General features: G+C 41.9%; 2 protein-coding genes across 5 annotated transcripts; one reads left to right on the top strand and one right to left on the bottom strand.

Moving 5' to 3' along the window:
• Positions 1 to 28,913: 28,913 nt before the first annotated feature.
• LOC128701675 (uncharacterized) lies at positions 28,914 to 37,001 on the bottom strand. The gene is made up of 3 exons (XM_053795545.2): positions 36,695 to 37,001; positions 31,868 to 32,181; positions 28,914 to 30,069 (listed from the first exon to the last, which is right to left on the bottom strand). The coding sequence occupies exons 1-3, from the start codon at positions 36,696 to 36,698 to the stop codon at positions 29,575 to 29,577; spliced, it is 813 nt and encodes a 270-aa protein (XP_053651520.2). The 5' UTR covers positions 36,699 to 37,001; the 3' UTR covers positions 28,914 to 29,574.
• A 12,601-nt stretch (positions 37,002 to 49,602) lies between these two features.
• On the top strand, positions 49,603 to 60,238 carry LOC128701510 (uncharacterized). Of its 4 annotated transcripts, none has more exons than XM_053795212.2 (3): positions 49,603 to 49,712; positions 58,442 to 58,677; positions 59,442 to 60,238. In XM_053795212.2, the coding sequence occupies exons 1-3, from the start codon at positions 49,667 to 49,669 to the stop codon at positions 59,949 to 59,951; spliced, it is 792 nt and encodes a 263-aa protein (XP_053651187.2). In that variant the 5' UTR covers positions 49,603 to 49,666; the 3' UTR covers positions 59,952 to 60,238. The 4 variants fall into 4 exon arrangements, with proteins under 4 accessions (XP_053651187.2, XP_053651188.2, XP_053651191.2 ...); XM_053795213.2 differs by lacking the exon at positions 49,603 to 49,712 and adding an exon at positions 55,216 to 55,280; XM_053795216.2 differs by lacking the exon at positions 49,603 to 49,712 and adding an exon at positions 56,116 to 56,355.
• Positions 60,239 to 72,089: the final 11,851 nt, after the last annotated feature.

Genomic DNA, 72,089 nt, shown 5'->3' with positions numbered 1-72,089 from the left:
TGTCGCTACTAGGTCCACCCTCTCCCCTCTCCAAGAGCTTTATCATACCTTTTCTTAAAGCTATGTATATATCCTGCCTCCACTACATCCCTTTCCAGATTGTTCCACTTCCTGACAATTCTAAGGCTGGAGAAATACTTCCTAACATCCCTATGACTCATCTTGGTTTTCAACTTCCAGTTGTGACCCCTTGCGACTGTGTCCCATCTCTGAAACATTCGAGCCCTCCCCACCTTGTAGGGTAGGTTAGTCAATTCCTCTGTCTTTTATACGTCGTTATTATGTTTCCCTCTCTTCCTCCTATCCTGTAATGTCATCAGGTTGAGTTCCCTTAACCTTTTCTCATAAGACATACCCTTAGCTCCCTGACTAGTCTTGCACTTTCTCCAATTTCTTGACGTGTTTGACCACGTGTGGATTCTATACTGGTGCTGCGTACTTCAATATATGCCTGACGTACACAGTGTACAGTGTCATGAATGACTCCTTACTTAGATGTCGAAATGCTATTCTCAGGTTTGCCAGGCGCCCATATGCTGCAGCGGTTATTTGATTGATGTGAGCCTCAGGGAACGTGTTCCGTATAATGCTCACCCCAAGATCCTTTTTCTTGAGTGAGGTTTGCAGCCTTTGATCCCCTAGCCTGTACTCCGTCTGCGGCCTTCTTTGTCCTTTTCTAAACTTTATAACTTTGCATTTGCTGGGGTTAAACTCCAGGAACCATTTATTGGACCAGGCTTGTAGCCTGTCCAGATTCCCTTGTAATCTTACCTGATCCTCGTCCGCTTGTATTCTCCTCAGTAATTTCACATCATCGGTGAACAGGGACACCACTGAATCTATTCCTTCCATCGTTTCATTCACATATTCAAGAAACAGCACCTGACTTAGGACTCACCCTTATGGAACCCCATTCGACACATAGGCCCACTCTGACACCTCATCACGCACCAACATTCGTTATTTCCTTCCTGTCAGATATTCCCTGATCCATTGCGGTACTCTCCCTGCTATTCCTGCCTGCTCTAGCTTTGGACTGTGTCGAAAGCCTTCTTACAGTCCAAGAATATGCAGTATAACCATCTCTCTCCTGTCTTATTTCTGTTACCTTGTAGAGCTTCAGTAAACTTGTGACGTCAGGATTTTCCTTCCCTGAAGCCGTGCTGGTTGTCACGTATGAGTTTATTCTTTTTAAGTGTTCCACCACTCTTCTCCTGATAATCTTTTCAAAGACTTTACATTCTGTACATGTCAGTGACACTAGTCTGTAGTTTAGTGTTCCCTGTCTGTCTCCTTTCTTAAAGACTGGGACTACATTTCCTGTCTTCCACACTTCAGACCGTTGCCTTGTTTCAGTAGATTTATTGAAGAATATTGTAAGTGGCACACATAGAGCATCTGTTTCCTCTCTCAGGGCCCACAGAGAGAGATTATCTGGGCCCACCGCCTTCGAGGTATCTAATTCCCCTAGCAGTTTCTTCCCCTCCTCGGTTGTGTACATATGTCCAACACTTGCCGGTGCACCCTACTCTCTCAATGTGCTGGAATCCTGTGTGTGTGTTTGTTTACTTGTGTGTGTGTGTGTGTGTGTGTGTGTGTGTGTGTGTGTGTGTGTGTACGTGTGTCTGTATGTATGTGTGTGTCTGTGTATGTACGTATATTTGTTTGTGTGTCTGTGAATATTTCGTAAAGTAAATCTTAGAAGAAGCGCTTTTAACGAACACAAACAAGCACACAACACGTCAGAAAAAAACATACAACGTAAAACACAGACTCAGAAAGTAAATTAAAGTTAAAAAACAGAGAGGCACTAGGAAATCCACATGACCACCACGACAAAAGCTGTTTCATTTCCCCGAGGTAATGTAAGCAAGGCGACACCTCCACCCGTCTGCCAGGACTAACTTTTTATATCCCGTGGCAGTCCTGTTGTTGCGGTGGCTCTTGTGTTGCTTCAGGCAGGCCTGTTGTGGTGGTGGCTCTTGTGTTGCTGCTGGCAGATCTGTTGTTGTGGCTCTTGTGTTGCTGCTGGCAGATCTGTTGTTGTTGTGGCTCTTGTGTTGCTGCTGGCAGATCTGTTGTTGTGGCTCTTGTGTTGCTGCTGGCAGATCTGTTGTTGTTGTGGCTCTTGTGTTGCTGCTGGCAGATCTGTTGTTGTGGCTCTTGTGTTGCTGCTGGCAGATCTGTTGTTGTTGTGGCTCTTGTGTTGCTTCAGGTAGGCCTGTTGTTGTGGTGGCTCTTGCGTTGCTGCTGGCAGATCTGTTGTTGTGGCTCTTGTGTTGCTTCAGGTAGACCTGTTGTTGTGGTGGCTCTTGTGTTGCTGCTGGCAGATCTGTTGTTGTGGCTCTTGTGTTGCTGCTGGCAGATGTGTTGTTGTTGTGGCTCTTGTGTTGTTTCAGGCAGGCCTGTTGTTGTGGTGGCTCTTGTGTTGCCGGAGGAAGATCTGTTGTGGTGGTGGCTCTTGTGTTGCCGGAGGCAGACCTGTTGTTGCGGTAGCTCTTGTGTTGCTGCTAGTAGATCTATTGTTGTGGTGGCTCTTGTGTTGCCGGAGGCAGATCTATTGTTGTGGTGGATCCTGTGTTGCTTCAGGCAGGCTTGTTGTTGTAGTGGCTTTTGTGTTGCTGCAGGCAGATCTGTTGTTGTGGTGGCTCATGTGTTGCTTCACGTTCTTGTTAACCCACACCCAGAGTGGCACCTCTAACCCACACCCAGAGTGGCACCTCTTTCCCACACCCAGAGTGGCACCTCTAACCCACACCCAGAGTCATGATCCACCACTGTGAAGGTGGGTCATGACTCTGGGAAATGGGTTCATTTACCCCATAATACACATTATCTATTCCTTTTAATGCTAGGTTAAAGTTTTCCCTTGTTACTGAGGTTACAGGAGTCGGAACGTGACATAGATTTTGTAAAGGCCACAGCTGAGCACCAGCATTATATAGCTGAGAGGAAAATATTCTTGCATGATCTATGTGGCCACCAGGTATTGTGTCCTCTGGTTATTTACTTAAGAGAAAGGCTCGATGTATAGAACAAAATCTTTTTAATGGGACTGTTTTTTTTCTCGTGTTAAATCTTAATCAGGGACCACATTAATTAAGGATAACATTAATTAGGGACAACATTACCCTCTACACAGAGGGTAATGTTATTTTCAAAGAAGGTTTTCCTGCATGTTGTGTCTGTATGCTCATACCCATCAGCACTACGCCTGTTTGTCTTTGTTATTTGCTGATTCTGATGGCCCTTAACGCACCCTGGGGGCCCAGGGTGGACTGATAAAAGCTCTGGACATCACAGTTCTAGCCCTGCTAGTGTCCCTAATTACGATGTTTACTTGGGAACCTTTTAGCCAACCCTTTTCTCGATGCCAACATTCCTACGATATCCTAAAGCCCCAGGAGACATCCTAAATCCCCAGGAGACATCCTAAAGCTCCAGGAGACATCCAAGGCAAAAGCTCCAGCCTATGCCAATCACATCTCTGACTTTGATATTGTCCCTGTTGAGGATGTCTATGTGGGAAGCCATTAGGTATTCATTATTTTGATGCCAGCATTCCTGCGGCGTCCTGAAGCCTCAGCAATGGTAAGGAGGACCTTAGGAGCCATGAGAGGCGCCTCAGTCCCGGTAATGTCGCAGACGATGGTGCCGTTGGGAACACAAACACAGGAACCATTTTCATCCCGTGATCATTGTCTCCTCTTGACTGATCAGGTTGTACTAAGCTTTCCACACGTAATTCTGACGTTGAGACAGCGTCGATTTGACGTGGCAATATTTAAATGTTACCACAACGTAGTTGCGACGAGACGTTATTTAGACGCTGCAATAACTTCGATATTTTACTGAAGGCTACGTTTCGCTTACCAGGAGCTTTCTCAAGCCCTAGAATTTACAAGTAGACAGCGTGAAGGCGTGTAACCGAGAGATGAGGTACAGGGGTGAGACCCAGGTAGATGCCAACACAAACCGAACAATAAAGATGTTTAAAACAAATAGACCATTCACTTGTGTATCAGCTGAAGAGAACCCCAGAAGGGGGTCGAAATATACAGATCAATTAATCTTCTGAGTTTCTTTCTCCATGTGGGTTATCACTAAGCACTGACAGGTGTTTATTACACTTTTAGTTATCCACTAGATCATAGGTTTTAAAATTCTCCTCATGAATACACAGATCTGAATAACCAGTGATTTTCGCCTGTACTGCTGCATGTCGCCTGTACTGCTGCATGTGGAAATTTATTATTATTATTATTATTATTATTATTATTATTATTATTATTATTATTATTATTATTATTATTATTATTATTAATATTATTAATATTAGTATTAGTATTATTATTATTGTGGAAATTTAATCATACCTTGCTAAAATAAGGTAGTATAAATAATTCGGAACCACATTTAAGCTGCACTGTAATACCATTGCAGCTGAATTCATGTCCGCATAAGTAACTCATAACGACTGTAACCAAATATAAACATATAAATAGTTCATTACCACTAACTTATTCAGCTATCAAAACTTTGCGGCCGAGTCCCTGGACTCATTATGTACCTCTGTAATCTTTTGACTAACCCCTACAAGATTACTCTAGGGTGGAAGTTTATTTAGGCACAGGTACACATAAGTACAATTATCATACATGTGTAAATTATCTAGGATAATCCAAAAAAGTCAGAGTGATTTATTTCCAGTGAAGTGCACAGTGAAAGATATGTAGCAAAACCTCCAGATATATCTATGACGTCTGGCACTGGTTCCTACGAAGAATCTTTCCATTACGTCAGTAAACATCTTCGTAAGGACTTAAGAAATCGTAATGACACGATTACAAACAAACCATACCCCCGGCCGGGATTGAACCCGCGGTCATAGAGTCATGTTGACGGCAGTGAAGGGACTTGAGCTAGAGTTCGTCACGGCCACGCTTACTGGAGTTTCGTCGGTAAAAACTTGCATTTGTGGTCACAGAGGTGCCTGTGCTAACCTTCCTATGGTGTAGAAATATACCTAGTTGGATGAATCTTAATGTGGCTAGCTGGTCTAGTGGCTAACGCGACGGGCTGGAGTTTTGAGACTCTCTGACCGCGGGTTCAATCCCGGCCGGGGGTATGGTTTATCTTCGTAAGGAAATCAGAGACATCAGTGTTAGGGATAGAAAACAAACCACTGAACGGGTGAGGTTAGAACTCATGAAGTAGTTGATAACTACGAGGGTTATTTTCGTTCCCAGTGACAAGGACGTTACACTTGATTATAAGAAATAATTTGTAAGGGTATAAGTACTATCTTTTGCCTTGGTCTCTCCTCCTAGCAAAATATTTCGTCAATTTAACTGAGTTGTGGTCAAGGGTGAATCTTCTTTGAAACTAATGAAGCTTAAGCTTCAGGGCATCTAATCCCGGAGAGGCCCCAGAAGCCACTTTAGTCCACATTGCTTAAAAATTTTGGGTCTACTGTATGAGAAGGGGTTGCGAAGGGGTCCCCATAACAGTTCAAGCTTCAGGGTCCCTAAAATGTAGGTCCCCCACTGGCAGTTTGTAAGCTTCAATTGCTTCAGTTACATCGACGGTGCAGTGTTCGAGCAGGGGAACTGATTTACCAATCAGCACAGTTCTCTCCGATTTATTCATGGATGTAATACGTTGGTTCGTTAGCATAATTGCAAGAAAAGTAATAAGGTATTATTAAGAATCAGACATACCCATCTGCTGTGTCGTGTTAGACACGTCATTTGTGTCGTGTTAGACACGTCACATGTGTCGTTTTACACAGGCAAAGTGTGCCGTATTAGACACGCCAAGACCTGATGTTTAAATAACGACAACCTCCTACGTAAACCATGTAAAGAACACGATATTTTCGAATACACGTTGCCAAATTTGCTGACATTACTGCTCCCTTAACAGTCCTAACAAAGATAAATGCCAAATTTAGCTGAAGAGAACACGAAATTGCGTTCGCTAAAAATTGAAGAGGTGAATTACTCAGCTCTTGTGCGTTAGTTGCGCCAAATATTGAGATAGAATATCAACAACAACGGGACGCAACTGCAACTGATGTAGGAGGAGGAGGAGGAAGACAAATGTAGATAAACGATTACAATAATCCTAACTGCGTTGCATAAACAATAAACAAAATAATAAATAACTTTATTTCTTTCTGTAGTATACAAAGTATAGTTTACATACCTTTGTAACCTGTGAGTTCAATACCTTTGTGCCTAGTTCGGCTATCAAAACTTTGGGGGGCCCAGTCCCTGGACCCATTATGTACCTCTGTAATCTGTAAATACCTTTAGTAACTTGTCATGATTGTGACCAGACCTACCTGGAGTTCATTACCTTTGTAAATTGTGAGTTCATTACCTTTGCAAATTGTGAATTCATTACCTTTGTAATTGTGAGTTCATTACCTCTGTAACTTGCTCAGCTATCAAAACTTTGGAGTCCAGTCCCTGGACCCATTATGTACCTCTGTAATCTTTTGACTACCGCCCACAGGATGGGTATGGGGTGACTACCGCCCACAGGATGGGTATGGGGTGACTACCGCCCACAGGATGGGTATGGGGTGACTACCGCCCACAGGATGGGTATGGGGTGCATAATAAACATATTGAACTAACATTTAATAAAATTTTGTTAAGGATGAAGACAGTTGCTAACATGTATGAGCATTTTGTACACTCAAAACTGCAATAGCAGTTGCAATAGCAGTTGCAGATGAGTGCAACAAACTGCCAAACTGTAGGAATGCAAATGGTATAAAATACCGACAAGTTGATGATTAAGACACGTGCAACAGTTGGAGTATCTTTATTGCTGAAACGTTTCGCCTACACAGTAGACTTCTTCAGTCAAATACATATAGGGGCAACGGATGTGGTAGCGAAGTAAAGATGAGGTAATCAGTCCATCAACATTTTATTAATAATATTTGAGGTGGTCAGTCCCTCAGCCTATATATATATATATATATATATATATATATATATATATATATATATATATATATATATATATATATATATATATATATATATATATATATATATATATATATATATATATATATATATATAAAATATATATATATATATATATATATATATATATATATATATATATATATACATATATATATATATATATATATATATATATATATATATATATATATATATATATATATATATATATGTGTGTGTGTGTGTGTGTGTGTGTGTAATATACACTGAGAGATACGCCTATCGATGTGTATAAGTTCATACATATCGATGTACAAACGCTGATACAAATCTCGACACATATACACTGATAGACACCTCTCACTGTGTATACAATATTCATCCCATATTTTTAGAACACTTGCTTGGTGCACTGAATGAAGTTGGAAGCTACGACAGGATAGATGGGAAGTGGACATGGGATGAGGGACGGGATTCAGGAGGGGAGGGATGGGGGATTAGGGCAGGGGGTAGTGAGGTAGACACAGTAATTGGGAAGGTATTGTTATGGAGGGGGTATAGGGCCCTACCTCCCTACTATCACCCGCCACACACACCTCACCCCGGGCTGTTCCCGGTCGCTTTACACAAAAGAAGTGGACCGCTATCCTATTCAGCGGTCCAGGGCGGACCACTCACGTATTGTGTGGTCTGCCGCGCGTATGGACACAATGGTTATACGGATTTTTGTTTTCTGAATTCTTGGGTTTTGTATTTTCGTATTTTGTTTTTGTATGGAGCTGTGGGAAGACAAGGAGGAGTGTGTTTACTTGTGTTACTGTTGTTACTATCTCGCTTTTGTTTTTGCTTTGTCTTCAGTTTAATGTCTCTCTAGTTTTCCTCTCTCTCTCTCTCTCTCTCTCTCTCTCTCTCTCTCTCTCTCTTTATTATTGTTTTCTCCGTTTATTTTGCTGTTGCTTTATGTATATGAAGAAGATTCTTGGCCAGAATAGCGGCTCCTTAACGCCGGCGTTGGTCTCTTGACCCTCCCGTTCCTCGTACTGAGTTTTGCTGTTATTATTATTATTATTATTATTATTATTATTATTATTATTATTATTATTATTATTATTGGAGGTAGATTCAATGTATCTAAGACTAAACTGTCTTCATACACACACACACACACACACACACACACACACACACACACACAAACAAACACACACATACACATACACACACACACACACACACACACACACACACACACACACACACACACACACACACACACACACACACACACACACACACACACACACACACACAAATGAGTCTTAGAGTTGTCAGGAAGTGGAACAATCTGGAGAGTGAAGCAGTGGAGGCAGGATCCATACATAGCTTTGAGATAAGCTACGATTAGGCTTTTGGAGCAGGGAGAGGGTGGACGTAGTAGCAACTAACGAAGAGGCGGGGCCAGGAGCTGTGAATCGACCCCTGCAACCACAAATAGGTGAGTGCACACATACTTCGTGCCATCCTATGCTCAAAATTCCAAGAAAATCCTTTACCCTGGTCCCCGCACTGTAGCCCCACCTACCCTAATTTCCAACCCCCTCCTCTTCAGTCCAACCCCTTCCTCTTAAATCCAACCCCCTCCCTAAAACACTACCTCCCTACCCCTAAAATCCTTCCCGGCCATAAAATTTGACCCCCGGCCCTAAAATCCGCTTCCTGCTCCTAAAATCCAGCCTCGTTTCTTCCTGGTGAAATTTGGTTGTGGTGCAGGAGTAAGGTAGCAGTTGGCAGTAAGATAGCCGTCATAACAGTGCTTTACGGCGGGGCTAGACGCCTCTCCCACCAGACTCACACCTATTAACTCACACCACGATTATTCCTACTAGTTTTTTACGCACTCTATATCACACAGGGGAGGGAGAGAGAGAGAGAGAGAGAGAGAGACAGACAGACAGACAGACAGACAGACAGACAGACAGACAGACAGACAGACAGACAGACAGACAGACAGACAGAGACAGAGATAGACAGACTAAGCTAATGGAGATGCATAAGCTGGGTCACATGTAAAGGTTACTATATGTATATATATGTAACTGGTATCATTAACATGTACACATGGGAGAACATAAGATAGCTGAGGGACTGACCACCTCAAAATTACGTCTATGAGGGTGATGGACTGATTACATCGTCTTTATATCTCTGTATTCGACTGAAGAAGCCTACTGTGTAGGCGAAACGTTTCGGAATAGAGATACCTACTGTTCCTTCTTTTTATATTATGTTTTTATAAAAAAAACACTGACTGGCAACCTTCTTCACAATAAAGCCTTGATGCTGGTGAGGGGTTCTTGATCAAGGGAACTGGATCTATGCTCCAGTTCCTTGAATTAAGCCTGAATGCCTTCCATTCTCACCCCCCCCCCTACAAGCGTTGTATAATCCCTACGGATTCAGCGCTCCCCCATAATAACAATAATAATAATAATAATAATAATAATAATAATAATAATAATAATAATAATAATAATAATGATAATAATAATAATAATAATAATAATAATAATAATAATAATAATGATAATAATAATAATAATAATAATAATAATAATAATAATAATAATATTAATAATAATAATAAGAATAATAATAATAATAATTTACAAAAATGTCCAGGTGTTGCACAGGTGACTTATTCATAACACTGTTTCTTTTATTAATGATCCTCATTCCAGCTCATCTAAAAATGAGTTATTTATTTATTTTCATCAAGTCTGTCGTGTTTGCTGTCAGTTTTGCCATCCCTCGGACCCCAGGAAAGCCTTTTCAGAAAGGTGTTGTTCCCGGGTGGCTGCCCACAAGTGTTCGTTCAGTTTGTTGCCAGCGTGAGGCTTGAGGCCACTGCAGTTACAATTACACTATAGACTGCGTCCTAACCTACAAAGAAGTGATAGCACGTACTATGTAAATAAGAAGAGCTGAAGTGAGAGCACGTGCCGTGTAATACGAACAGCTGAAGTGAGAGCACGTGCCGTGTAATACGAACAGCTGAAGTGAGAGCACGTGCCATGTAATACGAACAGCTGAAGTGAGAGCACGTGCCGTGTAATACGAACAGCTGAAGTGAGAGCACGTGCCGTGTAATACGAACAGCTGAAGTGAGAGCACGTGCCGTGTAATACGAACAGCTGAAGTGAGAGCACGTGCCGTGTAATACGAACAGCTGAAGTGAGAGCACGTGCCGTTAATGTCACTACTTTAATGTGCGCAGTCTGGAAAAATGCAAAAGTTAGCATGCAGCTATACACGTGACCCTGCTCCAGTTCTTGTTGTAGCGGGCAAGGAAGCGACAGGTCCTGACGGAGGCGCTGAAGGAACTAAGAAACACTTGGTTCGTGTTTCCCCAAGGCCTTCATTTATACCCACTTTTTCTCCATTATAAACTGGAGTGAGAGTCCGTCGCAAGGGACTTGACATCACATACTGACGAAGCCTATAATGTCCTCTTTACATTTACAGAACTTATATCAACACTGAGTACAGACTTGCGGCAGCAGGACTTGATTATAATATATAAACATCCACATGTTGCAACATTTACGTATCACAGCACTTGTCTTCCTCTCTAAAGAACGACAAGACACAATACCGTGACTGGAACAATACACAAATAACTCGCACTTTGTAAATAGACCGAGCAGGACCGAAACGTCGTTGTAAGCTTCTCTCTCCTTTGTGCGGGTTATATGTGTAGTCTTCCTCTATCTCTGTCTCTCTCTCTCTCTCTCTCTCTCTCTCTCTCTCTCTCTCTTGCTTATAACTTTTCAACAGGATTAGTTTAGAAGGTATTTTGCCCTTCCAGTGGAAAATAACTGTCCTCTCTTGTCTTACACAAATCACCCCAGCACAAAATTCACTGAATAATAAACCCGTAACTCTTATTAGCTCTATTTGTAAATTAGAACTCTTATCAAACGCCTCCTATGGTACTTAGAGGCTAGAAACTCTCTCTCCCCATTACAACTTAGTTTTAGAAAGGGTCACTCAACCATTGATTCCTTACTACGGCTTCATGTATGCATTCGTAACGCCGTCTTTTCCTATCTAGAAAAAGGCCTACGGCGCTACCTGGTATTACAACATTTTACATATATCAGTGACAAAATATAACAATAAATATCTGTAAGACACAATTTGAAGTTTATGACGCACCGAGTAGATGTTTCGCCCACCAGGGATTTTATCATTCCATTCAGATGGCGTGCCGAATAAGTAAAACTTGCGATTTTGGCCTAAATAGCATCACACTTCTTGCCGAATAGGACAAGCGAAAATTTGTGAATGCAATAATTTCGCAAAAACCATTCTTAATCTAACGAAAAGAATATATATTTAATTGTGTTTGATTATTATTAAATTATTGTAAACTTATATCAAATATATTTAATTCGATTAGGCTAAATTAAATTGCGTTCGTTATAATAAGGTTAGGTAAGTTTCCTAAAGTTCTTTTGGTACAAAATTATTAATTTTTATATTAACATAAATGAAAAAAATCTTTAAACGTATAAGAGAAAATTTTAGGAAGGACTTAATTTTAAATGAGTTCTTGCTAATTGACCAATTTTACCTATTCGGCACGACGTATATATATATGCCAAAGACGTATACACATACCAACTTACGAATTGCATACAGAGACATTTTAAGAATATTTTAGAACACTGTATATGACATATACTAATATACAGAGTCTACATCTGCAGTCAAGCATGTTCAGAAGACCTGCAACCAGACTTTTCCTGAAGGTGGTAAGTCTGAAATATTGGGGGGGAGGCTAATGAAGTTAAAACAAGGAGAAAATCTACAAGCTTTCAATAAAGCTAATTTCCGCTATGTTAGAGTTTTATTAAGTCTATCACAGCGAGGCGCTGTCCCAGTAACAGTTTCTCCACGTATGTCTTGTCTTCAATAATGTCAGGAAAGTTGCGTTATTCGGATGTGAGAACGAGGAGGATTATTATTATAATCAAAAAAGAAGCGCTAAGCCACAAGGACTATACAGCAGAACGAGGAGGAGAACTCTGACCACAGACAAGGTATACATAAATTCTGACAGTGGATAAGGAGAGAGAGTCTGAGAGACGAGGTACAAGATCGAGAGACATAGATGGGAGATGACATGTCAGAATATGCCCCGGTGGGAGGTAGGAAAAAATACTTCGGTCCTGTGTTGAAAATGCTTCGGTCTTTCAGTGAAAATACTTCGGTCCTGTGGTGAAAATACTTCGGTCCTGTGGTGAAAATACTTGGGTCCTTCGGTGAAAATACTTCGGTCCTGTGGTGAAAATACTTCGGTCCTGTGGTGAAAATACTTCGGTCCTGTGGTGAAAATACTTCGGTCCTGTGGTGAAAATACTTCGGTCCTGTGGTGAAAATACTTCGGTCCTTCGGTGAAAATACTTCGGTCCTTCGGTGAAAATACTTCGGTCCTTCGGTGAAAATACTTCTGTCCTGTGGTGAAAATACTTCGGTCCTGTGGTGAAAATACTTCGGTCCTGTGGTGAAAATACTTCGGTCCTTCGGTGAAAATACTTCGGTCCTGTGGTGAAAATACTTCGGTCCTGTGGTGAAAATACTTCGGTCCTGTGGTGAAAATACTTCGGTCCTTCGGTGAAAATACTTCGGTCCTTCGGTGAAAATACTTCGGTCCTTCGGTGAAAATACTTCGGTCCTTCGGTGAAAATACTTCGGTCCTGTGGTGGGTAAACAACCGCTATACATACCTCTAAGAATTGGTTTGATAGAGCCAGTGGCGAATTTTCCCTCATGACAGAGCTTTAGCAAGGCTTGATAAAGTTCTATCCTGAGCGAAACATCGTATATTAAGTGTTTATGTACTGTGTATTACGTGTCCATGTATAATGGACACGTAATGGACAGTATAATGCGATCCATTATTGACTACGTATCACCCACACAGTGGATTTTATCGTCATAAACACATCTGTTCTGTACTCGTCTTCCTGTACTCGTCTCCCTGTACTCGTCTCCCTGTACTCGTCTCCCTGTACTCGTCTCCCTGTACTCGTCTCCCTGTACTCGTCTCCCTGTACTCGTCTCCCTGTACTCGTCTCCCTGTACTCGTCTCCCTGTACTCGTCTCCCTGTACTAGTCTCCCTGTACTCGTCTCCCTGTACTCGTCTCCATGTTCTCGTCTCCCTGTACTCGTCTCCCTGTACTCGTCTTCCTGTACTCGTCTCCATGTACTCGTCTCCCTGTACTCGTCTCCCTGTACTCGTCTCCCTGTACTCGTCTCCCTGTACTCGTCTCCCTGTACTCGTCTCCCTGTACTCGTCTCCCTGTTACACCAGACAGAATGGCTTCCTAATTTGTTGAAAATGGTATAAAATACCGACAAGTTTAAGATTAAGACACGTGCAACAGTTGAAGTATCTTTAGTGACGAAACGTATCGCCTACACAGTAGGCTTCTTCAGTCAAATATAGAGGAAGCAGTAACTGAAATAAAGCAGTAATGAAACAAAGATGATATAATCAGACCATCAACCTTGGAGAAAATGTATTTGAGGTGGTCAGTCCCTCAGCTCGTTCCAGAACGATATCGCTCCAAGGTTAATCGACTGACTACATCATCTTATTTCATTACCACTGCTGCCTTTGTATTTGACTGAAGAAACCTACTGTGTAGGCGAAACGTTTCATTAATAAAGATACGCAACTGTTGCACATGTGTCTTAATTCCGAATTTGTGTTTATATATATTGAAAAAGGGTTACCGGGATTCCTCTTGGAAATTTCGGAATCTCCTCTTGATATTTAGTAGAAGATCTGGAGGCCAGACCTCCAGAGAGGAAACATAAACTCACTGAACGTGTTTACTAACGTTTTTAAGGTGATTTTTACGCTTAATTTACATTTCACAGCTGTTTATAGTCTGAAGAATGAGATACTTGTGCAACATTTGGGAATCTTTATTCTGGAAACGTTTCGCCAGCCAGTGACTTCTTCAGTCCGGTACAGAGAATAACAATGGCAATCAGTCTCTCAGACTGGAGTCGAGGCTGAGGGACTAATTGCCACAAATTCCTCTTCATCTTCCACTGGTATTCTATGTATTGGACTGAAGAAACCATTGGCTTACGAAGCCATTTTCATCCCATATTCAAAGTCTTCTACAGACACCTTAATGGAGCGTTGCTTAAGGGTAAAAAATTGGTTAATGGATGTTATTAAATGTATTTCAAGATTTACCAATGATTTCCGACCAAAAACATATTATTTTTATCAATATATTGACATGAAGCTCAAAAAAACCTTATTGGTCAGTGTGAAGGATGATGGAGGTTCGATCCTCCTCCATGAATAGCCAGACACTACTCTGGCAACCAGGCTTCAGAGTTTTATAAATCTGACCCAATGAGGGTGACCCTAGGAGTCCCCTGGGCGCTTTCAACATCTTTTAACGAGGGATTCCATATATCCTGGAAAACATACCTTTCAAAGGAGATTTCCAGATCCCCCGATGATACCTTCCAATCGTCTTAATGGTAATTTTCAGACTTCCAGAAAGTCATCTTCCCACTTGAGGAGCCGTGAGTGGGAGCAATAAGGTCACTATTCACTCTCCGCTGAGGGGGTCACAGCACAGGCACCAATTTAGCCAATTTTATGGGAAGAGGATTGACTTGAAGGGGTCGGTCATTAGTGGGTGACTTCCCTTGCAAAGAGTGGGGAGGTGGGGGTAACTGCTGCTGTTGCTGTCACTGTTGCTGCCGCTTCTGACGCTGCTGTTCCTGCTGCTGTTGTTTCTACTTGCTACAGATTACTGCGGCAGCTTTTACTGTTTCTGCTTGCAGCTACTGCTACTACTGCAGCTGTTGTGAGCTTCTGAGATTGCTTTGACTGGCTCAGTCATGGCTAGTCATGGCTTGATTGATTGATCGATCGATAAAGCTCTACGCAGAGCGAAACATTGACTTGATAATGCTGAGCGAAACTTTGGCATGATAAAGCTCTATAGTCTATGCTGATCGAAACTTTGACTTGATAAAGATCTACGCAGAGCGAAACACTGACTTAACGAACCTCTACACTAAGCGAAACATTGACTTGATAAAGTTTTACAAAGAGCAAAACATCGTCGGAACGAAGACGATCTGCATACATCTATATTTTACTCTTGCTGATGCTGCTGCTACTGCTGCTGCTGCTACTGCTGCTGCTGCTGCTGCTGCTGCTGCTGCTGCTGCTGCTGCTGCTGCTGCTGCTGCTGCTGCTGCTGCTGCTGCTGCTGCTGCTGCTGCTGCTGCTGCTGCTGCTGCTGCTGCTGCTGCTGCTGCTGCTGCTGCTGCTGCTGCTGCTGCTGCTGCTGCTACTGCTGTGCTGCTGCTGCTGCTGCTAGTGCTGCTGCTGCTGCTGCTGCTGCTGCTGCTGCTGCTAGTGCTGCTGCTGCTGCTGCTGCTGCTGCTGCTGCTAGTGCTGCTGCTGCTGCTGCTAGTGCTGCTGCTGCTAGTGCTGCTAGTGCTGCTGCTGCTGCTAGTGCTGCTAGTGCTGCTAGTGCTGCTGCTGCTGCTAGTGCTGCTGCTGCTGCTAGTGCTGCTGCTGCTAGTGCTGCTAGTGCTGCTAGTGCTGCTAGTGCTGCTGCTACTATTGCTAGTATTATTGAAGACATTCTTGCTGCTGTAGCTGTGTTGTGGGATATATGGTTTATATACAACTTTAAATTACTTTAAACACTTTTTCCTTCATAATGCATTTGAACTTAGATAAAATATATAGGACTTAAAACTGGTATATCAGCTACGTTGGTGATTCGGGCGAGCAAGGTCAGGTCAAGTCAGGTCATTGGAGAGGCGCAAAGTCAACACAGGATAGCTTGGTATTTTAGGGGAAGCACTAAGCTAACATTACTCAGTGTGAAAAACTTAGACACATGTGCAACATCTGGGTATCTTTATTGTAGACGTTTCGCCATCCAGTGGCTTTATCAATACAAATTACAGGACATGATTAGAAGACAGTAGAACTGCATACAAAAGATGAGGTAATTATTCCCTCAGCCTTGAAGGTGGTGTTAAGAGCACCGTAGTCGTGAAGATTCTGGACCACAGGCAAGAAGGCTGCTGCTTTTATACTGGCGGAAGGATCGATACCATGCCTAACCCTTCTAGGGTAGGGTAGGTGCCTGAGCCCGAGCCTTTAGCTCATAAGACTGTCATTCCCATTGGCCCCCTTGGGGCGGGGATGGCAGACCAAAGAGGCCTAGCTTGTGGCTAGGCCTGGGGACATTTGGTCCCAAAGATGAGGATGTACTTGTGCCTCCTCCCATGGGAGACTTAGGTCTCAGACACTCCCTAAAGAGGGAGCCAAGGCCGGGCCACCACTTGGAAAAGGCCTGGGCCGGGAGAATACCGGCTAATCTTTAATAATAATAATAACTGGCGGAAGATGGAGGGCATAGAGACTGGTGTGGTTAACATGTGACCCGAGGATGCCTCTAGCTACCCCCCTGTGTCACCCTGGCATCGGTAGCTTAGTCTGGGAAGTGTATTCTGTACATGAATGGTACACAGTACCGACAAGACGAAGAATTAGACGCATGTGCAACATCTGGGTATCTTTATTTGTAGACGGTTCGTTATCCGGGGGTTTTATCAATACATGTTGCACATGTGTCTAATTATTCATGGAAGTGTATTCTGATAGGCTTAGGCCTAAGAGACTTGACATCTGGGAGATTTAAGGCAGTGCAGACTCAGGCAATTTGACCTCTACCTCAAAGTCGAACAAATTTACTGAGAACCTCACTCAGTGGTTTACGCACTGGCCTGGAGTTAGACTACTCACTCGCCATGGGTTCTAACCCCACCCGTACCCTGATTTGTTTACAGTCGTGTTATCAGGAATTCGTAAGTCACTCAGTCTGATTCAGCTGTTCAGCTTAGAACCTCAGCTTCAGAGATTGATTCTTACCATGGACAATGCTGAAGCAACACTGTTCTTGATGTATTCTCTAGTACCTGTTCTTATATCATGTTCCTGTCCATATGTGACGTTGCTCAAGCCTGGTGTGTACACCTAAAATTGGTAACTTCTCTTTCATAAATCTGACTTAAATGATATCATGTGCTCTGTGCCCTTCCTAATATAAATCTCTCAAAATAGTTTAGTTAACAAGTGTATTAATGTTGGCAGAATTACCGACGGTATGTCTGGTAAAAGGATACAAGTGCAACTAATGCCACATTATTTTGTGGCAACTTTTCGCTCTCCGGGAATTTTATCAAGCCGTTACGTCTTGATAAAGCTCCTGGTAAGCGAAACGTTGCGTTGTACATGGGTTCTTTTTACCTAACATGAAAAATTTGAAAAATGGTATGGTAATACCGACAAGATGTGGAAAAAAAACACTTATGTAAACCTCAGGACACCTATTGAAAGAAACGTTTCGCAACGAGTAGCGAAACGTTTCTTCTAATAAATATCCTGAACTGTACATCTTCGGAGTTGACCGAAGACGGACCATGAGCCGGATATCTTATGTTTTTTCAGCCTGTTTTGACCGAGATGAAACATGAGCCGGATATCTTATGTTTTTTCAGCCTGTTTTGACCGAGATGAAACATGAGCCGGATATCTTATGTTTTTCAGCCTGTTTTGACCGAGATGAAACATGAGCCGGATATCTTATGTTTTTCAGTCTATTTTGACCGAGATGAAACATGAGCCGGATATCTTATGTTTTTCAGCCTGTTTTGACCGAGATGAAACATGAGCCGGATATCTTATGTTTTTCAGCCTGTTTTGACCGAGATGAAACATGAGCCGGATATCTTATGTTCTTTAATGAATCAAGAGACTGAAAACACTTACCCTGATATTTGTGTACCCTCGTTCACCTTTCATTAATTGGTTCTAGTGGGTCCTTACTTAAGACTATGAACGTACATCCTACTCATTTTCTTTTTGGGGCCACCCTGCCTCGGTGGGATACGGCCGGTTTGTTGAATATATATATATATATATATATATATATATATATATATATATATATATATATATATATATATATATATATATATATATATATATATGAGTGTGTGTGTGTGTGTGAGTGTGTGTGTGAGTGTGTGTGTGAGTGTGTGTGTGAGTGTATGTGAATGTGTGTGTGTGTGTGAGTGTGTGTGTGAGTGTGTGTGTGAGTGTATGTGAATGTGTGTGTGTGTGTGAGTGTGTGTGTGTGTGTATGTGTATGTGAGTGTGTGAGTGTGATTGTGTGTGTGAGTGTGTGTGAGTGTGTGTGAGTGTGTGTGTGAGTGTGTGTGAGTGTGTGTGTGTGTGTGTGTGAGTGTGTGTGTGAGTGTGTGTGTGTGTGTGTGTGAGTGTGTGTGAGTGTGTGTGTGAGTGTGTGTGTGAGTGTGTGTGTGTGTGTGTGTGTGTGTGTGTGTGTGTGTGTGTGTGTGTGTGTGTGTGTGTGTGTGTGTGTGTGTGTGTGTGTGTAAGCGCCTAGCTTCGTCTACATGTGTCTTACATCACGCCACATTCACTACATTAATGAAGAGAATGTGAATAGAAAGTATATGAGTATATACGCAATAAGATCACAATAAACACGTGATATCACAATGTACAAAACAACTACTGTGGAAAAAAAATAGTGACCTTCCAAGAGCTTTCGTGATTTCTAGCCATCAAGAGCCTTGATAATGTGAGAAATAACGAAAGAGCTTAGGTCACTATTTTTTACAGTTGTTGTTTTGCACACAGACACACAAACATACACACTGACACACACAGACACACACACACACACACAGACACACACACACACACACACACACAGACACACACACACACACACACACACACACACACACACACACACACACACATATATATATATATATATACACACACACACATATACACATACACACACACACACACACACACACACACACTCACACACACACACACACACTCTCACACACAAGAAATGATCAGGAGGTATGTGAGGAGCTGAACAGGAGATTTAAGGAAGTTTTTACAGTAAAGACAGGAAGGGCTGTGGGAAGACAGCACAGAAGGGAACATCAAGAGGGAATATACCAACAAGTGTTGGATGACATACGAACAACTGAGGAGGAGGTGAAGAAGCTCTTAAGTGACCTTGACACCTCAAAGGCGATGGGACCGGACAACATCTCCCCATGGGTCCTTAGTGAAGGAGCAGAGATGCTGTGCGTGCCTCTAACCACAATCTTCAACACATCCCTTGAAACTGGGCAACTACCTGAGAAATGGAAGACAGCTAATGTAGTCCCCATATTTAAGAAAGGAAACAGAAACGAGGCACTAAACTACAGACCTGTGTCTCTGACATGTATTGTGTGCAAAGTCATGGAGAAGATTATCAGGAGGAGAGTGGTCGAACACCTGGAAAGGAACAAGATTATAAATGAAAACCAGCATGGGTTCATGGAAGGCAAATCTTGTATCACAAACCTCCTGGAGTTTTATGACAAGGTAACAGAAGTAAGACACGAGAGAGAGGGGTGGGTAGATTGCGTTTTCCTAGACTGCAGGAAGGCCTTTGACACAGTTCCCCACAAGAGATTAGTGCAGAAGCTGGAGGATCAGGCGCACGTAAAAGGGAGGGCACTGCAATGGATAAGGAAATACCTGACAGGGAGGCAGCAACGAGTCATGGTACGTGAAGAGGTATCACAGTGGGCGCCTGTTACGAGCGGGTTCCCACAGGGGTCAGTTCTAGGACCAGTGCTATTTTTGATATATGTGAACGACATGATGGAAGGAATAGACTCTGAGGTGTCCCTGTTCGCAGATGACGTGAAGTTGATGAGAAGAATTAAATCGGACGAGGATGAGGCAGGACTGCAAAGAGACCTGGACAGGCTGGACATGTGGTCCAGCAACTGGCTTCTCGAATTCAATCCAGCCAAATGCAAAGTCATGAAGATTGGGGAGGGGCAAAGAAGACCGCAGACAGAGTATAGGCTAGGTGGACAAAGACTACAGATCTCACTCAGGGAGAAAGACCTTGGGGTGACCATAACACCGAGCACATCACCGGAGGCACACATCAACCAAATAACCGCTGCAGCATACGGGCGCCTGGCAAACCTGAGAATAGCGTTCCGATACCTTAATAAGGAATCGTTCAAGACACTGTACACTGTGTATGTTAGGCCCATACTGGAGTATGCAGCACCAGTCTGGAACCCACACCTGGTCAAGCACGTCAAGAAGTTAGAGAAAGTACAAAGGTTTGCAACAAGGCTAGTCCCAGAGTTCAAGGGAATGTCGTACGAGGAAAGGTTAAGGGAAATCGGACTGACGACACTGGAGGACAGAAGGGCCAGGGGAGACATGATAACGACATACAAGATACTGCGGGGAATAGACAAGGTGGACAGAGATAGGATGTTCCAGTGAGGGGACACAGGGACAAGGGGTCACAACTGGAAGCTGAAGACTCAGACGAGTCACAGGGACGTTAGGAAGTATTTCTTCAGTCATAGAGTTGTCAGCAAGTGGAATAGCCTAGCAAGTGAAGTAGTGGAGGCAGGAACCATACATAGTTTTAAGAAGAGGTATGACAAAGCTCAGGAAGCAGAGAGAGAGAGGATCCAGTAGCGATCAGTGAAGAGGCGGGGCCAGGAGCTGAGTCTCGACCCCTGCAACCACAATTAGGTGAATTAGGTGAGTACACACACTCACACACACACACACACACACACTCACACACACACTCACACACACACTCACACACACACTCACACACACACACACACTCACACACGCACTCATATATATACATACATATATATATATATATATATATATATATATATATATATATATATATATATATATATATATATATATATATATATATATATATATATATATATATATATATATATATATATGAATGGTTTGAAAAACCGACAAGTTGAAGATTGAGACACTTGTGCAGCATATGGGAATCTTTATTCAGGAAACGTTTCGCCACACAGTGGCTTCATCAGTCCAATATATATATATAATATATATATATATATATATATATATATATATATATATATATATATATATATATATATATATATATATATATATATATATATATATATATATATATATATATATCAACGGCTGTATCCCACCGAGCAGGGTGGCCCCAAAAGAAAAATGAAAGTTTCTCTTTTAAAATTTAGTAATTTATACAGGAGAAGGGGTTACTAGCCCCTTAGTCGCCTCTTACAACACGCATGGCTTACGGAGGAAGAATTCTGTTCCACTTCCTCATTGAGATATATATATATATATATATATATATATATATATATATATATATATATATATATATATATATATATATATATATATATATATATATATATATATATATATATATATATATATATATATATGTATATATATATATATATATATATATATATATATATATATATATATATATATACTATATATATATAACTCTATATGTATATAACTATATATATATATATATATATATATATATATATATATATATATATATATATATATATATATATATATATATATATATATATATATATATATATATATATATATGTATATATATATATATATATATATATATATATATATATATATATATATATATATATATATATATATATATATATATATATATATATATATATAACTACATATATATATATATATATATATATATATATATGTATATAACTATATATATATATATATATATATATATATATATATATATATATATATATATATATATATATATATATATATATATATATATATATATATATATATATATATATATATATATATATATACTATATATACAAATATATATATATATACTTATATATATATATATATATATATATATATATATATATATATATATATATATATATATATATATATATATATATATATATATGTGTGTGCGTGTGTTTGTGTGTGTGTGTGTGTGTGCATGGAGCATAGTGACGTGAAGGGTCAGGTGAGGAATGTTGAAGTTGATTGCTGAGAAGTTGGACTGGGAAGGATCTGCAAGTAAGTTTGTTGCAATTAACTTCAACATTCCTCACCTGACTCTCAACGTCACTTTGCTCCCTCATGTACTCTCTGCCCAGGTAGATCTGTTTGTGACTTGTTAAAGACCACTGTGTGGACGAAACGTTGTCAATAAAAGCATCGCACCGTACTGCATTTCTTTAGTTTTTTCATCCCGTCGGTATTTTATACCATATATCTCCGGGGTATGTGAGAAGTGACAGCCCGAAGTTATAGAAAGTGATGCGGTGGAGTGACACGTTAGTGTAATACGATGGAGTGACACGATGGTGTAATACGATGTAGTGACACGATGGTGTAATACGATGGAGTGACACGATGGTGTAATACGATGTAGTGACACGATGGTGTAATACGATGGAGTGACACGATGGTGTAATACGATGTAGTGACACGATGGTGTAATACGATGGAGTGACACGATGGTGTAATACGATGGAGTGACACGATGGTGTAATACGATGGAGTGACAAGATATGTGTAATACGATGGAGTGACACGATGGTGTAATACGATGGAGTGACACGATGGTGTAATACGATGGAGTGACACGATGGTGTAATACGATGGAGCGACACGATGGTGTAATACGATGGAGTGACACGATGGTGTAATACGATGGAGTGACAAGATATCTGTAATACGATGGAGTGACACGATGGTGTAATACGATGGAGTGACACGATGGTGTAATACGATGGAGTGACACGATGGTGTAATACGATGTAGTGACACGATGGTGTAATACGATGGAGTGACACGATGGTGTAATACGATGGAGTAACACGATGGTGTAATACGATGGAGTGACACCATGGTGTAGAATACGATGTGTAATACGATATGTGTAATACGATGACACGATGGTGTAATACGATGTACACGATACGATGGAGTGGTGTAATACGATGGAGTGACAAGATGGTGTAATACGATGGAGTGACACGATGGTGTAATACGATGGTGTAATACGATGGAGTGACACGAGTGACACCATGGTGTAATACGATGGAGCGACACGATGGTGTAATACGATGGAGTGACACGATGGTGTAATACGATGGAGTGACAAGATATGTGTAATACGATGGAGTGACACGATGGTGTAATACGATGGAGTGACACGATGGTGTAATACGATGGAGTGACACGATGGTGTAATACGATGGAGTGACACGATGGTGTAATACGATGTAATGACACGATGGTGTAATACGATGGAGTGACACGATGGTGTAATACGATGGAGTAACACGATGGTGTAATACGATGGAGTGACAAGATATGTGTAATACGATGGAGTGACACGATGGTGTAATACGATGGAGTGACACGATGGTGTAATACGATGGAGTGACAAGATATGTGTAATAAGATGGAGTGACACGATGGTGTAATACGATGGAGTGACACGATGGTGTAATACGATGGAGTGACACGATGGTGTAATACGATGGAGTGACACGATGGTGTAATACGATGGAGTGACAAGATATGTGTAATACGATGGAGTGACACGATGGTGTAATACGATGGAGTGACACGATGGTGTAATACGATGGAGTGACACGATGGTGTAATACGATGGAGTGACACGATGGTGTAATACGATGGAGTGACACGATGGTGTAATACGATGGAGTGACACGATGGTGTAATACGATGGAGTGACACGATGGTGTAATACGATGGAGTGACAAGATATGTGTAATACGATGGAGTGACACGATGGTGTAATAGGATGGAGTGACAAGATATGTGTAATACGATGGAGTGACACGATGGTGTAATACGATGGAGTGACACGATGGTGTAATACGATGGAGTGACACGATGGTGTAATACGATGGAATGACAAGATATGTGTAATACGATGGAGTGACACGATGGTGTAATACCATCGAGTGACACGATGGTGTAATACGATGGAGTGACACGATGGTGTAATACGATGGAGTGACACGATGGTGTAATACGATGGAGTGACACGATGGTGTAATACGATGGAGTGACACTATGGTGTAATACGATGGAGTGACACGATGGTGTAATACGATGGAGTAACACGATGGTGTAATACGATGGAGTGACACGATGGTGTAATATGATGGAGTGACACGATGGTGTAATATGATGGAGTGACACGATGGTGTAATACGATGGAGTGACACGATTGTGTAATACGATGGAGTAACACGATGGTGTAATACGATGGAGTAACAAGTATTGTCCTAGAAGATTAGTGTTTGGTAACTAGGCTTGCAGAGGGATGGACTTACAAGTGTTACCAGGATTAATTGAATATCCTTAGATAATACAAGGAGGCTGCACCTCGTTGCAAGGTATTAAGTTCAGTTGTTGCACTGTTGTTGCTGTTATTGCTGTTTATGTTGCTGCCGCCGCTGTTGTTGCTGCTGCTGTATCTGCTGCCATTAGAGCTGCTGATGCTGTACCTGCTATTTCTGTTGATGCTGCTGTTATTGTTGCAGCCTCTATTGCTGCTGCTTCTGCTGCTGTCGTTTGCTTCAGCTGCTGCTTCTTCTGCTGTTACCTTTATTACTGCTGCCGCTGTTGTGCACCCTGCTTCTGTTGCTGCTCCTGCTGCTGTTGTTCTCTCAGCAGCAGGAGCTGCTGAGAGAGTATCAAAGATTTGCAACTGCGCTCGTCATTGTTGCAAGAACTAGCTGGATTCTATTGCTGTTCCTTTCACTAGCTTTAATAGTGAAGCTAGTGATAGGCTCGCTACTAGTGAAACTAAACTGCTTCCCTCATCTTCCTTGGATCAAACCTCATACATCTCTGTATGTATACAATGAGAGACATACGCTTCTCAGTGTGTATACACTGACAAGTGTATGTTTCTCAAAGTATACAAACCCAGACACAACCATTTAATCATATATAAATGAACGTCGACTAAGGTTTATAAATGAACCTCGACTAAGGTTCATAAATGAACCTCGACTAAGGTTCATAAATAAACCTCGACTAAGGTTTATAAATGAACCTCGACTAAGGTTCATTTATGAACATCGACTAAGGTTCATAAATGAACCTCGACTAAGGTTTATAAATGAACCTCGACTAAGGTTCATTTATGAACATCGACTAAGGTTCATAAATGAACCTCGACTAAGGTTTATAAATGAACCTCGACTAAGGTTCATTTATGAACATCGACTAAGGTTCATAAATGAACCTCGACTAAGGTTTATAAATGAACCTCGACTAAGGTTCATTTATGAACATCGACTAAGGTTCATAAATGAACCTCGACTAAGGTTTATAAATGAACCTCGACTAAGGTTCATAAATGAACCTCGACTAAGGTTTATAAATGAACCTCGACTAAGGTTCATTTATGAACATCGACTAAGGTTCATAAATGAACCTCGACTAAGGTTCATAAATGAACCTCGACTAAGGTTCATAAATAAACCTCGACTAAGGTTTATAAATGAACCTCTACTAAGGTTCATTTATGAACATCGACTAAGGTTCATAAATGAACCTCGACTAAGGTTTATAACTGAACCTCGACTAAGGTTCATAAATGATCCTCGACTAAGGTTTATAAATGAACCTCGACTAAGGTTCATTTATGAACATCGACTAAGGTTCATAAATGAACCTCGACTAAGGTTCATAATTGAACCTTCACTAAGGTTCATGAATGAACCTCGACTAAAGTTCATAAATGAACCTCGACTAAGGTTCATAAATGAACCTCGACTAAGGTTCATAAATGAACCTCGACTAAGGTTCATGAATGAACCTCGACTTAGGTTCACAAGTGAACCTTGGCTAAGGTTCATAAATAAACCTCGACTAAGGTTCATAAATGAACCTCGACTAAGGTTCATAAATGAACCTCGACAAAGGTTCATAAATAAACCTCGACTAAGGTTCAAAAATGAACCTCGACTAAGGTTCATAAATGAACCTCGACTAAGGTTCATAAATGAACCTCGACAAAGGTTTATGAATGAGCCTCGACTAAGATTCATAAATGAACCTTGACTAAGGTTCATAAATGAACCTCGACTAAGGTTCATGAATGAACCTCGACTTAGGTTCATAAGTGAACCTTGGCTAAGGTTCATAAATAAATCTCGACTAAGGTTCATAAATGAACCTCGACAAAGGTTCATAAATGAACCTCGACAAAGGTTCATAAATGAGCCTCGACTAAGGTTCATAAAAGAACCTCGACAAAGGTTCATAATTGAACCTCGACTAAGGTTCGTAAATGAACCTCGAGAAAGGTTTATGAATGAACCTCGACTAAGGTTCATAAATGAGCCTTGACTAAGGTTCATAAATGAACCTCGACAAAGGTTCATGAATGAACCTCGACTAAGGTTTATAAATGAACCTCGACAAAGGTTCACGAATGAACCTCGACTAAGGTTCATAAATGAACCTCGACAAAGGTTCATAAATGAACCTCGACTAAGGTTCATAAATGAACCTCGACTAAGGTTCATAAATGAACCTCGAGAAAGGTTTATGAATGAACCTCGACTAAGGTTCATAAATGAACCTTGACTAAGATTCATAAATGAACCTCGACAAAGGTTCATGAATGAACCTCGACTAAGGTTCATAAATGAACCTCGACAAAGGTTCATGAATGAACCTCGACTAAGGTTTATAAATGAACCTCGACTAAGGTTCATAAATGAGCCTCGACTAATGTTCATAAATGAACCTCGACTAAGGTTCATAAATGAACCTCGACTAAGGTTCATAAATGAACCTCGACTAAGGTTCATAAATGAACCTCGACTAAGGTTCATAAATGAACCTCGACTAAGGTTCATAAATGAACCTCGAGAAAGGTTTATGAATGAACCTCGACTAAGGTTTATAAATGAACCTTGACTAAGGTTCATAAATGAACCTCGACAAAGGTTCATGAATGAACCTCGACTAAGGTTCATAAATGAACCTCGACAAAGGTTCATGAATGAACCTCGACCAAGGTTTATAAATGAACCTCGACTAAGGTTCATAAATGAACCTCGACTAAGGTTCATAAATGAACCTCGAGAAAGGTTTATGAATGAACCTCGACTAAGGTTTATAAATGAACCTTGACTAAGGTTCATAAATGAACCTCGACAAAGGTTCATGAATGAACCTCGACTAAGGTTCATAAATGAACCTCGACAAAGGTTCATGAATGAACCTCGACCAAGGTTTATAAATGAACCTCGACTAAGGTTCATAAATGAACCTCGACTAAGGTTCATAAATGAACCTCGACTAAGGTTCATAAATGAACCTCGACTAAGGTTCATAAATGAACCTCGACTAAGGTTTATAAATAAACCTCGACTAAGGTTCATAACCGAACCTCGACTAAGGTTCATAAATGAACCTCGACTAAGGTTTATAAATGAACCTCGACTAAGGTTCATAACCGAACCTCGACTAAGGTTTATAAATGAACCTTGACAAAGGTTCATACATTTCCGAGACCTTTTTTGGTTTACGTGTCTAAGTAAGACCATAAAAACAGTGAGAACTTTTTTAAGACACCTCATTATTCCAGAGAGGCATCGCCTCTCTGGAATTTAAAGTGTGATATATCTGAGCCTATACTTGCCGGAAGTATATAAAAAAATTTGAGGATAAAACTTTCCAAAATTTTATAGCCAGTAGGCATAAAATTTTCAGTAGCATGTGTGTGTGTTTGTATATATATATATATATATATATATATATATATATATATATATATATATATATATATATATATATATATATATATATATATATATATATATATATATATATATATATATATATATATATATATATATATATATATATATAGCGAGAGAGAGAGAGAGTAATGAGACCATGAAACAAGTATTAAATCATTTACCAAACTGCAAGACAAGCCATAGGGGGGTAGAAATCTTTAGCTCAGGTACTTTCACACTTCTTGGTGCATCATCAGGAGCTATACGATGTTGTGCGAGCAGCAACTGAAGAAATAAGGGAAAGTTTTCTCAGAGTAGTGCAGCGTAGGGGTGACACCAGCTGCAGCTTCCCTCAGAATGTGAGAGGCACCGGTGCCTCTACTTACCTGCTTGTCAGCAGGTCCTCTCTTCTGAGTGGCGTTGATATTTATTCAGAGGTTTCTGTAAGATATCTCTCTCTTATTTCTTACTTTCTTTCTGTAAGATTTCTCCTACAACTGCATTTCATGGGAAAACTAAATCATATTTTTTCAAATAGCATATCAGCATATTTTAGCTAAAAATTGGGATTCGTCTGAAAATACTTGAATTCGCAATTGAATCGTAAATTTTTGCAATAAAATAACACATCTCCTTTATTGCATATACTCCCTGGACCCATTATGTACCTCTGTAATGTTGAGGTACAGCCAATGGACCCATTATGAACCTCTGTATTCCTTTGACTACCACTCACAGGATGGGTATTAGGTGCATAATAGCGATATTAATCTAACTCGTATTAATTACTTTCTTTTTTTATGTAAGATATTTCTCATATTACTTGCTTCTTTTTTTCCCAGTAATTTGATACGTCTGGAAAAAGACAAGGCAAGATAAAGATAACTTGGTCATTAATATATACTTTATTATGTCTAATTTACAAAAGTTTACACGTGAAAAATATAGTATCTACTCTATCATAATTTAATGTAATATATTAAAGTAATTGTTAATGGAATAAATATACATTATTTTACAATGGAAGTCACTGTTATAGAACACTGGAAAAAGAGAGTAAAATATATATGAGATAGAAAAGTTAGAGTGAAAAAGAGAGAAAAATAAGAATATAGGATGAGAATAGGGATGAGAGTGAGAGAGAACAGTGATGCACTGGAAAAGCTAAAAGACGTTAAGGAATTAAGAATAGGTGGAAAGAATGATATGAAAGGTGGAGAAAATAAAACAGTGATAACTGAAGACTAATGAAGTGGAGGGAATAAGACATATAGAGACTATAAGACATAGGAGAGAGAAGAGAACGTTGTGATGTGATGGTGGGTAGGTGGCATAATTTTCCTAAGAAATGTTTTGTTGGTGGCAGTGGTGGGATTGTCACTGCAGGTACATTGGTGGCAGCGGTGGGATTGTTACTGCAGGTACATTGGTGGCAGCGGTGGGATTGTTACTGCAGGTACATTGGTGGCAGTGGTGGGATTGACACAGCAGGTACATTGGTGGCAGTGGTGGGATTGACACAGCAGGTACATTGGTGGCAGTGGTGGGATTGACACAGCAGGTACATTGGTGGCAGTAGTGGGATTGACACAGCAGGTATATTGGTGGCAGTATAGGTCTGTTTTTGTATTGATCTATTCTTAAGATAAAAAAATATTAAATTTCAGTATTGTTATTGCTACTGATGTTGTCGCTGTAACTGCTTCAGGAGAAGTCCTTCACGAGCTTCTGGAGCCCAAAGAGGAACTGACGAAGAGTAACGAAACCTCTCATGCTTTTCCTGATATTACGAGTTCTAATGTACATCTTCCTAGATAGACTGCTGATGGTGGAAAATTCGGGCACAACCCCACAATGTTCCACACCCTTCAGCAATATTCTTGTCACTCCCTCAAGCAGGCGGTACACCTTATCCACTTCCTCCAGGAAGGATTTTTCGCTGGGGGGACGATGGGTGAGGGTTTCGTCTAGGAAAAGCTGTTCCAAAGCAATTTGGTACTGCTGCATTATCCCCGTCATTGTGGCCAGCTCCTCTCGTGCTTCCTGGAGGGTACTGGGAGAGGAATGGGGAATCTTAACAAGGGTAGGCAGCACCTCGGAACAATCACTGGCATCACACACCTTCAGGAATTGCTGGTCTAGATTCGAGTTGAAGGAGGAGTTGATATCATCCCAGGATGTGAATAACTTTGCCCTCACCTGGAAATGGGAGATACAGAAAGTGTTGAAAGTTACAACAGCACAGGTTAAAAACAAAATTAAATCATGCGATTAAAAATCATGCAATTAAATTTACTAGTGGCACGATCCCCAGACATGTAGATTGAAGGCAATCAGTTCACCAGGCCTCCATGTATTGTTTTCAAGGGTTTTAAAGAATGTCAGAAGGAACTTAGTAAACCTTCAGCACATCACTACAAATAAGCTTATCACTGCAAACAAGGACAATACCAGATAAATGAAAAATGGCATATGTGATGCCAGTTACTTTATAAAGCAGTTAGCCTAACCTCAATTGTGAGAAAGTTGATGGAATAAGTAACTGCAGGTGCAGTTCAAAGTCGCATTAATAAATATAGTATTATTTTTTCAATCTCAGCACGATTTAACAAAGGAGCTTTCTTGCTTTACGAATTTACTAATCTTTTTTTCACTAAGGTGTTCAAGGCGGTAGTTCATAATAATGAATACGATATTGTGTATTTGGACTTCAGTAATTCTTCTGACTGAATTACACACAGAATATTGTTAAAGATAGTAGCAGCACACAGAACAGGAGGGAAAATTATCTCCTGAATTGAGACATGATTGACCCATAGAGAGATTGCATGAATGGAGATAAATCTGAGTAGGGACCCGTTACAAGTGGTGTTCCACAAGGGTCAGTATTGGGCTCCTTTTTGTTCATAATATACATAAACACCGCAGTAGATAAAACATAAGAACACAAGAAAGAAGGAACACTGCAGCAGGCCTACTGGCCCATGCGAGGCAGGTCCAAGTCTCCTACCGGCTTAAGCCAATACCCTAACCTAGTTAGGTCAGGTCACATTCACTTAAGGAAGGAGCACGGCATCTGACCTAGTAGCACAAGCTAGCCAGGTCCAACTCACACCCACCCACACCCACTCATGTATTTAGCTAACTTATTTTTAAAACTACACAACGTTTCAGCCTCTATAACTGTCCTGGAGAGCTTGTTCCACTCATCTTACCAGGACAGGACTCGCCCAAATGGATTCAAGATGAACGAATTTGTATTTTGAAAAGGTGTAGGAAAGCACTGGTGTGTAATGGAGTTGTAGATGAGTGGAACAAACTCCCAGGTAGCAGAGATGAAGCATAAACCTTGTGAAGCTTTAAAAATAGGTCAGAAAAATATGTGTGGATGTGGGTGGGTGTGAGTTAGACATGCCTAGCATGGGCCAGTAGGCCTGCTACAGTGCTTTTTCTTTCTTATATTCTTATGAGTGGGTATGAGTTGGATACAAATGTGGCATTGATATATAATACAGACAAGTAGGTAAGTAAGATGCGTGTACAACATTTAGGTATCTTTATTCCAAAACGTTCACATTGTTCCAGACTATAGAACTGAACTCTTCTCCAGGCTGAGGGACTGACCACCTCAAAACTACTTCGAGGGTAATGGACTGATTACATCATTTTTACATTTCCACTGCTTTCGCAGCCTCTGTGTTCAACAGAAGAAGCCTACTGTGTAGGCGAAACGTTTCGGAATGAAGATGCATAACTGTTGCACATATGTCTTACCACATCTAGGAATGCTTAGGACCTACTCGGAGAGTTGGGACAGCATCTGACAAGCCTTCTCACGCTCTCCAAGAGGACTTCCGTCAACAAGAAAAAATCATGATCGCCGTATGTTCATTACACTTGGACTTCACTAGAGCAACGATGATATTTTAGTGCTTAAATTATAAGAGAATTACGCACTGAAGATCTTCGACGTGTAAGGGGAAAGTGGAACACTTACGTAATCATCCTTGAAGCTGTTGACGATAGACATGACCACGCTGGCTTGTATCACAGCTTCGTTGCGAAGACTGTTGATGCACAGCATATCTTGACTTTCCCCAGCTAGCCCGTTCAGCGAGGAAGAGTTAGAGGTATGTGAGGGTGAGTCTGAGGACGTGTTTGAGGTAGGGGGCATGCTGGAGGTAGTAATCAGAGCCTCACTGGAGGACGTGGAGGCGTTTTGATGAGGCTTCGCTCCCAGGTTGAAGAAGGGCAGTGACGATGTCCAGGACGAGGTGACGAGGGCAAAGAAGAACACACACCGAAGTAGACCTGTGCAAGAGTGTAGATGAATAGTTCAGAGAACTGGCAGGATGATAACTTAGACACTTATGCAACACTTGGGAATCTTTATTGTGGAAAAGTTTTCACAATGAAGATACCCAAGTCTTGTACAAATGTCTAATTCATCATCTGTGTAACAGTAAACAAGACCATCTTATCTAGAGAAAACATATACAACTCAGTGCAATAATAAAGCAGTCTTCCAACCTACTTATGTATGTCGTAGTTCGAAGCAAGATCTTGCGGTCTTTACTAATAAAACAATCATAGTTTTACTAAACAAGCAGAGTGTAAATTCAGTTGCAATAACCCAACAAAAATCAGAGTGAATAATTGATAATATTTTATTGATGTTAAATAATATTAACTAAACTGAGCCTGACCTAGAGCAGCTTCTGCAAAATTAAGTTAAATTATATTTATATAGAAACTCACACACACACACACACACACACACACACACACACACACACACACACACACACACACACACACACACACACACACAAACACACACACACACACACGGCCTAGTGTCTAATCGACATGTGCCTAGGACAAAATGGTAACTAACACACATATACGTATATATATATATATATATATATATATATATATATATATATATATATATATATATATATATATATATATATATATATATATATATATATATATATATAATTTGCGCACAGGTTAGCAAAAAAATCGAAGAAGGTAACACAGTGAGAGCAATAAGAATTATTACAAGTGACGACACTGTAGCCCCCAAAGATGAGACCACAGCCCAAGCATTAAGAGACAAGCATCCAACCAGGGACACCATAGCCATCAACAACAACCCTGAGGAAGACCCCATCAATGAACAATTAATTTTGCCAGAATCGGAAATCTATAAGGCGATTTTGTCATTTCCTGCAGGATCTGCAGGAGGTTACACTGGAATTCGACCTCAGCACCTCAAAGAGATGGCAAATCCAGTACTCGGTGCATCTGCATCACTTCTTCTCACCGAGTTAACAACTTTCGTTAATAACTGCCTGGCTGGGCGAATCCCAGAAGAAATTAAGCCTTTCTTTTTTGGAGCCTCACTGTGTGCGTTGAAGAAGAAGGATGGGGGAATCAGACCCATTGCAGTTGGAAACACTCTTTGCTGTCTCGTTGCCAAAGCAGCAGTAAGAAACATTCGCCTAGAAGCTGCCAGTTTACTCCAACCACACCAACTGGGCTTTGGGGTCTCTCAAGGCAGTGAAGCTGCAGCTCATGCGGCAAGGGCCTACATCAGGGACCTACCAGAAGACAAGGCCGTAGTCAAACTTGATTTTAGAAATGCCTTTAATATGGTGAAGAGAGATGCTGTCTTGCCAGCTGTTCGGGATCGCTTCCCCAGTCTTTTTCCCTTCATCTCAGCCGGCTACAGCAAACCCTCAATTCTTTTGTTTGGAGAACATGAAATTCTCTCATCAGAAGGTGTTCAGCAGGGTGACCCACTAGCTCCACTTCTCTTCTGCTTGGCAGTAAGAGAATTAACTTCCAGCCTACGCAGTGAGCTCAACATCTGGTACCTGGATGATGGCACTCTGGCAGGTACTGAAGAGTCCCTGGTAGGGGACCTACAACTGGTGAAAACACAGGGAGAAGACTTGAGACTGATCCTCAGTCCCTCCAAGTGTGAAATCATCACGGCGAACCAGGAAATAATCAATGCTGTGTGAAGAATCCTCCCAGAAGTCTCTACTACCACTCCGTCCAACAGTTCCCTCTTGGGAGCACCGCTGGGTCACCAGACCATCGACACAGTCCTCAAGGACAAATTGAATGACGTGATGAGAATGGAGGAGAGAATAAGCAATCTTGATGCCCATGATGCTCTGTATCTCCTCACAAGGTGCCTTACTATTCCAAGACTCACTTACTTCCTGAGGTGTGCACCCTCTTTTGACAACCCAACACTCGACGAATATGACGCACACCTGAGGTCAACCCTTAAGAAAGCACTGAACTTGTCACTAGAGGATCAGCAATGGGATCAGGCAACCCTCCCAGTGCGACTGGGAGGTATAGGGGTGCGCAAAGCAACGCATGTTGCTTTACCTGCTTTTCTGTCTTCGTGTTTGGCGTCCAGTGCATTAGTCAAGAAGATTGTTCCCGAACGCTTGAGAGACGTGGTAGGAGCTCAAGACCCCAGGTTTACTGAAGCAGCGATTCGGTGGGACACCCTTACAGATTCCTCCAGTAGACCAGCTCCTCCCAAAGAACACAAACAGTCCCACTGGGACAAACCGATCATGGAAAAAATCGCCAACGCAATGCTCTCCAACGCCTCAGGAAAGGACAAAGCTCGTCTCCTGGCAGTGAAGGCACCACACTCAGGAGATTTCCTGTTAGCTGTTCCCAATTCCTCCTTGGGCACTCGACTAGACCCACAGGCCATTCGGACTGGTGTTGCTCTTCGCCTAGCCGCCCCCATCCTCACCGAACATAGGTGTATTTGCGGCAGGGCGACAGCTGATCAATTCGGACTTCATGGTCTCGTGTGTCACACAGCAGAAGGGAAGTATACCAGGCATGAGGAGGTCAGTGACATCATAAAGAGAAGCCTCGCCACAGCCCGTTGCCCAGCTCAACGGGAACCGCAAGTGCAGAGGTCTGACGGAAGTCAAAAGCGTCCTGATGGAGCCACTATGCTACCTTGGAAGGATGGAAAGCAGATTGCCTGGGACTACACCTGTGCCGCCACATTGGCAGACACCTACTTGCCATACTCCGTAGTGGAAGGGGGTGGAGCTGCCAGCCACAGGGAGACCCAGAAGATCCGCAGATATGAAGACCTTCCCCCTTGCTATAACTTCATCCCAATAGGATCGGAGACCCTTGGAGCATGGGGCAAGTGTGCTCTAAAGTTCCTCAAAGAGCTGGGTGAAAAGCTCATCATAGAAACCAAGGACCACAGGGCGACCAGCTTCCTCTTTCAGAGACTCAGTGTTGCGATCCAGAGAGGAAATGCCTGCAGCATTCTGGGCACGCGGCCCACCGCCGGGTAGCTGGACGAAGCATTCGAGATGTAGCTCTGAGTTACCTATGTTTTTTTACTTTCTATTGTATTTTTGTGAATGTTTTGTCAATGTATTTTGTGTTTAAATAAAATATATATTAAATATAGGGGGTGGTAGGAGAAAATTCTCAAACAGCTTCAGGGAGAACCTTGAGTTTTCTCTGAAGCAAGTTTATTCTTTTCTCTGAGGATGAGGGTCCCTAGGACAGTTCTAGAGGTGGTTTCTATATATATATATATATATATATATATTTATATATATATATATATATATATATATATATATATATATATATATATATATACTGTGTGTATGTGTGTGTGTGTGTGATTATGAGTGAGACCTATTCTCTTTACATAGCCCTCGTTTTGTATATAGTGTCGATTGTGTAATTGCATAATGATAATAATAATAATAATAATAATAATAATAATAATAATAAAGTATATTATTATTACTATTATTATTGCTATTGTTGTTGTTGAACTTCACACACTGCTCTCTGATAACTCGATAAGGTGACAAACAATTCATTATTATCATAACAAAATGTAAATAAGATTTAACGAATTATGTCATTACTGATATTGGCACATTTTGTGTATTTGAAGTAATGTGACGTTGAGGAGCGTAGAGAATGCTAATGAAGTGTATGCGAGTCATCGTTCAAATGCTCTGGAATCACTAGCACTGAGTTACGAGACTATTTCCATTATTGAGTTAGATGTTTGTGAGCTGTGCTAGTTTTAGCGTCAGTCACAGACTGGTGATCAAACCTGTGTCAGTAAGTCACTGGGAAAAGGAAAGCAGTGACTCTGGGCCTTTCGCACTGACACCATCGTCTCGTCAGGAGTTATGCAGTCTTACAATAGAGAGGTAGAGTGGAAAAACTCAAGGGTAGAAAGCCCGTATTTGCGCTACACACACACACACACACACACACAAACACAAACACACACACACCACACACCACACACACCACACACACACACACACACCACGCACATACGCACATACACACGCACATACACACATACACACACACATACACACGCACATACACACGCACATACACACACACATACACACATATACACACACACATACACACACACATACACACACACATACACACACACAAACACACACACAGACACACACACACACAGACACATACACACACACACACACAGACACACAGACACACATATATATATATATATATATATATATATATATATATATATATATATATATATATATATATATATATATATATATATATATATATATATATATATATATATATATGTGTGTGTGTGTTTGTGTGTGTGTATGTGGCGCAAACTTTTAATTGTGACATTTAGTTTCTTGTGAAGGTTGATGATGTCTTAATGACTTGATAATGCTGCACTGTATCTAAGTTAACGAGATGAAACACTTACACATATCTGTGGTGGTCTTGTTGTGATGAGACTATGGACAGGTAGGTGGTAGATGTAGGTAGACGCAGGCAGGTAGTAGACGCCGACGGGTAGTGGGTACCAGAAGGAGCAGTGGTGAACTGAAACTGCCACAAGCAGAACTAGTATAAGTCCAGCAGGCTGGGAAGAAATCAGCCAAAAGAAAATTAAAACTTCTTTGACAGAAGTAGACGAATTTCAGCAGACAGCAGGACTGGAAGGAACACCCAGTTCTGTTTGTGATCTCTGTTGTGAGGACCAGCCGTGAAGGACTACTCAGCTTTGTGCTTATGATCCATGTGTTGTGAGGACCAGCCGTGCTTCTCTATTTATCCTCGCCCTTATCAAACTCTGCCTCGAACAAACACGTCCTGACAATTACCTTCCTGCAGGCTACGTTGCGAAGGTTTTAAAATACGAAGTCTTTCCTCCTTGCCACTCTCAGGCATTCGAATTGACGTCACACTTATTATCTACCGTTCGATTCTCACCAAATGGGGATACTTGTGAAAATCTGATATGTTATTGTACACTGATCTACACATTAGCTACAGGGTCAATACTAATACTAAAGGTGATTGTGGTTCATCAACATACTCATCACACATGGTGGTTTCATGCATGTGTAGTGAAGGCAGCAAGCTAGAGCTGTCTGATGCAATATTTGGTTGTATTTGCAAACATAATGACTTTGATCAAAATGTCATGCACTCCTGAATGATTGTATTCCTTCCAGCAGGCTTCGAGTTACTGATACCTGACCTTTCCAACAGGTCTGGATTTCCTGATGCCTGGACTTATTCAACAGGTCTGGAGCTCCTGATGCCTGGACCTTTCCAGCAGGTATGGAGTCCCTGATACCTGGACTTTTCCAGCAAGTCTGGAGTTCCTGTTACCCGGACCTTTCCAGCAGGTTTGAAGTTCCTGATACCAGAACCTTTCAAGGAGACCCGGAGCCTTTGAACAAGTTTGGAGACCCTAATACTTCAACGTTACGCATAGCTTGAAGTTTCTGATACCTGTATCGTCAAACAGGAATGAAGTTACTGATACTAGAACCTACCAGCAGATCTCAAATCCCTGATACCTAAACCTTCCAATAGGACTGAAGTCCTTGATGCCAGAACATTACAACAAGACCTAAGTCTCTGTTACTAGAACATTCCATTATCCTACACTGAATAGCTCCCCCTCTGTGGCATGTGTAGCAACTTACCACAAGTCTGAGCCAGGAGAAAGATAGAGCAATAGGTTATAGGAGAGGCGTAGACAAAGTCAACACACGATGCCTTGGTAGCGTTTGAGGGGGAACGCCAAGCTAACATTACTCAGTGTGGTTAACATGGGACCCGAGGATGCCTCTAGCTACCTCTCTGTGTATGTCAGATTGGCATCGGTAGCTTAGTTTGGGACGTGTATTCTGTACATGAATGGTATGCAGTACCGACAAGACGAAAAATTAGACACATGTGCAACATCTGGATATGTTTATTTGTAGACGTTTCGCCATCCAGTGACTTTATCAATACAATACAATGACCTAAGGTGATACCCGGATATTGCACATGGGTCTAATTATTCATCGAAATGTATCCTGATAGGCCTAGGTTTAAGAGACTTAACATCTGGGATATTAAGGCAGTGTAGACACACATTAAGCAGGACGACCTCTAACTCAGAGTCGAACAAGTTTACTAAGAGAATATTAAAATGGCATACAATACCGACAGGTTGATAAGTAAGACACATGTGCAACAGTTAGGTATCTTTATTCCGAAACGTTTCGCCTACACAGTAGGCTTCTTCAGTCGAGTACAGAAAAGTTAGCAGAAGCAGTAGAAATGTGAAGACGATGTAATCAGTCCATCAGCCTTGAAATCTTCTTCAAAGGTGATGGACTGATGACATCGCCTACACATCTGGACCAAGAGTTCGATATCCCATGTTCTTAACTGAATTATGAGACTTAACGAAACCAGTAGAACGAATCCGCTCCTTCCCACTGTGGTCAGCACTTAACACTGTGGACATAGCATTTGAATGTGCGTGTACCTACCTGGAGTCTACCCTTAGTCTTCCTGGAGTCTACCTGTAGTCTACCTGGAGTCTACCTGGAGTCTACCTGTAGTCTACCTGGAGTCTACCTGTAGTCTACCTGGAGTCTACCTGGAGTCTGCCTGGAGTCTACCTGGAGTCTACCTGGAGTCTACCTGGAGTCTACCTGGAGTCTACCTGGAGTCTACCTGGAGTCTACCCGGAGGGTGTTCCGGGGGTCAACGTCCCCGCAGCCAAGTCCACGACCAGATTTCCTGGTGTAGGTGCCTAGCATCCTCTACACTTGACCTACATAACCCCTCAAGGTAGTGCCAGTGGAATGACACGACGGAGTAGATTGTTGTGGGTGGCATCCTGTAGATCTAATGGTTAATAGACTGTTGTGGATGGCATCCTGGAAGTTCATGAGTTGGTAGACTGTTGTGGATGGCATCCTGCATGTCTAGGAGTGAGTAGACTGTTGTAACTGTTGTGGATGGCATCCTGCATGTCAAGGAGTTGGTAGACTGTTATGGATGAGATCCTGAAGGTTGTAAGACATTCTTTTATAACTCTGAGGGAACCTGTCACCAAGTATGTCTAAATAATTCATATGTTCATGTATACATAAGGATATACACATAAGCATACATTCACATGCACATATGCATACATGCATATCCTCAAGCATTCAGTTTTATTATTCTTTTTTATTAACACATCGGCCGTCTCCCACCAAGGCAGGGTGGCCCGAAAAAGAAAAACTTTCATCATCATTCACTCCATCACTGTCTTGCCAGAGGCAAGACAGTGGAGAGAGTGATGCGTACTTGGTTCGGTTCTCAGAGGACCGGGCATGGGAACGCAGGATCGAGTCCTGCCCAAGCCGCAGTTCTATTAATGATATATACATGTGTGTGTAATATGTATATATTACATATATATATATATATATATATATATATATATATATATATATATATATATATATATATATATATATATATATATATATATATTATATGTATTATATATAATGGGGTCCAACTCTGGTGTAAATTGTGGGACCCATATCCTCGGAGAAGTGGATATATATATATATATATATATATATATATATATATATATATATATATATATATATATATATATATATATATATATTATATATATATATATATTATATATAATGGGGTCCAACTCTATATATATATATATATATGTATATATATCCTCGGAGAAGTGGATATATATATATATATATTATATATATATATATATTATATATATATATATATATATATATATATATATATATATATATATATATATGTATGTATGTATGTATGTATGTATGTATGTATGTATGTATGTATGTATGTATGTGGAGAGAGAGAGAGAGAGAGAGAGAGAGAGAGAGAGAGAAATAAGGAAACAGCCTTTTAGAAACAGGATGAGACTCAGCGTGGGCGGAGATGAGTCAAGATAACAGTGATAACAGTTATCGTCCACTTCGTCAGTTCCTGCTGAGGCTGGGGCGTCGCTGTCTGAACGTTACAATGTTCTCTCACCGGTTGAGGGAGATAAGTGCAAAAAAACGTTCTGACTCCTGAGGTGAGTGTGTCCCAAGCGGACTATGTCCGCTTCTTGATCCAAGGAATCAGGGCTACCCCTCCTCTCCCTTTATTTGGATCCAGCCTGATACCTCCGTGAACTGTGTAAACCCTACGGGTTTAACCCTTACCCCGGTGTATATATTACGAGTGGCAACAGTGTCTTGCTCACGTCTACCCCCTTCCCCCGGGTCACCAGGGTCTGGTAAAGGGAAAAAATATATTTATGAATTATTACCGAAAATAGTGAATTCCGTTTTTTTGTGGTTTGAAGGCTATCTACTGTACGAGGGTCATTAAGGCTGTCAGTCACCCGGACATTGATATTAACATCACGTTAACTCCAGAGATAGGAATTTATATTAATTCTTAGTGTATGTGCACTGGAATGTATATACCATTCGATGTATATAGAATTAGAGATAGTCACCACATTGTATATACCCTGAGAGATATACACACTCGGTGTTTTATAAAGATATACTGAGAAATATATTCTCAATGTATATACACTGATATACAACACTTAATGTATTTGCTTGAGATATCTGCATCTCTAAGTATATATGTCGTGATAGAAATACATCAAATTTGTGTATATACCTTGAGAGATATATACACCTCTCACTGTATACCATGAGAGACATACACCTCTAATTGTATATTCTCTGAGAAATATACCTAAATATAAAGAGATATACCCAAATATAAATACCTCGAGAGATATACACCTCTATATATGTACAGTGGTGTATAGCCCTCAGTGTGTATATACGTATGTACAGAGAGATGTGTATTTTAGTATAACTACACTGAGAGACATGCACCTCTCTGTGTATATATCCTTGTAATTTCAAGTAATTACTTCCCTTATCATTAAGTAGTAAGGTAAACTCGTGTTACTCAGTACGACAATTCAAGATCCTCACTGAATTAACATGAAATTGCGAATCGCTTCTGAGAACTCACTTGTTTGTTTGTTGTGGATCATAGAGCCACTCAGAGCTTACACCGTAACGAACCCGGTAACTACTTTTTTTTGCCTCTAATGGTAGAGATAACGACGCTTAAAAGCTGGTGTTATGGTATGATAGCTGCCTGGCGTGATAGCTGATATCTTAGATATGTCGTGCATGTCCCTGTCATGATAAGTTGGGAGAGAGAGAGAGAGAGAGAGAGAGAGAGAGAGAGAGGTTTCGTCTACTCCCAGGCTACTGATATCGAGATCAGGTCAGATGCAGACAGTACGTGACAAGGATATTGTACGTCAAATGACTGAGGAACAAGACGCATCTAAAACATTTTCATTAAAATGTTTATTGATGTTTTCTCACGCCTCTCTTTTCCTCAACTGCTAGTTGGCGTGAAATGTTTGTTAGATTGCTAGGTTTGACGTCTGTCGACTGCCAGCGGGTTGAGGGATATCACTGACGATTTCTTTCCCTGGAAGCCAGTGGACGGTCTCGGTCACATGACCAAAAACTTCAGCTGCGGGGCATTCTATGACTAAGGCTCCGCGTCAGGAAACGCTCGTCTTGTTTCCTGAGTAATCTTAATCATTAAAGCTTATGAATAATATTCCAAACCCTCCTGCTTAGTACTCTAGGATCACATCTATTAGTTGTAGCTAACTGGTAGTGTACTTTTCTGTATTCGACTGAAGAAGCCTACTATGTAGGCGAAACGTTTCGAAATAAAGATACCTAACTGTTGCACATGTGTCTTAATTATCAACTTGGATAATCTAGTTGATGACTGATGAACACACGACTCTTAGATAACCACATTTATCAACCTCCCTCATATGACATCCCCCGTCTCTCATCTGACCTACCCCCTCCCTCACCTAACATCACCAACCCTCACTTGACATCCCCCTCCCTCACTTGACACCCCCCTCCCTCACTTGACATCCCCCTCCCTCACTTGACATCCCCCTCCCTCACCTGACATCCCTTTGTCCCTCACCTGACATCCCTTTGTCCCTCACCTGACATCCTTTTGCCCTTCACCCGACATCCCCTTGTCCCTCAAAAGACATCCCTCGCCCCTCGTCTCCCCCCTCCAACCACCTGACCTGCCTAACCACTTTTCCCCAGGTATATTGCATGGACTTGCAAGAAAATCTGCTACACGGGCGAAATATCGTCTGATTGAATTCTCTAATTACCGCACTCGTTTTGCCACCTACAAACAGAGTAAGAAGTACAACACCGGCTTGAACGTGGCACTGCCCAGCACGATAATTGATAGCGCCTGACCACAACATGCACTCAGTGTGTATTCCCCAGGTTACACAGCTACAATGGTTTGTTTATCAGTTGCTTTTGCACTGAGGGCCTTGTCCCAAATCTGTTCACTGCTGTAGCAACATACTGGAGTGAGAGATTTGGGAGGATGTGCATGATAAAAGCAGGGGTGCAGTGAGCACAATAAAGGAACACTGTATCAACATTCTTGGTCTCAGATTATTCAATATCTAACAGAAAATAACAGAAACACTGCTGGGACAAGTGCAGAAGTTTTCAAAAGGAAACAGAATAATTATCTTCACCAGGTCCTAGATCAACCAGGCTGTGATGGATATGTGGGGCAGTGGGCCTCCAGCAGCATCAGCCTGGTTGACCACCCAAGCAGCAAACAAGCCTGACAAATGGTCGGGCTCCGAGAGTAGAATAACTCTCGGAACTCATCGAAGGTAAAGGTACTGGTATCCAGTTAACAGGATACACCTATCCTGATAATGGTATAAAATACACACAAGTTGATGCTTAAGACACATGTACAATATTATTATAATCATGGGGGAGCACTAAGCCCGTAGGATTATACAGCGCCTATGGGGGTTGGATATGGAAGATATTCAGGCTTAATTCAGGGAACCGGAGCACAGATTCAATTCCCTAGATCAAGAGCCCCTCACTAGCGTCAAGGAACCTCCCATGAGGGGACATGTGAAACAATTAGGTACCTTTATTATTGAAGCGTTTCGCACTTGGTAGATTTCTTCAGTTAAATACAGAAAATGGATTGAAGGCAGCAGAAGTGTCGAGGTGAACATGATGTAACCAGTCCATCACCCTTGTAGAAACAGTTTGAGGTGGTCAGTCCCTCAACCTGGAGAAGAGTTCAGCTCCATGGTCACCTTTACTGTCTTCAATTTATTATCCGTATTTGACTGAAGAAGTCTACTATGTAGGCGAAACGTTTCATCAATAAAGATACCCAACTGTTGCACATGTGTCTTAATCATCAAGACACGTGCAATATTAGTAATCTTTATTGATGAAAGGTTTCGTCTGTGTTGCAAGCTTCATCAGTCACGTACAGAGACGAATCACACTCCTGGAAACATCAACCTTGGTGGAAGACGGAGTAGACAAGGTGACGAGGTAGTTTGTAAGTATTTAGTCCATGAGGACTCATGATATCGTAATGACACGATTGCAAGCAAACCACGGTACGGGTGGGGCTTGAACTTGCGGCAAGTAAGTCTTAAAACTCCAGGCCAGCGCATATGTCACTAGCCTGGAGTTTTACGACTCACTTGCCGCGAGTTCAAGTCCCACCCGTACCGTGGTCAACCCATCAGTCTTGGTGCACGAAAAACCATTCTCCCAGCCTAAAGTAGAAGCATGATCCATTTTAATGCTACTCAAGCAATAAGCTCTAATAACCTTTGTAACTTGTGCAAGTAGACTGTTTTTACCACATGTATTACTACTACTACTTCTACTACTACTACTACTACTACTACTACTACTACTACTACTACTACTACTACTACTACTACTACTATTATTATTAACCACCACCACCACCACCACCACCACCACCACCACCACCACCTGGCCACCACCAACCACCTACCTCCACCTACCACCACCAACCACCACCACCACCACCACCACCACCACCACCACCACCTCCACCACCACCACCACCGCCACCAACCACCACCACCACCACCACCACCACCTACCACCACCACCACCACCACCACCACCACCACCAACCACCACCATCCACCACCACCTACCACCACCACCACCACCACCACCACCACCACCTATCACCACCACCACCACCACCACCCCCACCACCACCACCACCACCACCACCACCACCACCATCCACCACCACCACCACCACCACCGCCACCACCACCTACCACCACCACCACCACCACCACCACCACCACCACCACCACCACCACCTACCACCACCACCACCACCACCACCACCACCACCACCACTACCACCAACCTACCTACTACCTACCTACCACCTACCTACCACTACCTACCAACCACTGCCTAACTACTACTACTACTACTACTACTACTACTACTACTACTACTACCACTAATACTACAACCACTACTACAACAATTATATTGTGCCTTACACTTCACTCTAAGCCTATATATATATACCCTCTGTGTCCATATGTTGTTTGTAGACCCTGGTCTTGGCGATTATACATACATGTATTGTTTATAACAGCTTGATAACGCTCCTAGAGAGCGAAACGTTGCCACAATAAAATGTCGCATTAGTTGCACTTGTGTCCTTTTACTTGATTTATATCAAGGGAGGTGCAGCAGCTTGGAGAAGAGGTCACAGGGAGGCTGGGCTCATTAGTGGAAATAGTCATGATAAACACTTGTTACTAATTGAGTTACTAGAGCCTCGTAACTGAGTGGGGCCAGGAGCCGTGACTCGACCCCTGCAACCATAACTAGGTGAGTACTGGGCCTGCTACGGAGCCAGGACCGTGAGTCTAACCCCGGTCCATTCTTCGGTTTATTATACATAGATACATATACCACTATAATGTTTATGTATCAATATGGTATAAACCTTGGTAATAAATACCGACAAGTTGGTTTAGAAAAACACGTAAGCAAACACTAGGACATATTAGAAAACGTTTCGGTCTTAGAACCTTGATCACTTCGAACATACAGAGGTTGAAAGACAGTATATGTAGCCTATATATACCGCCTTTTAACCTCTGTATGTTAGAAATGATCAATATCCCAGGACCGGAACGTTTTCTAATATATCCTAGTTTTTGCTTACATATATCAATACATTTGAAGGCTATTTGATAGCATGGCAGCGCAGTATTAGTTTCCACGTCATGGCCTTCCAGTGGCAATCTTTTCCCCGTGGTAAATGGTACATCTTTCTACCTGCAACTCTTAGTTATTTATCCCTCAGTCATTCCTTCACATCTCTAATTTCTTCCTCCCACTTCGGTTCCGCGGTATTTATCTAAATTAAACTATTAATGAATGTCATATATAGTAATATAAAATATTCCACACCAGAGTTGTGGATGAGTGGAACAAACTCCCGAGTACAGTTATAGAGGCCAGAACGTTGTGTAGCTTTAAAAATAGGTTGGATAAATACATGAGTGGATGTGGGTGGGTGTGAGTTGGACCTGATAGCTTGTGCTACCAGGTCGGTTGCCGTGTTCCTCCCTTAAGTCAATGTGACCTGACCTGACTAGGTTGGGTGCATTGGCTTAAGCCGGTAGGAGACTTGGACCTGCCTCGCATGGGCCAGTAGGCCTTCTGCAGTGTTCCTTCGTTCTTATGTTAAAAGTCAAGGGAAAGAAAGCGTAGTATGAGTAGTAGTGATTTATCTTAAGAAAAATTTGAACTGCTGCGGCAGATTAGATTAATACGTGAGATGGAGATAAATGGCATGAAATACCGACACAACGGAAAAATAAACATATACGCAGTTTAATGTGATTTTTTTTTTATTGACAACGTTTCGCCCAACAAAGTGGGCTTTATCAATTCATAAACAGATCTGTTTCTGTCATGATCAAGCCCACTGTGTGGACGAAATGTAGTTTAATAAAGAGTCGCATTATAACACAGAGCATTTGAATTTATTTTTCCATGAATGAGTAGGACTTGAGTGGGACTTGAGTGGGACTTGAGTGGGACTTGAGTGGGACTTGAGTGGGACTTGAGTGGGACTTGAGTGGGACTTGAGTGGGACTTGACTGGGACTTGACTGGGACTTGAGTGGGACTTGAGTGGGACTTGAGTGGGACTTGAGTGGGACTTGACTGGGACTTGAGTGGGACTTGAGTGGGACTTGAGTTAAAAGGGTTATCGAAGCTTTATTTTTCGGGTAGCATTGACAATGGGATGGGCAAATATTTTTGTTAGTGGGTTTGGGTTTAAGAAAGACCTGCCCTGTATGGGCCAACAGGCCTGTTGTAGTGTTCCTCCTTTGTACCCAAATGTTGCACATGTGTCTAAATGTTCCTTCTTTGTTATGTTCTTAATAGTGTAGATATGACAATGGAAATGACGGACACTGAAGTTAGTTGATTAGTTTCTCAACGGACACGGAAAGTTCGTCTTAAATGTGATTTATGGATCCCAAAACCTAGGGAAAAGGACACGATAAACTTCCGGGGGACGAAATTAATAAGGCGTCTAGAATCGAAAATGTTTAAATGTTTAGTTAAATTGATTGGAGATCTAGAGTCTAGCAGTTTTCTAGAAAAAGTCTAGGAATGCTTTTAAAACACTTTGTGACAGAAGTAGAGGAAAAAACTGCATGATTAGGTTCTGACAAACAAGGGATCTGTAAAGAATAAAAAGACACAATACCGTGACTGGAACAATACACAAATAACCCGTACATAGGAGAATGGAACTTATGAAAACGTTTCGGTCCTACTGGGACCATTAACTAGTCACATTAACTAATCAATAATCTTGAATTTAATGATGAACTTGATGAGAGTGATCACAAATCACTCAATTCCAATATCTCATGGAATTGCTTTCATCATTTTAATCCTGTCAAATTCCCTGATTACCGTGCAGGGGAATTTCAGGCGACTAAGAGATTATTTTGGTAAAGTAGATTGAGTCAAGATGACTGGAAATTATCGTGTGCGCCCGAACTGTACAAGTGACTGCCAAAATTAAATTTTCAGAACCTTATATAAGCTTCCCAGGCTACATATGTTCCAAATATAACGATTATATTAACGAAGAAAAATTATCGCAAATCGATAAACAATAGACTAAACACATGAGGCTGATTGATCTATATAATTTAACCTCTTTCTGGGGTCCTCTTCAGCTGAAGAGGATCCCAGAAGAGGGTCGAAATATACAGATCAATCAATCTGTTTCTCTCTGCATGTGGAGTGTTATTAAGCGTTGACAAGTGTTCTTTACATTTTAGTTACTCAGTACACTAAAACTTCTCAGAGGTCAAAAGAGATGTATTTACAGGCGAATCAATGGAGGAGGAGGACATAGAAGGAACCAATATACACAAATAAAGAGAGAAATCAAAAGAGGAATAAGAAAAGCCAAAACAGATTATGAAATCAGAATTACGAGAGAGACAGTCCTGCCCAAAAGATTAGGTGAAAAGAAGGACTCTCTTGAGAGTAACTCTGGTTAGGTTACTCTCAGTGGTAAAGAAACGTATACAGTCACGAGCACTTGCTTCTTCTCTGTTTTTACGATGGAAGATGCAAGCGAAATTCCAGAAATCAGTAATCATACAGGTCAGGACGAAAATTAATTATGCAAGATCAAAGTCGTATATCACTGGTATTCAGTATCTTTGCTCGTAGACGTTTCGCCATCAAGTGGCTTTGGAAAAATAAACACAAAAGCAGTATAATATGATCCTTTATAGACAACGTTTCGCCCACACAGTGGGTTTTATCAAGTCACTTGTCAAAGGATCATATTATACTGCTCTTGTGTTTATTTTTCCATCGTGACGGTATTTTATACCATTTATTCCTATCTAGTGGCTTTATCAATGCATATATATATATATACATAAGAAATTTGTAGAAATATATATGTATGTATAGATAAAGTCAATAGATGGCGAAACGTGTACAAGCAAAGACACACAAATATTGCACAAGTATCATAGTCTTCAAGCTGACAGTCACTAGTGACATGGCTGTCAGACAAACAGCAACGTTAAAACCCACTGAATCACCGGGACCTGACGAGCTGTTTTCAGGAGTTCCAAATGAAAGTAAAGAGGACCTTAAGAAACCATTAACTAATCTTTTCAACAGATCCCTACAAACGGGAATCGTACCGGATAAGTGGAAAATGGCAAGTGGAATACCCGTTCACAAAGCGGGAGAACGGTCCTTAGCTTTGCATTATGGACCAATCAGCCTAACGTCAATTGTGGGGAAATTGATGGAATCAACTGCAGAAGCAGTTCGAAGCCGCATTGAAAGACGTAAATTGATTAATGAGTCTTAGCATGGTTTTTGAAAGGGACGCTCATGTTTGTCAAATCTACTAACTTGATTCACTAAGATATTCGAGGCCGTAGATCATGTGTATGTGGACTTCAGTAAGGACTTCGATAAAGTTCCACACGGGAGACTGCTGATGAAAGTGGCGTCACCTGGAATAGGAGAGAAAATCTTAATTTTTTTTCGCGTGTGTATATGTGTGTGTGTAACCTAATTTATGTCCGCATAAATAACTCACTACGATTGTAACTAGATATAAACATGCAAATAGTTCATTACCATTGTAACTTGTTCAGCTTTCAAAACACCGAGGCCCAGTCCCTGGACCCATTATGTACCTCTGTAATCTTTTGACGTCCCTCACAGGAAAGATATGGAGTGTATAATAAAGATATTCCTGAATCGAGGCAACAGAGGGTTTGCACAAATGATGAGAAATCAGAATTGGGACACAAAAGTGGTGTTCAACAGAGATCAGTACTTCCCCCAATGAAAAGCAGGGGGGCCACGAGTACACTGAGAGACAACACAATATGTGTCCGGGGCCCAAGACTGTTCAGCTGCCTCCCAGCATACATAAGGGGATTACCAATAGACCCCTGGATGTCTTCAAGAAGGCGCTGGACAGGCACCTAAAGTCAGTACCTGACCAGCCGGGCTGTGGTTCGTACGTCAGTTTGCGCCAGCAGTAACAGCCTGGTTGATCAGACCCTGAGCCACCACGAGGCCTGGTCTCGAACTGAGCCGCGGAGGCGTTGACCCCCGAAACCCTCTACAGGTATACTCCAGGTATATAAACGACATAAATGAAGGAATGAAGAGTGGCATGAGCAAGTTTGCCGATAACACTAAAATAAGTAGATAAGATCAGATAAGATTAATTTCAGCAAGTTACAATGTACAGAAGTGGATAACGTTTGGCTGTGTATACAGAAAGCCCTTAGTTATGCAGAGCATTTCGGGAAATGAAATTCTATTGAGGACACTAGAGCGCTGAAGGCAGATCTGGTTAGGTTGATGCAGTGGTCGGAGAAGTGGCAGATGCAGTTCGCTGTGGACAAATGTAAGATTCTAATGGCACTTATATACTAAATAAGAAATAAAAAAACTACATCTAGTATATTTGCTGATGTAGAATCTTATGTAAAATACCGAGAAATGGCTGTAAATGATTATTAGATAACTTAGGATACGTTGACCAAATGGAGTGATAGTTGAAGAATGGTATTAATGGTTAATGGCATGTAGTGAAAACTGAGAAAAGCGAATTCAGATCACATGACAGAATAGTGAAAATATGAGAGAGAGAGAGAGAGAGAGAGAGAGAGAGAGAGAGAGAGAGAGAGAGAGAGAGAGAGAGAGAGAGAGAGAGAGAGAGAGAGAGAGAGAGAGAGAGAGAGAGAGATAGAGATAGAAATCTTGGGGTTGCTATTAACCCCCCAAAAAAACTGTCGCTGGAAAATCGTATAAACGATGTATTATGAAACTCGTATACCACCCCAGCGAATTATAAAATGTATATTATAAATGTTAATGGAAAAATGCTAAAAAAATACACTATCTATAGCATATATTAGATCAACACTGCTGTACTGTGACCACACTTAAATACAAATTTGGATCAGAGAGAGTCGGTCCAGAGAAGAGGTACAGATGATTACCATAGTTGAAAAGTGTAAGCCATGATACACAACTGGTACTGAGGAGACTGAAACATGTGACGATGTTTCGGTCCGACTTGGACTATTAACTAGTGTGATTAGTTAATGGCCCAAGTCGGACCGAAACATCGTCATGAGTTTCAGATTCCTATGTGCTGTTTTTTGTGTACTGCTTCAGTCACCGTATTGTGCCTCTTTATGCTTCATGAGTATTAAGGATATTGAGGCTGGCTGGTGGGAGGAACCCAGACCTGATGTTACATATAAACTTATAGAACGACAAGAACGAATAGATGAGGATTTTCTAATACCTGGACTGGGGCTAATAAGAAGCTCCTTCCTAGTATCTGTACTGGGACTAATAAGAAGCCCCTTCCTAGTATCTGTACTGGGGCTAATAAGAAGCCGCTTCCTAGTATCTGTACTGGGGCTAATAAGAAGCCCCTTCCTAGTATCTGTACTGGGGCTAACAAGAAGCCCCTTCCTAGTATCTGCACTGGGGCTAACAATAAGCCCCTTCCTAGTATCTGCACTGGGGCTAACAAGAAGCCCCTTCCTAGTATGTGTACTGGGGGCCTCCTTCCTAGTATCTGCACTGGGGCTCCTTCCTAGTATCTGTTCTGGAGCTAATAAGAAGCCCCTTCCTAGTATCTGTACTGGGGCTAACAAGAAGCCCCTTCCTAGTATCTGTACTGGGGCTAATAAGAAGCTCCTTCCTAGTATCTGTACTGGGGCTAACAAGAAGCCCCTTCCTAGTATCTGTACTGGGGCTAATAAGAAGCTCCTTCCTAGTATCTGTACTGGGGCTAATAAGAAGCCCCTTCCTAGTATCTGTACTGGGGCTAATAAGAAGCCCCTTCCTAGTATCTGTACTGGGGCTAATAAGAAGCCCCTTCCTAGTATCTGTACTGGGGCTAACAAGAAGCCCCTTCCTAGTATCTGTACTGGGGCTAATAAGAAGCCCCTTCCTAGTATCTGTACTGGGGCTAACAAGAAGCCCCTTCCTAGTATCTGTACTGGGGCTAACAAGAAGCCCCTTCCTAGTATCTGTACTGGGGCTAACAAGAAGCCCCTTCCTAGTATGTGTACTGGGGCTAATAAAAAGCTCCTTCCTAGTATCTGCACTGGGGCTAATAAAAAGCTCCTTCCTAGTATCTGTTCTGGAGCTAATAAGAAGCCCCTTCCTAGTATCTGTACTGGGGCTAATAAGAAGCCCCTTCCTAGTATCTGTACTGGGTCTAGCAAGAAGCCCCTTCCTAGTATCTGTACTGGGGCTAATAAGAAGCCCCTTCCTAGTATCTGTACTGGGGCTAACAAGAAGCCCCTTCCTAGTATCTGTACTGGGGCTAACAAGAAGCCCCTTCCTAGTATCTGTACTGGGGCTAACAAGAAGCCCCTTCCTAGTATCTGTACTGGGGCTAACAAGAAGCCCCTTCCTAGTATCTGTACTGGGGCTAAAGAAGCCCTTTCCTAAGAAGCCCCTTCCTAGTATCTGTACTGGGGCTAACAAGAAGCCCCTTCCTAGTATCTGTACTGGGGCTAGCAAGAAGCCCCTTCCTAGTATCTGTACTGGGGCTAGCAAGAAGCCCCTTCCTAGTATCTGTACTGGGGCTAACAAGAAGCCCCTTCCTAGTATCTGTACTGGGGCTAGCAAGAAGCCCCTTCCTAGTATCTGTACTGGGGCTAGCAAGAAGCCCCTTCCTAGTATCTGTACTGGGGCTAGCAAGAAGCCCCTTCCTAGTATCTGTACTGGGGCTAGCAAGAAGCCCCTTCCTAGTATCTGTACTGGGGCTAGCAAGAAGCCCCTTCCTAGTATCTGTACTGGGGCTAACAAGAAGCCCCTTCCTAGTATCTGTACTGGGGCTAGCAAGAAGCCCCTTCCTAGTATCTGTACTGGGGCTAGCAAGAAGCCCCTTCCTAGTACTGGGGCTAACAAGAAGCCCCTTCCTAGTATCTGTACTGGGGCTAGCAAGAAGCCCCTTCCTAGTATCTGTACTGGGCCTAACAAGAAGCCCCTTCCTAATATCTGTACTGGGGCTAGCAAGAAGCCCCTTCCTAGTATCTGTACTGGGGCTAACAAGAAGCCCCTTCCTAGTGTCTGTACTGGGGCTAACAAGAAGCCCCTTCCTAGTATCTGTACTGGGGCTAGCAAGAAGCAAGAAGCCCCTTCCTAGTATCTGTACTGGGGCTAGCAAGAAGCCCCTTCCTAGTATCTGTACCCAAGAAGCCCCGTCCTAGTATCTGTACTGGGGCTAACAAGAAGCCCCTTCCTAGTATCTGTGCTGGGGCTAGCAAGAAGCCCCTTCCTAGTATCTGTACTGGGGCTAACAAAAAGCCCCTTCCTAGTATCTGTACTGGGGCTAACAAGAAGCCCCTTCCTAGTATCTGTACTGGGGCTAACAAGAAGCCCCTTCCTAGTATCTGTGCTGGGGCTAGCAAGAAGCCCCTTCCTAGTATCTGTACTGGGGCTAGCAAGAAACTGGGGCTAGCAAGAAGTCCCTTCCTAGTATCTGCACTGGGGCTAGCAAGAATCCCCTTCCTAGTATCTGTACTGGGGCTAGCAAGAAGCCCCTTCCTAGTATCTGCACTGGGGCTAGCAAGAAGCCCCTTCCTAGTATCTGCACTGGGGCTAGCAAGAAGCCCCTTCCTAGTATCTGCACTGGGGCTAGCAAGAAGCCCCTTCCTAGTATCTGCACTGGGGCTAGCAAGAAGCCCCTTCCTAGTATCTGCACTGGGGCTAACAAGAAGCCCCTTCCTAGTATCTGCACTGGGGCTAGCAAGAAGCCCCTTCCTAGTATCTGTACTGGGGCTAGCAAGAAGCCCCTTCCTAGTATCTGTACTGGGGCTAGCAAGAAGCCCCTTCCTAGTATCTGCACTGGGGCTAACAAGAAGCCCCTTCCTAGTATCTGCACTGGGGCTAGCAAGAAGCCCCTTCCTAGTATCTGCACTGGGGCTAGCAAGAAGCCCATTCCTAGTATCTGCACTGGGGCTAGCAAGAAGCCCCTTCCTAGTATCTGCACTGGGACTAGCAAGAAGCCCCTTCCTAGTATCTGTACTGGGGCTAACAAGAAGCCCATTCCTAGTATCTGTACTGGGGCTAACAAGAAGCCCCTTCCTAGTATCTGTACTGGGGCTAGCAAGAAGCCCCTTCCTAGTATCTGTACTGGGGCTAACAAGAAGCCCCTTCCTAGTATCTGTACTAGGGCTAACAAGAAGCCCCTTCCTAGTATCTGTACTGGGGCTAGCAAGAAGCCCCTTCCTAGTATCTGTACTGGGGCTAGCAAGAAACCCCTTCCTAGTATCTGTACTGGGGCTAACAAGAAGCCCCTTCCTATTATCTGTACTGGGGCTAACAGGAAGCCCCTTCCTAGTATCTGTACTGGGGCTAACAAGAAGCCCCTTCCTAGTATCTGTACTGGGGCTAGCAAGAAGCCCCTTCCTAGTATCTGCACTGGGGCTAGCAAGAAGCCCCTTCCTAGTATCTGCACTGGGGCTAGCAAGAAACCCTTTATTAGTATCTATACTGGGGCTAGCAAGAAGCCCCTTCCTAGTATCTGCACTGGGGCTAGCAAGAAGCCCCTTCCTAGTATCTGCACTGGGGCTAGCAAGAAGCCCCTTCCTAGTATCTGCACTGGGGCTAGCAAGAAGCCCCTTCCTAGTATCTGCACTGGGGCTAGCAAGAAGCCCCTTCCTAGTATCTGCACTGGGGCTAGCAAGAAGCCCCTTCCTAGTATCTGCACTGGGGCTAACAAGAAGCCCCTTCCTAGTATCTGCACTGGGGCTGGCAAGAAGCCCCTTCCTAGTATCTGCACTGGGGCTAGCAGGAAGCCCATTCCTAGTATCTGCACTGGGGCTAGCAAGAAGCCCCTTCCTAGTATCTGCACTGGGGCTAACAAGAAGCCCCTTCCTAGTATCTGCACTGGGGCTAGCAAGAAGCCCCTTCCTAGTATCTGCACTGGGGCTAGCAAGAAGCCCATTCCTAGTATCTGCACTGGGGCTAGCAAGAAGCCCATTCCTAGTATCTGCACTGGGGCTAGCAAGAAGCCCATTCCTAGTATCTGCACTGGGGCTAGCAAGAAGCCCCTTCCTAGTATCTGTACTGGGGCTAGCAAGAAGCCTCTTCCTAGTATCTGCACTGGGGCTAGCAAGAAGCCTCTTCCTAGTATCTGCACTGGGGCTAGCAAGAAGCCTCTTCCTAGTATCTGCACTGGGGCTAGCAAGAAGCTCATTCCTAGTATCTGCACTGGGGCTAGCAAGAAGCCTCTTCCTAGTATCTGCACTGGGGCTGGCAAGAAGCCCCTTCCTAGTATCTGCACTGGGGCTAGCAGGAAGCCCATTCCTAGTATCTGCACTGGGGCTAGCAAGAAGCCCCTTCCTAGTATCTGCACTGGGGCTAGCAAGAAGCCCTTTCCTAGTATCTGCACTGGGGCTAGCAAGAAGCCCCTTCCTAGTATCTGCACTGGGGCTAGCAAGAAGCCCCTTCCTAGTATCTGCACTGGGGCTAGCAAGAAGCCGCGGCTGAACAATGAGAGAGAAAGAGTGGTTAACCATTGCAATAAATTAGAAGAGGAAGTAGCAAGTGCTACAACCTTTTAAATTAAAAATAAAACAATTATTTGGTGAGGAAATTATTGAAAACTGGACACCACGAGCATTACTCTGCTCCTATAATTACCAACGAGAACATGCTAATAAGCAATTACACACACACACACACACACACACACACACACACACACACACACACACACACACACACACACACACACACACACACACACACACATGAAGAAGGTGAGTATCGACCCCTTCACTCTCAAATGAGCATTCACAAGCACACTAATTATATCCTGGTGGGTGTATAATATGGGTGTTACTACAGACCACAACACAGATAATGTCCAACTCACTCTCACACACACACACAGCTGCTGTGACACAAGACACAGTTATGTTTGGACAAGCTTGTGGTGAGTTGTGGTAGTGAGAGCAGCTCTAGAGCCTTCACACGTCTATAGTGAAGGAGGGAATACAGAAATTACAGCCACCAAACCCGTCAAGTATATATATACCGCCTGGGGAATATAGGAGATAATCTGCTTTAATACGAAGAAAAGAAGGATACTCCTGTTCATTACATCAGAAGTCCTTCAACGGCATCAGGACACTATTGTTGGAAGAAAGGAAAAATAGCTTAAATCTTCGAGAGGTGAAGAAAATTCAGGAGGGTTTCAACTTCTTGTGTCCGGGAAAAGAGAAAATAAAATAGTGGCAAAAGAAAGACTCAAAAAGCATCAACTTCGTATATTTTGAATGGAAACTTTACCGTTCTGGGTCTCTGGAGTGACCGAGGCTCCAGGATCAACATGTTTCCATTAAACATGTTTTAAGTGATGGGACTGTGCATTGGTCCATTATCTGACGGTGTCATTTGTCAGGTCTTCTGAAGGTAACATTTTTGCGGCCTCTTGAAGACCGTGAAGACCTCGTAAACCTGAAAGACCGTCAAGAACTGTGAAGACCGTGAAGACCTTGAAGAATGTGAAGACCTTGAAGAACGTGAAGTCCTTAAAGAATGTAAAGACCTTGAAGAACGTGAAGACCTTGAAGAATGTGAAGACCTTGAAGATACTCAAAACCTCGAAAACTCTGAAGACCGTGAAGACCTTGAAGAACGTGAAGTCCTTAAAGAATGTAAAGACCTTGAAGAATGTAAAGACCGTAAAGACCGTGAAGACCTTGAAGAATGTGAAGACCTTGAAGAACGTGAAGTCCTTGAAGAATGTAAAGATCTTGAAGAACGTGAAGACCTTGAAGAACGTGAAGTCCTTGAAGACCTTGAAGACCGTGAAGACCTCGAACATAAGATTCACCTTCTGTTCTGCAGTTACAATAATACAATTATTTCAGTGACCTGCAAGAGAAAAAAATATTCCTCATATATTTTTTTAGAGAGAAAAATCAGCCACTGGGCCTTTTTTTTTCATTAATATAAACAAAGTGAAGACCATAGTGTACCGGTTTGCTTTGTCGCAACAGCGGGAGGTACCGTCTTTGTCTTCAAGTACCGTCTTTGTCTTCAAGTACCGTCTTTGTCTTCAAGTACCGTCTTTGTCTTCAAGTACCGTCTTTGTCTTCAAGTACCGTCTTTGTCTTCAAGTACCGTCTTTGTCTTCAAGTACCGTCTTTGTCTTCAAGTACCGTCTTTGTCTTCAAGTACCGTCTTTGTCTTCAAGTACCGTCTTTGTCTTCAAGTACCGTCTTTGTCTTCAAGTACCGTCTTTGTCTTCAAGTACCGTCCTTGTTTTCAAGTACCGTCTTTGTCTTCAAGTACCGTCTTTGTCTTCAAGTACCGTCTTTGTCTTCAAGTACCGTCTTTGTCTTCAAGTACCGTCTTTGTCTTCAAGTACCGTCTTTGTCTTCAAGTACCGTCTTTGTCTTCAAGTACCGTCTTTGTCTTCAAGTACCGTCTTTGTCTTCAAGTACCGTCTTTGTCTTCAAGTACCGTCTTTGTCTTCAAGTACCGTCTTTGTCTTCAAGTACCGTCTTTGTCTTCAAGTACCGTCTTTGTCTTCAAGTACCGTCTTTGTCTTCAAGTACCGTCTTTGTCTTCAAGTACCGTCTTTGTCTTCAAGTACCGTCTTTGTCTTCAAGTACCGTCTTTGTCTTCAAGTACCGTCTTTGTCTTCAAGTACCGTCTTTGTCTTCAAGTACCGTCTTTGTCTTCAAGTACCGTCTTTGTCTTCAAGTACCGTCTTTGTCTTCAAGTACCGTCTTTGTCTTCAAGTACCGTCTTTGTCTTCAAGTACCGTCTTTGTCTTCAAGTACCGTCTTTGTCTTCAAGTACCGTCTTTGTCTTCAAGTACCGTCTTTGTCTTCAAGTACCGTCTTTGTCTTCAAGTACCGTCCTTGTTTTCAAGTACCGTCTTTGTCTTCAAGTACCGTCTTTGTCTTCAAGTACCGTCTTTGTCTTCAAGTACCGTCTTTGTCTTCAAGTACCGTCTTTGTCTTCAAGTACCGTCTTTGTCTTCAAGTACCGTCTTTGTCTTCAAGTACCGTCTTTGTCTTCAAGTACCGTCCTTGTTTTCAAGTACCGTCTTTGTCTTCAAGTACCGTCTTTGTCTTCAAGTACCGTCTTTGTCTTCAAGTACCGTCTTTGTCTTCAAGTACCGTCTTTGTCTTCAAGTACCGTCTTTGTCTTCAAGTACCGTCTTTGTCTTCAAGTACCGTCTTTGTCTTCAAGTACCGTCTTTGTCTTCAAGTACCGTCTTTGTCTTCAAGTACCGTCTTTGTCTTCAAGTACCGTCTTTGTCTTCAAGTACCGTCTTTGTCTTCAAGTACCGTCTTTGTCTTCAAGTACCGTCTTTGTCTTCAAGTACCGTCTTTGTCTTCAAGTACCGTCTTTGTCTTCAAGTACCGTCTTTGTCTTCAAGTACCGTCTTTGTCTTCAAGTACCGTCTTTGTCTTCAAGTACCGTCTTTGTCTTCAAGTACCGTCTTTGTCTTCAAGTACCGTCTTTGTCTTCAAGTACCGTCTTTGTCTTCAAGTACCGTCTTTGTCTTCAAGTACCGTCTTTGTCTTCAAGTACCGTCTTTGTCTTCAAGTACCGTCCTTGTTTTCAAGTACCGTCTTTGTCTTCAAGTACCGTCCTTGTTTTCAAGTACCGTCTTTGTCTTCAAGTACCGTCTTTGTCTTCAAGTACCGTCTTTGTCTTCAAGTACCGTCTTTGTCTTCAAGTACCGTCCTTGTTTTCAAGTACCGTCTTTGTCTTCAAGTACCGTCCTTGTTTTCTATTTCCAGAGTGACCTGTTCCATTATGTGTAAGTACAGAGTTCGTAAACTCATTTGTTATTATAAGTATTATTATTATTAGTAATAGTAATCAAAGTAGTAGTAGCAGTAGTATTGGTGGTGGTGGTAGTAGTGGTAGCAGTAGTAGTAATTATCAATTAGTAGCAGTAGTTAGTAAAATTAATAGTAGTAGTAATAGCAGCAGCAGTAGTAATAGTAGTAGTAGTAGTAGTAGTAGTAGTAATTGTTGTTGTTGTTGTTGTTGTTGTTGTAGTACTAGTACTAGAAGTTGTAATAGTAGTAGTAATCAGCTGGTGATGGTATCAACTTATTGCCTCAGGTAGAGTGAGAGAGAATACAAGGCGGACATGTACTACACTGACGTTCCTGTGTATGATATGGCTGGCTTCCTGTCTCACTCACACTCCACAGCAGAACCTCAAGGATGACTTCAGTGCCTCCTCCTCCTCCTACAGGAACGTACTTCCTGCCAACATCTCCTGCGGGATGATCAAAGATATTGTGTTGACCTCTGCGATTCTCTGTGACCTCATCGATGCTTTCAAAAATAACTACGTGAGTGTTGTGTTAAGCTGTGACTGCTGTCTCATGTACACACTAATATCAGAAACACATACGAGACACGAACGAGCTGCGTAAGACTTGTGTATCATTATTGTATTCATACGTAGGATATATACTACGAATAATACACGTCTTTGTCTATCATTCGTTGTATTTTTAATAATAATTTGCGTCATGGATAATACAGCATTTCTTGAAAAATTTTCTTATTTAGTAGGGTTTGTAAATCCTTTCACAGAGCTCTTAGTAATGGTGCATTTCTTTACTGGTATACAACACCGGCTGGTTGATCAATAAGTCACATGAGCAACACCAGGGTATCTTTACTGAGGAGACGTTTCGCCAGCCAGTGGCGAGCATCTGTCAAGATGAAGAATTAGACACATGTGCAACATCTGGGTATCTTTACTGTAGACGTTTCGCCAAGAATATAATGGGAAGGCAGTAGAACCCTCTTTCACTGATGTCCTTCAATTTGTACTGATGAAGCCAATGGAGGGCGAAACGTTTTACGATAAAGATGCCAAGATATTGCACATTTGCCTAATTCTTCAATTTGCCTGAAAAGTATACCATACATATCCAACTTCCTGTCAAGACTGAGGCACAGTACACCTCAAGATTACCGTCTACATTGTTTATTCTCTGTGTTGGATTGATAAAGCAACTGGTCATCGCAACGTGTGGTCAGTAATGATAGCCAGGTGTTGCACCTGTGTCTTATTGATCAGTAATGGCATATTTTTATCTTGCAGACACTGTACGAGTATGGGGAGTCCTGGGATACAATGGATACCATCTTCAATGAGAGCAGAGACAACACTTCGTTACAGATCTGTGACGAGGAGGGTACACACTGCATGTATGTGTTGCCCAACCTGCCCCCTGAGTCTGCACAGCAGCAGTCAACACAACAGCACTCTGCAAATCAGCTAGTGATAGTTCTTGATTTCGTCCAGCGGTACACTGTAGCCATGGAGAGCCTCCTCTTAGACCAGACACTACACGAGAATGTCTTCGCTAGCCAGATGGCAGAGATCCACGCCAATCTGGAGGGCCTGATTGACTCCCTCATAAACAGCGTGATTATGTGCGACTTACAGCCCTACGAGGCAATCGTCGCGAACCTGTCAGTGAGGATGTACAAGGGTGGGGACACAGTGATCCGTGCTGAGCGAGGCTTCAGAACTCTGCGACAAGTACGCCGAGGTCTTCAGTATATTATTGACATCTTTGGGACGCGGTCTTTGATCCCCAAGTCATAATTTCTTGCGTGTAATGTATTTAATTCCTCTAGTCTCTAAATTCATGAGGCTTCAAACAAACCTTATGAACTGCTGTCCACAATAAGTGTATGAACAATCTTGTTTTCGGTTCCCCGAATCTTCCACCAACGGGATTGAAACCTTTCTTTCAGACTACTGTATTCAGTTAAAGAATTTAATCCCACATGTCTAGTTCCTTAAGTCTTACTCCAGTAGACTTAAGATATTTACTAAATTAATAGTTTACAATGCTGACAAGTCATACCTTTGATATACCTTTGATGAGTTCCGAGAGTTTTCCTACTCCCAAAGCCCAGCCATGGACCAGAAGTACATATGTGCAGCAGGCTGGTATCTTATTGTTGAAGCGTTTCTCTTGCTCAGCTGACTTCTTCAGTCGAAAACTGAAATGCTGTAGAAAGCAGAAACATTGAAGAGATAAATATGAGGTGGTTAGTCCCTTCAGTGCTTTACTGGTAATAGTAAAGCAGCTTTGTTGACTAATATAATATATATATATATATATATATATATATATATATATATATATATATATATATATATATATATATATATATATATATATATATATATATATATATATATATATATATATATATATATATATATATATATATATATATATATATATATATATATATATATATATATATATATATATATATATATATATATATATATATATATATATATATATATATATATATATATATATATATATATATATATATATATATATATATATATATATATATATATATATATATAGGTAGTAGGTTGGTAGACAGCAACCACCCAGGGAAGTACTACCGTCCTGCCAGATGACTGTGAAACAAAAACCTGTAACTGTTTTGCATGATGGTAGGATTGCTGGTTTCTTTTTCTGTCTCATAAACACGCTAAGATAACAGGGATATCTTGCTACTCCTACTTACACTTTGGTCACACTTCACAGACACGCACATGCATATATATATATACATACATCTAGGTTTTTCTCCTTTTTCTAAATAGCTCTTGTTCTTTTTTATTTCTTCTATTGTCCATGGGGAAGTGGAAAAGAATCTTTCCTCCGTAAGCCATGCGTGTCGTATGAGGCGACTAAAATGCCGGGAGCAATGGGCTAGTAACCCCTTCTCCTGTATACAATTACTAAAAAAGAGAAGAAGAAAAACTTTATAAAACTGGGTTGCTTAAATGTGCGTGGATGTAGTGCGGATGACAAGAAACAGATGATTGCTGATGTTATGAATGAAAAGAAGTTGGATGTCCTGGCCCTAAGCGAAACAAAGCTGAAGGGGGTAGGAGAGTTTCAGTGGGGGGAAATAAATGGGATTAAATCTGGAGTATCTGAGAGAGTTAGAGCAAAGGAAGAGGTAGCAGTAATGTTAAACGATCAGTTATGGAAGGAGAAAAGAGAATATGAATGTGTAAATTCAAGAATTATGTGGATTAAAGTCAAGGTTGGATGCGAGAAGTGGGTCATAATAAGCGTGTATGCACCTGGAGAAGAGAGGAATGCAGAGGAGAGAGAGAGATTTTGGGAGATGTTAAGTGAATGTATAGGAGCCTTTGAACCAAGTGAGAGAGTAATTGTGGTAGGGGACTTGAATGCTAAAGTAGGAGAAACTTTTAGAGAGGGTGTGGTAGGTAAGTTTGGGGTGCCAGGTGTAAATGATAATGGGAGCCCTTTGATTGAACTTTGTATAGAAAGGGGTTTAGTTATAGGTAATACATATTTTAAGAAAAAGAGGATAAATAAGTATACACGATATGATGTAGGGCGAAATGACAGTAGTTTGTTGGATTATGTATTGGTAGATAAAAGACTGTTGAGTAGACTTCAGGATGTACATGTTTATAGAGGGGCCACAGATATATCAGATCACTTTCTAGTTGTAGCTACACTGAGAGTAAAAGGTAGATGGGATACAAGGAGAATAGAAGCATCAGGGAAGAGAGAGGTGAAGGTTTATAAACTAAAAGAGGAGGCAGTTAGGGTAAGATATAAACAGCTATTGGAGGATAGATGGGCTAATGAGAGCATAGGCAATGGGGTCGAAGAGGTATGGGGTAGGTTTAAAAATGTAGTGTTAGAGGGTTCAGCAGAAGTTTGTGGTTACAGGAAAGTGGGTGCAGGAGGGAAGAGGAGCGATTGGTGGAATGATGATGTAAAGAGAGTAGTAAGGGAGAAAAAGTTAGCATATGAGAAGTTTTTACAAAGTAGAAGTGATGCAAGGAGGGAAGAGTATATGGAGAAAAAGAGAGAAGTTAAGAGAGTGGTGAAGCAATGTAAAAAGAGAGCAAATGAGAGAGTGGGTGAGATGTTATCAACAAATTTTGTTGAAAATAAGAAAAAGTTTTGGAGTGAGATTAACAAGTTAAGAAAGCCTAGAGAACAAATGGATTTGTCAGTTAAAAATAGGAGAGGAGAGTTATTAAATGGAGAGTTAGAGGTATTGGGAAGATGGAGGGAATATTTTGAGGAATTGTTAAATGTTGATGAAGATAGGGAAGCTGTGATTTCGTGTATAGGGCAAGGAGGAATAACATCTTGTAGGAGTGAGGAAGAGCCAGTTGTGAGTGTGGGGGAAGTTCGTGAGGCAGTAGGTAAAATGAAAGGGGGTAAGGCAGCCGGGATTGATGGGATAAAGATAGAAATGTTAAAAGCAGGTGGGGATATAGTTTTGGAGTGGTTGGTGCAATTATTTAATAAATGTATGGAAGAGGGTAAGGTACCTAGGGATTGGCAGAGAGCATGCATAGTTCCTTTGTATAAAGGCAAAGGGGATAAAAGAGAGTGCAAAAATTATAGGGGGATAAGTCTGTTGAGTATACCTGGTAAAGTGTATGGTAGAGTTATAATTGAAAGAATTAAGAGTAAGACGGAGAATAGGATAGCAGATGAACAAGGAGGCTTTAGGAAAGGTAGGGGGTGTGTGGACCAGGTGTTTACAGTGAAACATATAAGTGAACAGTATTTGGATAAGGCTAAAGAGGTCTTTGTGGCATTTATGGATTGGAAAAGGCGTATGACAGGGTGGATAGGGGGGCAATGTGGCAGATGTTGCAAGTGTATGGTGTAGGAGGTAGGTTACTGAAAGCAGTGAAGAGTTTTTACGAGGATAGTGAGGCTCAAGTTAGAGTATGTAGGAAAGAGGGAAATTTTTTCCCAGTAAAAGTAGGCCTTAGACAAGGATGTGTGATGTCACCGTGGTTGTTTAATATATTTATAGATGGGGTTGTAAGAGAAGTAAATGCGAGGGTCTTGGCAAGAGGCGTGGAGTTAAAAGATAAAGAATCACACACAAAGTGGGAGTTGTCACAGCTGCTCTTTGCTGATGACACTGTGCTCTTGGGAGATTCTGAAGAGAAGTTGCAGAGATTGGTGGATGAATTTGGTAGGGTGTGCAAAAGAAGAAAATTAAAGGTGAATACAGGAAAGAGTAAGGTTATGAGGATAACAAAGGGATTAGGTGATGAAAGATTGAATATCAGATTGGAGGGAGAGAGTATGGAGGAGGTGAATGTATTCAGATATTTGGGAGTGGACGTGTCAGCGGATGGGTCTATGAGAGATGAGGTGAATCATAGAATTGATGAGGGAAAAAGAGTGAGTGGTGCACTTAGGAGTCTGTGGAGACAAAGAACTTTGTCCTTGGAGGCAAAGAGGGGAATGTATGAGAGTATAGTTTTACCAACGCTCTTATATGGGTGTGAAGCGTGGGTGATGAATGTTGCAGCGAGGAGAAGGCTGGAGGCAGTGGAGATGTCGTGTCTGAGGGCAATGTGTGGTGTGAATATAATGCAGAGAATTCGTAGTTTGGAAGTTAGGAGGAGGTGCGGGATTACCAAAACTGTTGTCCAGAAGGCTGAGGAAGGGTTGTTGAGGTGGTTCGGACATGTAGAGAGAATGGAGCGAAACAGAATGACTTCAAGAGTGTATCAGTCTGTAGTGGAAGGAAGGCGGGGTAGGGGTCGGCCTAGGATGGGTTGGAGGGAGGGGGTAAAGGAGGTTTTGTGTGCGAGGGGCTTGGACTTCCAGCAGGCATGCGTGAGCGTGTTTGATAGGAGTGAATGGAGACAAATGGTTTTTAATACTTGACGTGCTGTTGGAGTGTGAGCAAAGTAACATTTATGAAGGGATTCAGGGAAACCGGCAGGCCGGACTTGAGTCCTGGAGATGGGAAGTACAGTGCCTGCACTCTGAAGGAGGGGTGTTAATGCTGCAGTTGAAAAACTGTAGTGTAAGGCACCCTTCTGGCAAGACAGTGATGGAGTGAATGATGGTGAAAGTTTTTCTTTTTCGGGCCACCCTGCCTTGGTGGGAATCGGCCGGTGTGATAATAATAAAAATATATATATATACATATATATATATATATATATATATATATATATATATATATATATATATATATATATATATAAATATATATATATGTATATACATATATATATATATATATATATATATATATATATATATATATATATAAATATATATATATGTATATACATATATATATATATATATATATATATATATATATATATATATATATATATATATATATATATGTATGTATATATATATATATATATATATATATATATATATATATATATATATATATATATATATATATATATATAAATATATATATGTATATATATATATATATATATAAATATATATATATATATATATATATATATATATATATATATATATATATATATATATATATATATATATATATATAAATATATATATATGTATATACATATATATATATATATATATATATATATATATATATATATATATGTATATATATATATATATACATATATATGTATATATATATATGTATATATATTTATGTATATATATATATGTATATATATTTATGTATATATATATATGTATATATATTTATATATATGTATATATGTATATATATTTATATATATATATATATATATACCATCATTCACTCCATCACTGTCTTGCCAGAATCGTGCTTTACACTACAGTTTTTAAACTGCAACATTAACACCCCTCCTTCAGAGTGCAGGCACTGTACTTCCCATCTCCAGGACTCAAGTCCGGCCTGCCGGTTTCCCTGAACCCCTTCATAAATGTTACTTTGCTCACACTCCAACAGCACGTCAAGTATTAAAAACCATTTTTTGTCCATTCACTCCCATCAAACACGCTCACGCATGCCTGCTGGAAGTCCAAGCCCCTCGCACACAAAACCTCCTTTACACCTTCTCTCCAACCTTTCCTAGGCCGACCCCTATACCACCTTCCTTCCACTACAGACTGATACACTCTTGAAGTCATTCTGTTTCCCTCCATTCTCTCTACATGTCCGAACCACCTCAACAACCCTTCTATATATATATATATATATATATATATATATATATATATATATATATATATATATATATATATATATATATATATATATATATATATATATATATATATATACATGTATATACAAAGCACCTGTAGAATTAGCTCTTAAGGGTGAGCTTATGATCCAAGAGTGAGCTTAAAGATGTAAGGATGAACTAAAACCATAACTTGAAGTAAAGGATCTAGCACAAATGACTGTCAAGTTAATTAACAACATAAGTTGGAGTAATGAAAGGTTGCTGTAAAGCTGTGTTCAGTAGTTGCTGTTTCTTCAAGTGTTGTTCTGTGGTGGGAGGTTCCTCTGCTGGGAGGTTCCTCTGCTGGGAGGTTCCTCTGCTGGGAGGTTCCTCTGCTGGGAGGTTCCTCTGCTGGGAGGTTCCTCTGCTGGGAGGTTCCTCTGCTGGGAGGTTCCTCTGCTGGGAGGTTCCTCTGCTGGGAGGTTCCTCTGCTGGGAGGTTCCTCTGCTGGGAGGTTCCTCTGCTGGGAGGTTCCTCTGCTGGGAGGTTCCTCTGCTGGGAGGTTCCTCTGCTGGGAGGTTCCTCTGCTGGGAGGTTCCTCTGCTGGGAGGTTCCTCTGCTGGGAGGTTCCTCTGCTGGGAGGTTCCTCTGCTGGGAAGTTCCTCTGCTGGGAAGTTCCTCTGCTGGGAGGTTCCTCTGCTGGGAAGTTCCTCTGCTGGGAAGTTCCTCTGCTGGGAAGTTCCTCTGCTGGGAAGTTCCTCTGCTGGGAGGTTCCTCTGCTGGGAGGTTCCTCTGCTGGGAGGTTCCTCTGCTGGGAAGTTCCTCTGCTGGGAGGTTCCTCTGCTGGGAGGCTCCTCTGCTGGGAAGTTCCTCTGCTGGGAGGTTCCTCTGCTGTGAAGTTCCTCTGCTGGGAAGTTCCTCTGCTGGGAAGTTCCTCTGCTGGGAAGTTCCTCTGCTGGGAAGTTCCTCTGCTGGGAAGTTCCTCTGCTGGGAGGTTCCTCTGCTGGGAAGTTCCTCTGCTGGGAGGTTCCTCTGCTGGGAAGTTCCTCTGCTGGGAAGTTCCTCTGCTGGAAAGTTCCTCTGCTGGGAAGTTCCTCTGCTGGGAAGTTCCTCTGCTGGGAGGTTCCTCTGCTGGGAAGTTCCTCTGCTGGGAGGTTCCTCTGCTGGGAAGTTCCTCTGCTGGGAAGTTCCTCTGCTGGGAAGTTCCTCTGCTGGGAAGTTCCTCTGCTGGGAAGTTCCTCTGCTGGGAAGTTCCTCTGCTGGGAAGTTCCTCTGCTGGGAAGTTCCTCTGCTGGGAAGTTCCTCTGCTGGGAAGTTCCTCTGCTGGGAAGTTCCTCTGCTGGGAGGTTCCTCTGCTGGGAAGTTCCTCTGCTGGGAAGTTCCTCTGCTGGGAAGTTCCTCTGCTGGGAAGTTCCTCTGCTGGGAAGTTCCTCTGCTGGGAAGTTCGTCTGCTGGGAAGTTCGTCTGCTGGGAAGTTCCTCTGCTGGGAAGTTCCTCTGCTGGGAAGTTCCTCTGCTGGGAAGTTCCTCTGCTGGGAAGTTCCTCTGCTGGGAGGTTCCTCTGCTGGGAAGTTCCTCTGCTGGGAGGTTCCTCTGCTGGGAAGTTCCTCTGCTGGGAAGTTCCTCTGCTGGGAAGTTCCTCTGCTGGGAGGTTCCTCTGCTGGGAAGTTCCTCTGCTGGGAGGTTCCTCTGCTGGGAGGTTCCTCTGCTGGGAAGTTCCTCTGCTGGGAAGTTCCTCTGCTGGGAAGTTCCTCTGCTGGGAAGTTCCTCTGCTGGGAAGTTCCTCTGCTGGGAAGTTCCTCTGCTGGGAAGTTCCTCTGCTGGGAAGTTCCTCTGCTGGGAAGTTCCTCTGCTGGGAAGTTCCTCTGCTGGGAAGTTCCTCTGCTGGGAAGTTCCTCTGCTGGGAAGTTCCTCTGCTGGGAAGTTTCCTCTGCTGGGCAGTGCCTCCGCTGGGACGTTCCTCTGCTGGGAAGTTCCTCTGCTGGGAAGTTCCTCTGCTGGGAAGTTCCTCTGCTGGGAAGTACCTCTTCTGGGAAGTACCTCTGCTGGGAAGTTCCTCTGCTGGGAAGTTCCTCTGCTGGGAGGTACCTCTGCTGGGAAGTTCCTCTGCTGGGAAGTTCCTCTGCTTGGAAGTTCCTCTGCTGGGAAGTTCCTCTGCTGGGAAGTTCCTCTGCTGGGAAGTTCCTCTGCTGGGAAGTTCCTCTGCTGGGAAGTTCCTCTGCTGGGAAGTTTCTCTGCTGGGAAGTTCCTCTGCTGGGAAGTTCCTCTGCTGGGAAGTTCCTCTGCTGGGAAGTTCCTCTGCTGGGAAGTTCCTCTGCTGGGAGGTTCCTCTGCTGGGAAGTTCCTCTGCTGGGAAGTTCCTCTGCTGGGAAGTTCCTCTGCTGGGAAGTTCCTCTGCTGGGAAGTTCCTCTGCTGGGAAGTTCCTCTGCTGGGAAGTTCCTCTGCTGGGAAGTTCCTCTGCTGGGAAGTTCCTCTGCTGGGAGGTTCCTCTGCTGGGAAGTTCCTCTGCTGGGAAGTTCTTCTGCTGGGAAGTTCCTCTGCTGGGAAGTTCCTCTGCTGGGAAGTTCCTGCTGCTGGGGAAGTTCCTCTGCTGGGAGTTCCTCTGCTGGGAAGTCCTCCGCTCTGCTGGGAAGTTCCTCTGCTGGGAAGTTCCTCTGCTGGGAAGTTCCTCTGCTGGGAAGTTCCTCTGCTGGGAAGTTCCTCTGCTGGGAGGTTCCTCTGCTGGGAAGTTCCTCTGCTGGGAAGTTCCTCTGCTGGGAAGTTCCTCTGCTGGGAAGTTCCTCTGCTGGGAAGTGATCTTTCATAATGACTGAACTTGTGTATATCTTTATGTGTCTGTATCTTTGTATGTCTCTCTGTATCTTTGTATGTCTGTGTATCTTTGTATGTCTCTCTGTATCTTTGTATGTCTGTGTATCTTTGTATGTCTGTGTATCTTTGTATGTCTGTGTATCTTTGTATGTCTGTGTATCTTTGTATGTCTGTGTATCTTTGTATGTCTGTGTATCTTTGTATGTCTGTGTATCTTTGTATGTCTGTGTATCTTTGTATGTCTGTGTATCTTTGTATGTCTGTGTATCTTTGTATGTCTGTGTATCTTTGTATGTCTGTGTATCTTTGTATGTCTGTGTATCTTTGTATGTCTGTGTATCTTTGTATGTCTGTGTATCTTTGCATATCTGTGTATCTTTGTATGTCTGTGTATCTTTGTATGTCTCCCTCTGTCTATGTATGTCAATGGATCTCTTTATTTCTATGTCTATATGTATATCTATATGTCTATATATCTTTCTCTCTTTGCATGTCTATCTTTCTCTCTTTGCATGTCTATCTTTCTCTCTTTGCATGTCTATCTGTCTCTCTTTGCATGTCTATCTTTCTCTCTTAGCATGTCTATCTGTCTCTCTTTGCACGTCTATCTTTCTCTCTTTGCATGTCTATCTCTCTCTTTGTATTCTCTATATTTATTCCTCTATATTTGTATGTTTGTACGTCTGTGTCTCTTTTTCTATGTATGTCCGCGGATCCCAGAATTTGTGTATATGTGTTTCTCTCTCTCTCTCTCTCTCTCTCTCTCTCTCTCTCTCTCTCTCTCTCTCTCTCTCTCTCTCTCTCTCTCCTCATCTCTACTCTCTCTCTCTCCTCTCTCTCATATCTGTATCTCTCCTCTCTCTCCTCTCCTCTCTCTCTCTCTCTCTCTCCTCTCTCTCTCTCTCTCTCTCTCTCTCTCTCTCTCTCTCTTCGTATTACTCTGTGTCTGTGTATATCATTGTATATCTGTCTGTATATTTCTCTTGTGTATGTGTTTGTATGTCGGTCTGATTGTACGTCATCATAGGTCTAAAACCCGTGTTAATTAACACTTGTCTAAGACCCGTGTTAACTAACACTTGTCTAAGGTCCGTGTTAACTAACACTTGTCTAAGACCCGTGTTAACTAACACTTGTCTAAGACCCATGTTAACTAACACTTGTCTAAGACCCGTGTTAACTAACACTTGTCTAAGACCCATGTTAACTAACACTTGTTTAAGACCCGTGTTAACTAACACTTGTCTAAGACCCGTGTTAACTAACACTTGTCTAAGACCCGTGTTAACTAATACTTGTCTAAGACCCATGTTAACTAACACTTGTCTAAGACCCGTGTTAACTAACACTTGTCTAAGACCCGTGTTAACTAACACTTGTCTGAGACCCGTGTTAACTAACACTTGTCTAAGACCCGTGTTACCTAACACTTGTCTAAGACCCGTGTTAACTAACACTTGTCTAAGACCCGTGTTAACTAACACTTGTCTGAGACCCGTGTTAACTAACACTTGTCTAAGACCCGTGTTAACTAACACTTGTCTGAGACCCGTGTTAACTAACACTTGTCTAAGACCCGTGTTAACTAACACTTGTCTAAGACCCGTGTTAACTAACACTTGTCTAAGACCCGTGTTAACTAACACTAGTCTAAGACCCGTGTTAACTAACACTAGTCTAAGACCCGTGTTAACTAACACTTGTCTAAGACCCGTGTTAACTAACACTTGTCTAAGACCCGTGTTAACTAACACTTGTCTAAGACCCGTGTTAACCCGTGTTAAGTCTAAGACTTGACTCTAAGACCCGTGTTAACTAACTTGTCTACTGTTAACTAAGACTCTAAGACCAGTGACCCGTTAACTAAGAAGGACCCGTTGTAACTAAGACCCGTGTTAACTAAGAAGACCGTTGTCTAAGACCCGTGTTAACTAAGTCTACCCGTGTTAACTAACACTTGTCTAAGACCCGTGTTAACTAACACTAACACTGTCTAAGACCCGTGTTAACTAACACTTGTCTAAGACCCGTGTTAACTAACACTTGTCTAAGACCCGTGTTAACTAACACTTGTCTAAGACCCGTGTTAACTAACACTTGTCTAAGACCCGTGTTAACTAACACTTGTCTAAGACCCGTGTTAACTAACACTTGTCTAAGACCCGTGTTAACTAACACTTGTCTAAGACCTGTAGTAGCAGCAGCTTCCTTTGTATTCCTCCCTTCCCTCAGCATCACAACAGCACCACCACCACAGCACCACCACCACCAGCAGCACCACCAGCAGCAATAGTAGCACAGCAGCATCACCACCACAGCAGCACCACCAGCAGCAATAGTAGCACAGCAGCACCAGCACAGCAGCACCACCAGCAGCAATAGTAGCATAGCAGCACCACTACCACAGCAGCACCACCACCACAGCAGCACCACCACCACAGCAGCACCACCACCACAGCAGCACCGCCAGCAGCAATAGTAGCACAGCAGCACCAGCACAGCAGCACCAGCACAGCAGAATCACCAGCAGCAACAGCACAACAGAAGCAGCAGCACAATAGCAACAACAGCAGCACAGCAGCAGCAGCAGCAGCAGCAGCAGCAGCAGCAGCAGCAGCAGCAGCAGCAGCAGCAGCAGCAGCAGCAGCAGCACAGCAGCAGCAGCAGCACAGCAGCACAGCAGCAGCAGCAGCAGTAGGCTGGGGCATCAGTATCCATAATTGAGATATACATTCCAAACTTGATCACCTTGGACGAACACACTAATGACGAAAGTTGGGCTTGCACGCACGCACACACGCACACACACACACACACACACACACACACACACACACACACACACATACACACACACACTAATTTTTAACAAGCTAACATGGAAGAAATCACAATAAAACACGTGACTTCAAATATGAAAAATACCTGAGTGCTGTCATGTTCTGACACATCTGAAAGCGGTTTTATTTTTTATTTTCAATGTGGTATTTTTTTCATTCAAGATAACATTTCTTTCATAATGGTTTCAATAACGAATAGTAAGCAACAGCAACAATTATTGCAACCTCAAAAACCATTACCAGCTGTTACTACAGCTGAGGTTTAATTCCTAACAGCTATCACGAGCAAAAATAACCTTAAAAGCCTTAACTCTGATCCAGGTGTTTTCTGTTGAGGATTTTTGGTGTTTGTTTTGCAGACCAAGCAAATTATAATAACAAGATTACAAACAAACCACAGAACGAGTGGGGTTCGAATCCGTGGGTTCGAGACCCACCAGTTATGAGATTTGCCCTGTAGAGTTCTGGGGCCATTTTTCTAGCTGTGGTAAATTGACTGTTATGGGGACAAGTGTTTGCTCATCCTTAGTGGCCAAAAAATATTTGGGAGCTTCATTCACATGATTTTGTTTTCTTGGATACCAATGTTGTTGTATCTCTACATACATCAGGATGGCAGTGATGCTCAGGATGGCACTGATGAATCACGTTGGTTGAATGTGCTGGAGGACTGTATGGCAGGAATGGCTAGGTCAGCTGAACAGTGAATAACAAGTGATTCACACAGACGGTTGGTAGTGAGTCATACTACTTGGTTACTAGCAACTGGTTACTAGCAACTGATACTACTGAGACAGTGGCTTCATCAGTCCGATACTATCTGCAATATGTATGACCTCTCGCTGTATCCTTATCAAGAATGATGAACTGACTGCATCGACTCCAGGCCTGAAGTCCGCGTAATGTCCATCATTCAGTAAGAATACAGCATATGCGAGAGGGGACTTGCATACTCCAGACAGAATTAGTTCTCTGATACATTTATCTGAAGATCATGTTGTTTATTCTGTTGTAAAGCACGAATCAGTGCTTGCTGGACTACAGCCACTTCTGCTTGTGGGACTGAGCAGAGGTT

Source organism: Cherax quadricarinatus, chromosome 78, assembly GCF_038502225.1.
Source record: "Cherax quadricarinatus isolate ZL_2023a chromosome 78, ASM3850222v1, whole genome shotgun sequence".
Classification (NCBI taxonomy): Eukaryota; Metazoa; Arthropoda; class Malacostraca; order Decapoda; family Parastacidae; genus Cherax; species Cherax quadricarinatus.
This window is presented reverse-complemented; position numbering and strand designations above follow the sequence as displayed.

Excerpts from the sequence above, each read along its gene's own strand:
- LOC128701675 (XM_053795545.2), bottom strand. Across the intron at positions 30,070-31,867 it reads ACAGCTTCAAGGATGATTAC|GTGAGGGCAAAGTTATTCAC; the intron begins GTAAGTGTTCCA and ends TCCCATTTCCAG.
- LOC128701510 (XM_053795212.2), top strand. The coding sequence starts at position 49,667 with ATGCAGTGGTCGGAGAAGTGGCAGATGCAGTTCGCTGTGGACAAAT. Across the intron at positions 49,713-58,441 it reads GCAGTTCGCTGTGGACAAAT|GTAGAGTGAGAGAGAATACA; the intron begins GTAAGATTCTAA and ends TTATTGCCTCAG. Across the intron at positions 58,678-59,441 it reads ATGCTTTCAAAAATAACTAC|ACACTGTACGAGTATGGGGA; the intron begins GTGAGTGTTGTG and ends TTTATCTTGCAG.